The sequence below is a fragment of the Lolium perenne genome, chromosome 6 (genome assembly GCF_019359855.2).
Source record: "Lolium perenne isolate Kyuss_39 chromosome 6, Kyuss_2.0, whole genome shotgun sequence".
NCBI classification, from domain to species: Eukaryota; Viridiplantae; Streptophyta; class Magnoliopsida; order Poales; family Poaceae; genus Lolium; species Lolium perenne.
In genome coordinates, this window is record NC_067249.2 from 8038832 (window position 1) to 8110920 (window position 72089).

Consider the following 72089-nt stretch of genomic DNA (forward strand, 5'->3'; position numbering starts at 1 on the left):
GATTATTCATTTCTTACTTTACGTATTTGTATGTATGATGAACATAAAATCGTTTCACTAGCTGAATTTCATTTTCCAAGGAGAACAAGAAGGAAGCCGCAGCCTTGGATGCCACAGCGAAGAGTCACGTCAACACCTGTGATAAGGAACTCCCAAAATTTCTGCCGCGCCGGTTCTTTCTTCACCATCTTCTTTCCATATCACTGTGACATTTTCCCTGCCTTACATATGTTTATACATGATGACTGGTACATGACCATCCTAATTATCACTAATTATTTTGGTGGTCAAACCAATTGTGTGTAGCCATGTACTAAACTAGATATTTCCTCATATCAGTGTTTAAATAAGGGAATTTTAACATTCCCCAAAATTTGTTGCATGCCTTACTAAATCAGTATTTACTAGGCTATTGGATTTTATGTTATTTTATTTTTTTGCATTCACTACAATATTATTTTCCTGCATTTCGGCTTACTTGTGTTATAGGGATTAATTGGTTCCTATGTTTCTTGACATGTGCATGATGCATGTGTCTGCTGTCTTGAATATCCCTGAGAATTGTATGTCCGCAAGGTTTTCTTATTCGATAATTCCATCTGGTGTTTGATGTTCAGATGCAAAGCTCTGTTATGTTGCCTCCTCTTATATTTTTTCCTTCCTGTGTACTTGTCTGCTGGTCTCATTTTGGAATGGCTCACGTCCTTGTATTTGCTGCCCCTTCAGGTACCAATTTTATGCTCAGATTTTGTTACCTTTGGCTTTCATATTTTAGTTTTCTCTAATGGCTTGAACTCCTTGCCTTTGCATAGGTTGAGTTGTTTTTGTATCATGTACACTATACCAATTATGCATAGTTGTGCAAATTTATGATGCTACTTTTGGGAAGTAAAGTTAAAATATCCAAATGATATGATAGTGTTCGAAAAAATCTTTAGCTATCCCAGTCTGCCGGCATAAATTGTTTGTGCCATTTATAAATGTCTTAAAGTGATAGTGTCTGAAAAGAAGCATCTACCTCTTCCAGTTTGCTACTTCTCATATATGCCTCTCCAGTTTTGGTTTCTCTTGTAGTGCATAATCATGCTTTCATCATATGTTTGTATGGTTACCAACACACAATCTTCTGAGCAACTGGTGGTTCAGCTTCGTACTGTTTTTTTATGATGATGATCAAGATTTCTTGCTAATGTATTCAGGAAGAGTGCAACAAATGTATCCACAATAACGAAATGTTCTCATAATTGGAGAATTTTAGTTGCATATGGCTTGCCAATTAAAAGCGGTTTGTGTACTAATAAATTCTTTAAGCATGGCTTCGAGACCAGAGGGTACATTCCTACTATTGTTGTAAAAATTCCCATAAGAATTACCATAACCATTACTATTATGAGAAGGATATGGCCTATAGTTGTTACTAGAATTATTCCGATAAGCATTGTTGTTGAAATTATTATTTTTAATGAAGTTCACATCAACATGTTCTTCTTGGGCAACCAATGAAGCTAACGGAACATTATTAGGATCAACATTAGATCTACCATTCACAAGCATAGACATTATAGCATCAATATTATCACTCAAGGAAGAGGTTTCTTCAACAGAATTTACCTTCTTACCTTGTGGAGCTCTTTCCGTGTGCCATTCAGAGTAATTAATCATCATATCATCAAGAAGCTTTGTTGCGGCGCCTAGAGTGATGGACATAAAAGTACCTCTAGCAACTGAATCCAATAGGTTCCGCGAAGAAAAATTCAATCCTGCATAAAAGGTTTGGATGATCATCCAAGTAGTCAGTCCATGGGTAGGGCAACTTTTAACCAAAGATTTCATTCTTTCCCATGCTTGAGCAACATGCTCATTATCCAATTGCTTAAAATTCATTATGCTACTTCTCAAAGATATAATTTTAGCAGGAGGATAATATCTACCAATGAAAGCATCCTTATATTTAGTCCATGAATCAATACTATTCTTAGGCAAAGATAGCAACCAATCTTTAGCTCTTCCTCTTAAGGAGAAAGGAAACAATTTTAATTTTATAATGTCACCATCTACATCATTATACTTTTGCATCTCACAAAGTTCAACAAAATTATTAAGATGGGCAGCAGCATCATCAGAACTAACACCAGAAAATTGCTCTCTCATAACAAGATTCAGTAAAGCGGGTTTAATTTCAAAGAATTCTGTTGTAGTAGCAGGTGGATGATACGTCTCCGACGTATTGATAATTTCTTATGTTCCATGCCACATTATTGATGATTTCTACATGTTATATGCACACTTTATGTCATATTCGTGCATTTTCTGGAACTAACCTATTAACAAGATGCCGAAGTGCCAGTTCCTGTTTTCTGCTGTTTTTGGTTTCAGAAATCCTAGTAACGAAATATTCTCGGAATCGGACGAAATCAACGCCCAAGTTCCTATTTTCACCGGAAGCATCCAGAACACCCGGGAAGGACCAGAGGGGGGGCACTGGGCCCCCAGACCATAGGCCGGCGCGGCCCAGGCCCTGGCCGCGCCGCCCTATGGTGTCGTCGCCCCTTCGACCCTCCTGCGCCGCCTCTTCGCCTATTTAAAGCCCCTGGATCGAAAACCCTGAGGCGTTCGACGAAACCCACAGAAACCTTCCAGAGCCGCCGCCATCGCGAAGCCAAGATCTGGGGGACAGGAGTCTCTGTCCCGGCACGCCGCCGGGACGGGGAAGTGCCCCCGGAAGGCTTCTCCATCGACACCGCTGCCATCTTCACCGCCATCTTCATCACCGCTGCTGCTCCCATGAGGAGGGAGTAGTTCTCCATCGAGGCTCGGGGCTGTACCGGTAGCTATGTGGTTCATCTCTCTTCCATGTACCTCAATACAATAATCTCATGAGCTGCTTTACATGATTGAGATTCATATGAGTTTTGTATCACTACTATCTATGTGCTACTCTAGCAAAGTTATTAAAGTAGTCCTATTCCTCCTGCACGTGTGTAAAGGTGACAGTGTGTGCACCGTGTTAGTACTTGGTTTATGCTATGATCATGATCTCTTGTAGATTGCGAAGTTAACTATTGCTATGATAATATTGATGTGATCTATTCCTCCTACATATGCATGAAGGTGACAGTGTGCATGCTATGCTAGTACTTGGTTTAGTCTTTTGATATATCTTACACTAAAGGTTACTAAAATATGAGCATTATTGTGGAGCTTGTTAACTCCGGCATTGAGGGTTCGTGTAATCCTACGCAATGCGTTCATCATCCAACAAAAGTGTAGAGTATGCATTTATCTATTCTGTTATGTGATCAATGTTGAGAGTGTCCACTAGTGAAAGTCTAATCCCTAGGCCTTGTTCCTAAATACTGCTGCGTTACTATTGCTTGTTTACTGTTTTACTGTGTTACTACTGCTGCAATACTACCACCATCAACTACACGCCAGCAAGCTATTTTCTGGCACCGTTGCTACTGCTCATCTATATTCATACCACCTGTATTTCACTATCTCTTCGCCGAACTAGTGCACCTATTCGGTGTGTTGGGGACACAAGAGACTTCTTGCTTTGTGGTTGCAGGGTTGCATGAGAGGGATATCTTTGACCTCTTCCTCCCTGAGTTCGATAAACCTTGGGTGATCCACTTAAGGGAAAACTTGCTGCTGTTCTACAAACCTCTGCTCTTGGAGGCCCAACACTGTCTACAGGAAAGGAGGGGGAACGTAGACATCAGTGGAGCAATAGGTGTGCATAAGAAATCATTATTATTTGTGCTAGTGAAGTCACACAACTTAGTATTTTCAGGAGTACCCATTTTAGCAATAGTAAATAAAGTAAACTAGATAAAGTAAATACAAGTAACTAAATTTTTTTTTTGATATAGAGAACGCAAACAAGATAGTTAATAAAGTAAAGCAAATAACTAATTTTTTGTATTTTGATATAAGAAAGCAAACAAAGCAGTAAATAAAATAAAGTAAAGCAAGACAAAAATAAAGTAAAGAGATTGGAAGTGGAAGACTCCCCTTGCAGCGTGTCTTGATCTCCCCGGCAACGGCGCCAGAAAAAGAGCTTGATGACGCGTAAAGCACACGCCCGTTGGGAACCCCAAGAGGAAGGTGTGATGCGTACAGCAGCAAGTTTTCCCTCAGTAAGAAACCAAGGTTATTGAACCAGTAGGAGTCAAGAAGCACGTTGAAGGTTGTTGGTGGCGGAGTGTAGTGCGGCGCAACACCAGGGATTCCGGCGCCAACGTGGAACCTGCACAACACAATCCAAGTACTTTGCCCCAACTTAACAGTGAGGTTGTCAATCTCACCGGCTTGCTGTAACAAATGATTAGATGTATAGTGTGGAAGATGATGTTTGCAAAGAACAGTAAAAACAAGTATTGCAGTAGATTGTATTCGATGTAAAAGAATTGGACCGGGGTCCACAATTCACTAGTGGTGTCTCTCCAATAAGAAATAGCATGTTGGGTGAACAAATTACAGTTGGGCAATTGACAAATAGAGAGGGCATGACAATGCACATACATATCATGATGAGTAGTGTGAGATTCAATCGGGCATTACGAAGAAGTACATAGGCCGCTATCCAGCATGCATCTATGCCTAAAAAGTCCACCTTCAGGTTATCATCCGAACCCCTTCCAGTATTAAGTTGTAAACAACAAACAATTGCATTAAGTATGGTGCGTAATGTAATCAACACAAATATCCTTAGACAAAGCATTGATGTTTTATCCCTAGTGGCAACAGCACATCCACAACCTTAGAACTTTCTGTCACTGTCCCAGATTAAATGGAGGCATGAACCCACTATCGAGCATAAATACTCCCTCTTGGAGTTACAAGTATCAACTTGGACAGAGCCTCTACTAGCAACGGAGAGCATGCAAGATCATAAACAACACATAGATGATAGATTGATAATCAACATAACATAGTATTCAATATTCATCGGATCCCAACAAACGCAACATGTAGCATTACAAATAGATGATCTTGATCATGATAGGCAGCTCACAAGATCCAACAATGATAGCACAATGAGGAGAAGATAACCATCTAGCTACTGCTATGGATGTAGGATAACGTTGCATAGAAAACAAAAAAATTCCTACCGCGAACACGAAATCCAAGCCAAGATGCAATCTAGAAGACGGTAGCAACGAGGAGATTATCGAGTCTCACCCTTGAAGAGATTCCAAAGCCTACAAGATGAGGCTCTTGTTGCTGCGGTAGACGTTCACTTGCCGCTTGCAAAAGCGCGTAGAAGATCTTGATCACGATCGGTTCCGGCACCACGAACGGGCAGCACCTCCGTACTCGGTCACACGTTCGGTTGTTGATGAAGACGACGTCCACCTCCCCGTTCCAGCGGGCAGCGGAAGTAGTAGCTCCTCTTGAATCCGACAGCACGACGGCGTGGTGTTGGTGGTGGTGGAGAAATCCGGCGGAGCTTCGCTAAGCGTGCGGGAAGTGGAGGAGCGGGGCGGCTAGGGTTTGGGAGGGGTTGGCCGGCCACTCAAGGGGGGCGGCCAGGTTGTGGTCTTGGGGTGGCCGGCCCCCTCCCCTTGGCCCCTCATTATATAGGTGGAAGCCCCAAGAGTTGGTCTCCAAGTCTTCGAATAAGACCCGAACCAAAAACCTTCCATATGGTGGGGAAACCTAGCCAAGCTAGGACTCCCACTAGAGGTGGGAGTTCCACCTCCCATATGGGGGGCGGCCGGCCCCCGACCGCGGAGTCCACTTGGGACTCCTCCCCCACTAGGGTTGGCCGGCCATGGAGGTGGAGTCCCATGTGGACTCCACCTTCCTTGGTGGTTTCTTCCGGACTTTTCTAGAACCTTCTAGAACCTTCCATAGAACCTTCCGCGTCAATTTAATTCACATAAAATGACATCCTATATATGAATCTTATTCTCCGGACCATTCCGGAACTCCTCGTGATGTCCGGGATCTCATCCGGGACTCCGAACAAATATTCGAACTCCATTCCATATTCAAGTTCTACCATTTCAACATCCAACTTTAAGTGTGTCACCCTACGGTTCGCGAATTATGCGGACATGGTTGAGTACTCACTCCGACCAATAACCAATAGCGGGATCTGGAGATCCATAATGGTTCCCACATATTCAACGATGACTTTAGTGATCGAATGAACCATTCACATACGATACCAATTCCCTTTGTCACGCGATATTTTACTTGTCCGAGGTTTGATCTTCGGTATCACTCTATACCTTGTTCAACCTCGTCTCCTGACAAGTACTCTTTACTCGTACCGTGGTATGTGGTCTCTTATGAACTCATTCATATGCTTGCAAGACATTAGACGACATTCCACCGAGAGGGCCCAGAGTATATCTATCCGTCATCGGGATGGACAAATCCCACTGTTGATCCATATGCCTCAACTCATACTTTCCGGATACTTAATCCCACCTTTATAACCACCCATTTACGCAGTGGCGTTTGGTGTAATCAAAGTACCTTTCCGGTATAAGTGATTTACATGATCTCATGGTCATAAGGACTAGGTAACTATGTATCGAAAGCTTATAGCAAATAACTTAATGACGAGATCTTATGCTACGCTTAATTGGGTGTGTCCATTACATCATTCATACAATGATATAACCTTGTTATTAATAACATCCAATGTTTATGATTATGAAACTAATCATCCATTAATCAACAAGCTAGTTAAGAGGCATACTAGGGACTCTTTGTTGTTTACATATCACACATGTATCAATGTTTCAGTTAATACAATTATAGCATGATATATAAACATTTATCATAAACATAAAGATATATAATAACCACTTTTATTATTGCCTCTTGGGCATATCTCCAACAGTCTCCCACTTGCACTAGAGTCAATAATCTAGATTACATTGTAAGGTACCTAACACCCATGGCATTCTGGTGTTGGTCATGCTTTGCCCTAGGGAGAGCTTTAGTCAACGGATCTGCTACATTTAGATCAGTGTGTACTTTGCAAATCTTTACTTCTCCATCTTCGATGTACTCGCGAATCGAGTGGTAACGCAGCTTGATATGCTTCAGCCTCTTGTGTGACCTTGGCTCTTGTGCATTGGCGATGGCACCCATGTTATCACAGTAAATGATTAATGGGTCCAATGCACTAGGAACCACACCGAGCTCTACAATGAACCTCTTCATCCATACCGCTTCTGATGAAGCCTCTGAAGCCGCTATGTACTCTGATTCTGTTGAAGACTTCGCCACCGTGCACTGCTTCGAGCTTGCCCAGCTTACTGCAGCACCATTCAATATAAACACGTACCTGCATCGTGACTTAGAGTCATCAGGATCAGTGTTCCAACTTGCATCGGTGTAACTTGTTACAACGAGCTCTTGGTCACCTCCATAACAAAGAAACATATCCTTAGTTCTTTTCAAGTACTTTAGGATATTCTTGACCGCTGTCCAGTGTTCCATCCCTGGATCACTTTGATATCTGCTAGTCAAACTAACAGCATGTGCTATATCCGGTCTAGTACATAGCATGGCATACATGATAGAGCCTACTGCCGAGGCATAGGGGATCTGACTCATCCTTTCTCTTTCTTCTGTCGTAGCCGGACCTTGAGTCTTACTCAAGACCTTGCCTGGTAACATAGGTAAGAATCCTTTCTTACTTTCGTCCATTCTAAACTTCTTTAGAATCTTGTCCAGGTATGTACTCTGTGATAGCCCTATTAGGCGTCTTGATCTATCTCTATAAATCTTGATGCCTAATATGTATGATGCTTCACCAAGGTCTTTCATTGAAAAACTATTATTCAAATAACCTTTAACACTGCTTAATAGTTCTATATCATTCCCGATCAATAATATGTCATCTACATATAATATCAGGAATACTACAGAGCTCCCACTCACTTTCTTGTAAATACAGGCCTCTCCATGACACTGTATAAACCCGAAGTCTTTGATTACCTTATCAAAACGTCGGTTCCAACTTCTTGATGCTTGCTTCAGTCCATAGATTGAACGCTGAAGTTTGCATACTTTGTCAGCATTTTTAGGATCGACAAAACCTTTGGGTTGTACCATATACAACTCTTCCTCAATGTCTCCATTAAGGAACGCTGTTTTGACATCCATCTGCCAAATCTCATAATCGAAAAATGCAGCTATTGCTAACAAAATCCTCACAGATTTTAGCTTCGCTACAGGTGAGAAAGTCTCATCGTAGTCAACTCCTTGAATTTGTCGGAAACCCTTTGCGACAAGTCGAGCTTTATAGACAGTAATATTACCATCAGCATCTGTTTTTCTCTTGAAGATCCATTTATCCTCGACAGCCTTGCGGCTATCAGGTAAGTCTACCAAAGTCCATACTTTGTTATCATACATGGATCCCATTTCGGATTTCATGGCTTCTTGCCATTTGTTGGAATCTGGGCTCATCATCGCTTCTTCATACGTCGCAGGGTCCTCATCATTGTTATCTACAATCATGACATTTAGACAAGGATCATACCAATCAGGAGTGGCACGTTCCCTTGTCGATCTGCGAGGTTCAGTAGTTTCCTCGTTCGAAGTTTCATGATCATTATCATTAGCTTCCTCTATTGCCGGTGTAGGCGGTACAGGTACAACTTCCGGTACTGCGCTACTTTGATCAACGAGTATAGATTCATCAATCTCATCGAGTTCTACTTTTCTTCCAGTCACTTCTTTAGTGAGAAATTCTTTCTCAAGAAAGGTTCCGTTCTTAGCAACAAAGATTTTGCCTTCGGATCTGTGATAGAAGGTGTACCCTATAGTTTCCTTATGGTATCCTATGAAGATGCATTTCTCCGCTTTGGGTTCTAGCTTGTCCGGTTGTAACTTCTTTACATAGGCTTCGCAACCCCAAACTTTAAGGAACGACAGCTTAGGTTTCTTATTAAACCATAATTCATACGGTGTCGTTTCAACGGATTTTGATGGTGCTCTATTTAAAGTGAATGCGGCTGTCTCTAATGCATAACTCCAAAATGATAACGGCAAATCAGTAAGAGACATCATAGAAAGAACCATATCTAAGAGAGTTCGATTACGACGTTCGGACACACCGTTTCGTTGAGGTGTTCCCGGCGGAGTCAATTGTGAAAGTATTTCGCATTTCTTTAAATGCATGCCAAACTCATAACTCAGATATTCACCTCCGCGATCAGATCGTAGAAATTTGATCTTCTTGTTACGTTGATTTTCTACTTCACTTTGGAATTCCTTAAACTTCTCGAAAGTTTCGGATTTATGTTTCATGAAATAGATATACCCATATCTACTCAGATCATCTGTGAAGGTTAGAACATAACGATAACCACCGCGCGATCCTACGCTCATTGGTCCGCACACATCGGTATGTATGATTTCCAATAAGTCAGTAGCTCGCTCCATCATACCAGAAAATGGAGTCTTAGTCATTTTTCCCATTAGACATGCTTCGCATCTATCAAGTGACTCAAAGTCAAGTGATTCAAGTAATCCATCAGTATGGAGTTTCTTCATGCGTTTCACTCCAATATGACCAAGACGACAGTGCCACATATAAGTAGAATTATCATTCAATTTAATTCGCTTAGCATCAATGTTATGTATATGTGTATCACTACTATCAAGATCTAACAGAAATAAGCCATTCTTTTCAGGTGCTCGACCATAAAAGATATTATTCATAAAAATAGAACAACCATTATTCTCATACTTGAATGAATAACCGTCTTGCATTAAACAAGATCCAGATATAATGTTCATGCTCAACGCGGGTACAAAATAACAATTATTTAGGCTTAAAACTAATCCCGAAGGTAGATGTAGAGGAAGTGTGCCGACAGCGATCACATCGACTTTGGATCCATTTCCAACGCGCATCGTCACTTCATCTTTCAGTAGTCTTCGTTTATTCTTTAGTTCCTGTTTCGAGTTACAAATATGAGCAACCGAACCAGTATCAAATACCCAGGTACTAGTACGAGAACCAGTGAGATAAACATCTATAACATGTATATCAGATATACCTTCTTTCTTCTTCTTGACAAGGCCGCTCTTCAGATCCGCCAAATACTTGGAGCAATTACGCTTCCAGTGTCCCTTCTCCCTGCAGTAATAGCACTCAGCATCAGGCTTAGGGCCGTTCTTAGGTTTCATAGGAGGTGTGGCAACTTTCTTGCCACCCTTCTTGAATTTTCCCTTAGACTTGCCCTGTTTCTTGAAACTGGTGGTCTTGTTGACCATCAACACTTGGTGCTCTTTCTTGATCTCAATCTCAGCAGCTTTAAGCATGGCGAAGAGTTCAGGTAACTCTTTGTTCATGTTCTGCATATTGTAGTTCATCACAAAGTTCTTGTAACTAGGTGACAGTGATTGAAGGATACGATTAATCCCCAGTCTGTTAGGAATAACTATTTCCAAGTCACTGAGTTTCTTCGCATGCCCGGTCATGGCGAGCATGTGCTCACTAACGGAGCTACCTTCTTCCATCATGCAGCTGAAAAATTGTTTCGATGCTTCATAGCATTCCACGGCCGCATGAGTTTCAAAAATAGTCTTCAACTCTTTCATCAACTCATGAGGATCGTGGTGCTCAAAACGTTTTTGAAGATCGGATTCCAGACTGCATAGGATGGCACACTGAACCTGAGAGTACCGAGTTTTCCGAGTCGCATAAACAGCTTTTACTTCATCGGTTTCTGTTTCTGCAGGAGGGTCACCTAGCGGTGCATCAAGCACATATTGCAGATTTCCGCCAGAGAGGAAGATCCTCACATGACGGAACCAGTCGGTGAAGTTGCTACCGTTGCTCTTAAGCTTTTCTTTCTCTAGGAACTGGTTAAAATTGATTGGGGACGCCATATCTACAACATATATTTGCAATAGTTTAGACTAATGTTTATGACAAATTGAGTTCAAATTTTAATTCAACATAATTAAAAATCTAGGTGAACTCCCACTCAAAACAATATCCCTCGCATTGTCTTAGTGATCACACGAACCAAATCCACCGCACCTAAGTCCAATCATCACGAGACAAGGTGTGATTTCAATGGCGAACACTCAAAGTGTTCATCATATCAACCATATGATTCATGCTCTACCTTTCGGTATCACGTGTTCCGAGACCATGTCTGTACATGCTAGGCTCGTCAAGGCCACCTTAGTATCCGCATGTGCAAAACTGTCTTGCACCCGTTGTATGCACTTGTTGATTCTATCACACCCGATCATCACGAGATGCTTCGAAACGACAAGTCTTGGCAACGGTGCTACTAAGGATGAACACTTTATTATCTTGAGATTTTAGTGAGGGATCATCTTATAATGCTACCGTCGCGATCTAAGCAAAATAAGATGCATAAAAGGATTAACATCACATGCAGTTCATATGTGATATGATATGGCCCTTTTGTCTTTGCGCCTTTGATCTTCATCTCCAAAGCACGGACATGATCTCCATCATCCTCGGGCATGATCTCCATCATCGTCGGCGTAGCGTCAAGGTCAATGGTGCCGTCTTCATGATTGTCCTCCATGTAGCAACTATTACAACTACTTTGAAATACTACTCAACATGAAATTTAAAGACAACCATAAGGCTCCTGCCGGTTGCCACAATACAATAATGATCATCTCATACATATTCATCATCATATTATGGCCATATCACATCACCAAACCCTGCAAAAACAAGTTAGACGTCTCTAATTTGGTTTGCATATTTTACGTGGTTTAGGGTTTTTGAGAGAGATCTAATCTACCTACGAACATGAACCAGAACGTTGATACTAATGTTGTCAATAGAAGAGTAAATTGAATCTTCACTATAGTAGGAAAGACAGACACCCGCAAAGCCTCTTATGCAATACAAGTTGCATGTCGAACGAGGAACAAGTCTCATGAACGCGGTCATGTAAAGTTAGTCCGAGCCGCTTCATCCCACTATGCCACAAAGATGCAAAGTACTCAAACTAAAGATAACAAGAGCATCAACGCCCACAAACCATTGTGTTCTACTCGTGCAACCATCTATGCATAGACACGGCTCTGATACTACTGTAGGATAACGTTGCATAGAAAACAAAAAATTTCCTACCGCGAACACGAAATCCAAGCCAAGATGCAATCTAGAAGACGGTAGCAACGAGGAGATTATCGAGTCTCACCCTTGAAGAGATTCCAAAGCCTACAAGATGAGGCTCTTGTTGCTGCGGTAGACGTTCACTTGCCGCTTGCAAAAGCGCGTAGAAGATCTTGATCACGATCGGTTCCGGCGCCACGAACGGGCAGCACCTCCGTACTCGGTCACACGTTCGGTTGTTGATGAAGATGACGTCCACCTCCCCGTTCCAGCGGGCAGCGGAAGTAGTAGCTCCTCTTGAATCCGACAGCACGACGGCGTGGTGTTGGTGGTGGTGGAGAAATCCGGCGGAGCTTCGCTAAGCGTGCGGGAAGTGGAGGAGCGGGGCGGCTAGGGTTTGGGAGGGGTTGGCCGGCCACTCAAGGGGGGCGGCCAGGTTGTGGTCTTGGGGTGGCCGGCCCCCTCCCCTTGGCCCGTCATTATATAGGTGGAAGCCCCAAGAGTTGGTCTCCAAGTCTTCGAATAAGACCCGAACCAAAAACCTTCCATATGGTGGGGAAACCTAGCCAAGCTAGGACTCCCACTAGAGGTGGGAGTTCCACCTCCCATATGGGGGGGTGGCCGGCCCCCTAAGGGGGAGTCCACTTGGGACTCCTCCCCCACTAGGGTTGGCCGGCCATGGAGGTGGAGTCCCATGTGGACTCCACCTTCCTTGGTGGTTTCTTCCGGACTTTTCTAGAACCTTCTAGAACCTTCCATAGAACCTTCAGTCAATTTAATTCACATAAAATGACATCCTATATATGAATCTTATTCTCCGGACCATTCCGGAACTCCTCGTGATGTCCGGGATCTCATCCGGGACTCCGAACAAATATTCGAACTCCATTCCATATTCAAGTTCTACCATTTCAACATCCAACTTTAAGTGTGTCACCCTACGGTTCACGAATTATGCGGACATGGTTGAGTACTCACTCCGACCAATAACCAATAGCGGGATCTGGAGATCCATAATGGTTCCCACATATTCAACGATGACTTTAGTGATCGAATGAACCATTCACATACGATACCAATTCCCTTTGTCACGCGATATTTTACTTGTCCGAGGTTTGATCTTCGGTATCACTCTATACCTTGTTCAACCTCGTCTCCTGACAAGTACTCTTTACTCGTACCGTGGTATGTGGTCTCTTATGAACTCATTCATATGCTTGCAAGACATTAGACGACATTCCACCGAGAGGGCCCAGAGTATATCTATCCGTCATCGGGATGGACAAATCCCACTGTTGATCCATATGCCTCAACTCATACTTTCCGGATACTTAATCCCACCTTTATAACCACCCATTTACGCAGTGGCGTTTGGTGTAATCAAAGTACCTTTCCGGTATAAGTGATTTACATGATCTCATGGTCATAAGGACTAGGTAACTATGTATCGAAAGCTTATAGCAAATAACTTAATGACGAGATCTTATGCTACGCTTAATTGGGTGTGTCCATTACATCATTCATACAATGATATAACCTTGTTATTAATAACATCCAATGTTTATGATTATGAAACTAATCATCCATTAATCAACAAGCTAGTTAAGAGGCATACTAGGGACTCTTTGTTGTTTACATATCACACATGTATCAATGTTTCAGTTAATACAATTATAGCATGATATATAAACATTTATCATAAACATAAAGATATATAATAACCACTTTTATTATTGCCTCTTGGGCATATCTCCAACAATGGACCCATAGTCCAGGGGTGAACTACTCACACATCAATCCGGAGGCGATCATGGCGATGAAGAGTCCTCCGGGAGATGATTCCCCTCTTCGGCAGGTTGCGTGAGGCGATCTCCTGAATCCCCCGAGATGGGATTGGCGGCGGCGGCGTCTCTGGAAGGTTTTCCGTATCGTGGCTCTCGGTACTGGGGTTTTTCTCGACGAAGGCTTTAAGTAGGCGGAAGGGTAGGTCAGGGGGCTTCACGAGGGGCCCACACACCAGGGCGGCACGGGCCCCCCCCCTTGGCCGCGCCGCCTTAGTGTGTCGCCACCTCGTGGCCCCACTTCGTATCTCCTTCGGTCTTCTGTAAGCTTCGTGGAAAAATAAGACCCTGGGCGTTGATTTCGTCCAATTCCGAGAATATTTCCTTACTAGGATTTCTGAAACCAAAAACAGCAGAAAACATCAACTGGCTCTTCAGCATCTTGTCAATAGGTTAGTGCCGGAAAATGCATAATAATGACATAAAGTGTGTATAAAACATGTGAGTATCATCAATAAAGTAGCATGGAACATAAGAAATTATAGATACGTTTGAGACGTATCAGTGCACACTCTTGGGATGCTAACAACTCCGCTGGCTTATGAACGATTTGCGGTATAAAAATCCCAATTTCAGCTATTGAGTTGCAGGCACGAGTAGCTAGCTACTCGTGTGCACTATTAGTTCCCTTGAGTGTTGAAAAAAATATTAGTAAAGGTCATTCATGACTTTTGATTGGAAACTATCATGAAATCCAAATGTATCACTTTCTAAGTTTTGGCATGGACTCGTTACTATTAGATGAATTTTCTTGAAAGGCAAGAATAGATAGTAAGTGTTTTGATAGTCTTGATTTATTCATATGGGCGTCAATAAGATACTTTGCTTATACCTCTTTTGACATGAATGATCGTACTTAACTTTGATGATAATAAACTTCCTAGTATGCATACTGAGAGTTAACTACTTAAACTAGAGTGGCTGTTTACACGACTAGTTATTCATGCTCATAAATTTTTATTATGATTGTCTCAAGTTACCGATGCTTGTATTATATTCTTGGCATTTCTGTAACTATGCTAAGCTTTCGAATGGAAGAAGTGTTCGACTCATAAGACTACCAAATGTAAGTGAATTTAATTTCTCCTTATTTTGGTTTAAACGCCAAGTTGCTTATGGTTCTTTGTTTCTTGTTCGAGGACAATCAAGGCTAAGCTTGGGGAAGTTAACGGCTATGAAATACGTCACTTTTTCTCATGTTTAAACCTTAGCGGTGTCAAGAAATTGACTAAGTTTCTGTCTCAATGTGCTACTAATGACTAATTACTGCAAAGATGTGCAATCTTTTCTATCTTTGAATGGTGTGCATGAAATCAAGTCATAATGGCAAATGAGCCAGCAATAACTGAAGAAACTCGTCACAAGTACAGCAAAGTTGACCATAAGTTGAAAGGCGGTTCCAGGGAGTTAGCGGACATTGGTACGGGCAAGCCCCTCCTGTAGCGTCCGCCCGTACGGGGTGCCACAACCTTCCCGGGGTCAAACCATATAAGTTCTACGAAGGGACCGACGCCAAAAAGAAAGCTATTCATCGTCAAACAGAGCCGTCATCCATCAGATCCATCTACACCACACCGAAGGAGATCCACCACCATAGTTCTTCCATTTCATCTCCCACCTCATCCATGGCTCCATAGCCATAGCCATCACAATTGTAATAGAAATCTCTTTGAGAATTGGCGACTATATGTAAGAATATTGTGATTTCAATTCAAGTATTTACAACAATGATTCCTATCTTTGATCTTGATATTATGTGTGAGTAGTCCTCATGGGCTCCGGATTGGGGTGAATCCTCACAGCGTTTATATGCATCTAATCTCATGAATATGTGTAAGAATCGAATAGGAGCTTTGCAATCTTGTATCATTGTCTCTTTGCCTTGATTTGAAGATCAGCAGATACCCATGTCTATTTCGATCAAGGGAATAGGTGGGATGACGGGAGATCGGTGTGCTACCGCGAAACCTCAGTGACAAAAGGAAAAAGTAACGGTACATGTTTAGTGATTCACTCAGGATCAGCTGTACAATCATCTAGCTCAATGATTTGGTCCATATTCATTTACTTAATATTTGTTGTTACTCGCGGCTGTGAAAATAATGGTTGGACCAAGAGACTCTTGTCACCTCTGGCTTTAGGGACAAGAGTATTTTACGGATGTGTTGCTCACAAATCTCTTGTCACTATTTGATTTACTACACAATTGTATTTCATTTCTGTATGACCCTCGCATATTTCGATCTATTGAACGCAACCCAATCAAAGTAACTAGATAGATCCGGTAAACATAAAATTAAATCAACTAGCAAAATCTTGTACTAGATGTTTCGTTTACACCATTTTAGCGGTGCCTCCAAAGGTTCGATTAAAGCTAGATCTACAATCCATAATCCGGATCGAAGGAATCAACCTTTATCTCGGCACTCGCCGCCGCTATGGTTTTTCTGGCTGGTCTCTCTCGATTTGGGACCGAAAAGAAAATGACCCCCAGAGTTTCGTGATTTCTACCGATTAAAATGGGCCGAAATCAAGTCGGAGGGGAGGAATAAAACAACCAACCAAGTGCCGAAACTGTGCTTGGTCCGTAAATTTCTTGGCTCTGAGAAAAAACCCAGGTTTCGGTCTAATATACGGTGAAATAAGCGGGACCGCAACTTTATCTAGATATATGTATCGTATCTGGATAAATTATAAAGTTAAGTTAATTAATTTAGATCAAAAATAGTAAAAAAAATCTTATACTAAAAACGAAATGTTGATGGGGACCAAAAAAAAAAGAGTTACATGGCTCGTCGCGATCATCACAGATTCACAGTCCATGCCGACGTGAAATGCAGCCAAACTAAACAAAAAGGAAGTTCAAGTCAAAAAAAAAAAAAAAAAAGGAAGTTAACGGAAGGCGTAGCCAATATATACGTGTTCATTCACTGAACGCGTAGTCATAGAAATACGCGAAACTATTTTTTCTCTCATTTCCGCAAAATAGGTCTGGATCCGTCCGACTCCGACGCACAACCCCACCGAGCGCCACCGCCATGACCGACGCGACCCCCGCTCCCGCCGGCGGCTCGCCGCCGCCACCGCAGCCAGAGAACAGCGGCTCCATCTCCTCCATGGTGGCCTCATCCGCCTCCTCGGCGGCGGCCGCGGCCGCGGACTTCACGCGCCGGGGCGAGGCCTTCGGCGCCGACATGGCCGCCGCCGCAAGGAACGCCTTCGACACCGGCACCGCCCACGCCCACTCCTCCGCCATCGCCGCGTCCGATGCCGCCAACGCGGCCATGGCCGAGGCGCTCGCCGCCTTCCCCACCCTCACCCACGCCGCAAAGGTGCCTCCTTGGAACCATTCCCCTCCCCGATCCCCCCAAATTTTGCTCAACCCCGAACCAATCTCGTCCTCTGATCTTTTGATGTAGCAAGAGTTTCAATGGGTGAAGAACGAGTACTTGGCTCGTGAGCAGATGGCGTTGGGCAAGATCAAAGGTGCTGAATTGTTGCTGAATTCGGATGGTTCAATGCTGCATTTCCGGCTGTATTTTTTCTGAAATCAAATATTGAAATCTCGATCTATTGGTGTGTTTGCAGAGGGTGTCATCATGGCGATCGAGCATCCAGGCATCGCTGCAGGCTCCACCGCGGTTGCAGGAATCGTGCTGCTCAAAAGTAATAATCTCACTTCCTTGGAACTTTGGTATTGTGCGTGATAAATTTAAGCTGTTTGCATTAGAATTTATTTGCTTCTTGTTATCTTGTTTGTTATTCACAAAGAAATATGCTACTTCCGTGTGGAAGGCTTTATGCATAAACACCTGTAGAGGATAATCTTGTTTCCTGGGAAATCATTGGCTTTATGGTATCATGTTGGATGAGGCTAAGCTGTTTGTATCAGAACAAATTTGCAATCATGTAGATATAGCTTCTAGATTTTCATGGTATATGTTAAATCTCCCTGAAATTCAATTCAAATTAGCCAACCTATAATATGTAGATATAGCTTCTAGCATTTCAAGGTGCTGAACTACAAGGTTGTTGATTCAGTGGAAGTCTGCTCCACGATATTCCATGAAGGTTGAAAATTTGGGTGTTTTTTATATACTGCTAAATGCTAGTATGACTGAAACTAAGTCGCTACTCATTGCAGGGCCAAGGAGCTACCTGATCCAACGTGTACGGCGTATATTTGTCAGCAAGGAGGCAAGCACTATATGTCAGTCTAGTTAGCTCGTACATTACCTTATTGTGACTGGAAGATGTTATTTGCTAGCTTCATGTTCTTTAACCTACATGTATCATCTTGTAACTTTTAATCTTGTACTACATGGTGACTAGCTATGAACCTATTGAACAACATTTTTTTTCCATAAGCATGTTCTGATACAATTCCTTCTGCTAGAACAAAAATGAACACAGTTTTATGTTCTGTTTTGGTTCCTACATTCTTCGAGAGCAGGTTGCTTTTCTTTAGAAATGACTAGAAACTAGGTGGATTGTCTAACGCAAATTTCCATATTGTAGACTCTACTTTCCGGCATCCAGGCTGAAGTGAATCACATGCGGCAAACTGTCAATCTTGTGTCAAATGAAAGTCAAAAACTGATGGTAAAATTACTTTTTTGATAAAACCGAGATGTTTTCTGTCAAACTTTGAGAATTATGTTCTATATGTTACTCATGGTTAAAATTATCCCGTATATAATCCAGGATAGAGCAGCAACAGCAGAAAAAAGATTCCAGAAAGGATGGAATACACTCAGGCATGTTTTTCATTGTTTCACCCTGCTATCATTTCTTTCCTTTACTTTCTTTTGCTTAATATAATACGGAAATGAATCTGCCTTCTCAGGGAAGAAGGGCGTGCCATTCAGAGTGAGCTGAAGCAAATTAGTGACATTGAAAACCAAGCAGTAGGTGCGTAGCAATTCCCTGAGATATCTCTGCTTTGTGTCATGATGCCCTTTGATCTTTAGTGTGAAAATTTCTCCTCTTGAATCTTACACATGATAAATTGCTCCTTTGCAGGTCTCAAGGGAGTTCTTGATCAACTTCCGAGGGCACACGCATCTGAATTTCGATCAGAGGTCAGTACATGTAAAGTAGTTTGCATTCCGTTACACTACCGTTCTCCTATTCAGCTAGGTACAGCTCATGTGCTGACGAATCTTAGTACCATAGTAAGCATGAACTTTGCAAACCATGTGCAAGAATCTGGCCACGATATATTTGGCCCATCTCCCTTACATACCTGTGGTCATTTTGTTGATGAAGCTGTATGATTCCATAATATAAACTTGTCAAGTTGTTTTCTCTTCTCGCAGATATCTGGCCTAGCCTCCCAGGTCAAGAAGGACAAGCGGGTGCTCAACTCTGCCCTCACGAAGATTGTGAATTACGGCGTCCCTATCTAACCGCATCAATGGGCACACCTTTTTTAATCCTGAGGAAGATGAAGTGCATGCCGCTTGTTTATCTTAACCAGAGGGAAAAAATCGCTGAAGGAATGGAAAAAACAATAAGTTTTGTTGCTCTTGCAGACCTGTAAATGTGCTTCTGCTGCACAGATTTGTCACTAGCACCAGATGATTTTTTGCGGTGTGTTTGCTGATGGAAATGGGCTGATGTATTTTTATTTGTTGGCATGTATGGTTGGCAGCTCTCGTTATAGTATCTGTTTGCTCGCATGATGCTGCCACTATACATGCTACAATTAGAGGTAACATCAGTTTTGTTAAGGTACGAAATTTCTAAGTTCTACCCACATACGTGATTCAAGATGGTGTACACATGAGATGGCATGAATTAGCCAATGTTTAACTCTTTCCAACAATTATTTTGACTATACGTGCGGCAATAGATTCAAATCCGAAGTCATTTCTAAATACAAATCCAATGACTTCAGTTTTGAACCACGTAATTCATGACACTGTTACTCCTTGGTTAAATATAAATCTTGGCGTCTTCATGTGTGGACGGATTGCTAAAATATGTTGTTGTCTTCTCCAATCCAACTTGATTGATCCTGCGATGTGGGTGTCTCTCCAGTCATACTCATGCTGTAACCTTATCTAACATGTAAAAAATTGTTTCACTTAATTATAGGCGGCAGAGAAGACATTAGTTCATTGTTATGCTCGTCGGTTTGTACGGTCACACTTGACAAGATCGAGATGTGAATGAACAAACTTATTATGACCTCAACTGGACAATGTTTAGGGACAATCTCAACAAAATCTGTAGCAGCTGGAAGCAAATCATCAAACGCTGACATAGCAGCTCCAGCAGAGAAACCTACATTCATCATAATATCAATGACCACCATGCCATCACATTTACCGACTACTGCCCGGTTGCATCTGGCCGAAGCAGCTAGAGCAAGAAGAGCCCTGGCGGAGCGCCATGGCTTCTACAGAAAAATCATTCGAGGCATGTGCCGCTGCTGCCGATCCTGCTGGAGATTGTACCGGCTTGTCATCTGCTACTTGGTGGTGCCCCTATCCATGAATGTGCCTACATATAATCACAGGACCAAATTTTGTTGGAACTAACACTTCGGACATCGAGGCCATAAGAACAGCTAGTCTACATTACATAACAGAAAAGCAAGATAAGGACAAATGAATTAAGGAATGGTGGCATATAACTTCATTTATGATATTTGCGCGTTTCATGTTCTACAACATGATTCAGCATACTTGGCTAGCAGTATATATCAGTTTGCTTACCAAACTGAAGCCATATAAGTGCGATGAACCATCACCCTAGCAAAGCTAGTAGCGAATCATAGGCTTTGAGCTTCAGAAATCATATAAAAGCGAGATCAGGCAGCAATGCATGGACAGATAGATATGACACTGCATGCTTCGCCATCCACCTGCTTAGCAGCATCCTGAAGCCTCCTCAGGTTGGCACAACTTCTCGCGGTATGATGCAATGTATCCTTTCTCATCCTCACAGTACCTGCAAAGGAAACAATTCGATTTATTCAGAAAAAAAAGGTGGAACTAAATGGTTTTGAATGCACTATACAAACAAATCACATAACAAAGGACAATACTCAAGTAATAATATAATAATATCCCATCGTTTACTGTTGTACCTACAAACCGATTATGTATTACACATCTGATGTGGGCATCACTTGTATACACATTCCATATACTATAATTTATGCTGAGTACTATAGTTCAAATTGACACAAGAATTCAAATGAAGCCAGCGGTCGACAGCCACTGGGAGCAACATATGGAGTGTGAGAAGTTGTACCAATCAGCATGTTTTTTGCTGATCCATGCCAGCTACTAAAAATGGGTATTTGAAATCAGAATGATCCGAAATGTCAGCTACTATATTGTTAAGAACACAAACTGTAGCTAGCAACTGAAGTGATGGTTATTCACGCGCAAATAGTCCAGGGCATCAGCACGGAAACGTACAAATAAAATTAAGTATCTGGTCAGAGAGAATGGTACACGGTGTGAAGATATAGTGGGGATTAAAGAGATGGTGCAGAATTTCTATGGCGATTTATTCACTTCAGAACTTTCACCCTCCATTGATGTTGTCCTGAATGCTATACCTCGCAAGGTGACCGATGAGATGAATGTTGATCTGACTCGCGAGTATACCAATGAAGAGATCAGGACAGCTCTTTTTCAGATGGGTCCCACTAAGGCGCCGGGGCCCGATGGTTTTCCGGCCTTATTCTATCAGACACATTGGGATTTTTTTGGCAATGAAATTTGTCAAGCCGTGAGGAGTTTTTTGGAAGGGGGAGTTATTCCAGAGGGTTTATGTGATTCCATTATTGTCTTAATACCGAAGGTGACTAACCCTGTCCTCTTGAAGAATTTCAGACCTATTAGCTTATGCAACGTTTTGTACAAGATTGCTTCCAAGGTGCTGGCTAACCGGCTGAAAATTATCTTGCCCTCGATTGTTTCTGAGCATCAAAGTGCATTTGTTCCTGGCAGACTTATCACAGATAATGCACTGATTGCATACGAGTGTTTACATACCATTAAACAGCAACAATCGAAGAGGCCTTTTTTTGCGATGAAGGTGGATATGATGAAAGCCTATGATCGCGTCGAGTGGAACTATCTGGAAGGGTGTCTTTTGAAGCTCGGCTTTTTGCCTTCCTGGACTCGCACGGTGATGCGCTGTGTTACTTCGGTTAGGTATGCGGTCCGGGTAAATGGCGAGCTGACCCAACCTGTGATTCCAACTAGGGGTATATGGCAAGGGGACCCTATAAGCCCCTATCTTTTTCTTCTCTGCACCGAAGGATTGTCTTGTCTTCTGCAACAAAAGGAGCGCCAAGGTGAACTACAAGGTATTAAAAATGGTCGACTGGGACCTCCTATCTCACACCTACTGTTTGCGGACGACAGTATATTCTTTGCCCGCAGTGATAGAAGAAGTGTTGATGCATTATACAGTACCCTACAAACTTTCTGTGAGGGGTCGGGTCAGAAGATTAACAGAGACAAGTCTTCGATTTTCTTTGGTGCCCACTGCCCAAATGCTGTCAAAAATGCAGTCATGCAAAAACTAGAAATACAAACCGAGGCCTTCAATTATACCTACTTGGGTATGCCCATGGATGTGGGAAGATCACCGGTGAGTGTTTTCCGCTTCTTGTATGATCGCATGTGGAAGAGGATTAATGGCTGCTCGGATAGACCAATGTCCAGGGCTGGGAAAGAGGTCTTCCTCAAGTCCGTCATCCAAGCTATTCCATCATATGTTATGAGTTGCTTCCAGATTCCAGTGTCGATTTGCGAGGATATGAGAAAGGCTATTGCAAATTCTTGGTGGGGAATAGAAGAAGGAAAGAAAAAGATGCATTGGAGATCTTGGCAATGGCTCACTACGCCGAAAGCACTTGGAGGGATGGGTTTTCGTGATATGGAACTCTTCAACCAAGCGATGCTAGCTCGTCAGGGGTGGCGTCTGCTCATTGACCCATCTTCTCTATGTGCTCGTGTTTTAAAGGGGCGATACTACCCGAACTGTGACTTTTGGGACGCGCCATCGCCACGCTCGGCATCTTACACCTGGCGCAGCATCCTACATGGTCGTGAATTATTGAAAACGGGTGTCCGCTGGGGTATCGGAGATGGCAACTCAACGAGGATACTGGGTGACAATTGGATCCCTGGTGTTTCCCCTATACTGTTGAAGCCAAATGTTCCTTTGCTGGATTACCAATTGGTGAGCTCTCTGATTCTGGAAGATACTCGGTCTTGGGATGTTGAGTTGGTCAAGACCATCTTCTCTGAGGATGTAGCAGCGCAGGTCCTTCAGGTCCCCATCAGCCGGCATGGAGGTGCGGATTTCCTATCATGGCCACACACACGTTTCGGCTGCTATACTGTGCGTTCTGGTTACAACTTGGCTCGTGCGTGTATGTTCAATGAACAAAGATCTTCCGTTGGTTGTGGCATGACGTCAGGAACTGATGGTGACTCCAAACTTTGGAAAACGCTATGGTCAGTGAAGGCACCTGGGAAGATGATAATTACACTGTGGCGTTTTTCCCATGACTGTCTTCCATCTGGACATCAACTTCAGAAAAGGCACATCCCTGCTTGCACTGATTGCATATTTTGTGGGCGTCATGAGTCCATAGAGCATGCACTATTATTCTGCCAATTTGCTCGTGAAGTCTGGGAAGCTGTCCGAACTGTTCATCCAATTAATCTTCAGCGCAAGTATTTTACTTCTACTCGGGTCTGGACGCTGGATTTTTTGGACCGGTGTTCTGACTTGGAGGCGACTGCTATGGTCGTTTCAATGTGGCATATTTGGGATGCAAGAAATAGGTTCCGGGAAGGTGAACCGATGATGCACCCCAGGTCAGTTGCTGAGAAAGCGCTAGCTTATATTCAGATGATCGTTACACATCTTTACAAACCACCAACAAGTCATAGGCGTGAGATCAGTTCATCAATGCTAAAATGGTCTCCGCCACCGACTGGCATGGTTTTGGTTAATGTGGATGCGGCGATTTTTTCTGTTTCTCGTCGGATGGGGGTCGGTGTCGTGATCAGAGACCACAATGGCGTGTGCTTGACTGCTTGCAGCGAGTACCAGGAAGAGGTCACGTCGCCGGAGATTGCTGAAGCACTGGCCTTGAGGCGTGCAATCACCCTTGCTAAGGACGAAGGTTTCACCAAGATCATTATCAATTCTGATTGCTTATCTGTGGTGAATCGAGTGAATGCAGTGGAGGATGATCGATCCCTTTGTAGCCCTGTTATTCATGATGTTAGGAAGCTGATGGCCTCCTTTACTTCATGCTCCATCAATCATGTTGTCCGTGGTTTGAACGTTGCTGCTCATACTATAGCAAAGTTGAGTGTTTCTTTAGGCTATGTGGTGTGGCGGGGTGTTTCTCCGGATTGTATCCGTGAGATCCTTTGTAATGACATTATGTTTATGTGATCAATAAAGTTTAATGTTCTCTCAAAAAAAAAAAAATAGTCTACTCTATCCATATGCGTACTGACATATAGGAATTGGCTAGAATCTGGGCGGAGTTTCAGCTGCACAAATAAGACTAGTAAAATTGAGAGCTGAGTCAAACAAAATGCAGTAGGCTTACCTCCTACAATCTCACATCTAGTATATTTAGATTAGTACTTGGTGAAGATGCAACAATAGCTACTTCATAATCTACTATCATGTCGTTCGTCAGTCTCAAATGGAAGACATGTGATTTTCCTGTGTACAAAACCCAAGGCATTCATACAAGTGATGAACATGAAAGAAAGGAAATAACCTTTCATGCCCTAGTAGCTCTACACCATTAGCATCATTTTTAAAAAAGAATGGCATTTTCCTTACAGAAAAAAATTCAGCTTCTCAACAGAGAATGGTGATTTATTAAGGCAATAGTGTATTCAAGTGACGCAAAGTTGGTTCCAATCTAACATTGAACCTAAGGTGATACAATAGCAATACAATGAAAGACAGCCAGCTCAAATTATGTTCCATTTATCTATTCAGTTTATTTCCAACATCTAAAATATGAGAATGCTTAGCTGCTGCTACAGTTGAGAACAAAATATTTGCAGAACATTGTCTCTTGGAAAAAGGAATAGGAAAGCATCAGCAGTTTAACAATGAGTCATACTCTGTCCTATAATTGCACATATCTTTCACAACATGGGAGGGGACTTGAGATTTAATTTTGCTGGCGGAATGCACCTACTAGTTTGAGCCCTTATAGATCTCCTGGAACATTGGCAGCCCACCAGGTTCTTTCCTTAAAGTATCATGTCGATCGCTTTCCTTTCAGTATAACCACGTCCTACAAAAAGTTTATGCAGGTGCACCTACTAGTTTTTTTTTTCTCTAGCATGCCAATATATTTTTTGGCCTGAAATGGGGCCATGGCATGAATCACATATATAGTTCATGCAATTTAACAGGGAATAACTTGGACTCATCAATCTCAAAAGGACGTACCCAGTGCTGAGAGCTCCCGCACTGTGCGGGGTCTGGGGAAGGTGTTAGTGGCAAGCCTTACCCTCACAAAGTGCAATGTGAGGAGACCGCGACTCGAACCTGGGACCTCTTGGTCACAGGCGGTGAGGCTCTACCGCTGACTCATCAATCTCAAAAGCACGATATAAATAATAGCACGAAACCTACCCCTCTTGCATCATTCGAAACAATCACAACACATAATTGCATCACTAAACAAAACAACTTGCCACTTATGCTAGGATGTGCTGAAATGTTTGGCACATTTGCTGTGGCCCATATAAGATTTAAGAATTTGACTAAATAAATCTCAAAGCCCAAAAATGTGCGACAGCCCAAATGTGTTTCAGCTCATGTTGGCGGCTGCACATGAGTGGCAAGGGGTGGGTGCTAAGTTTAGTCCCACATGGAAAGTTGGTGTCATATGTAGTTCTCTGAACAGATACAGTTTCACATCTGCAAGAAGTGAATGGTAGGAAGATATGATATGATTAATTCACGCCATATCCATTGGTTTCTGATGATTAACGACATATGTAAATGAAAAGACTAGTTCATCTTTGATAATGTTTTAGTCCCATATAGATATAGGTTACATTTCGAAATTTAATAAGTTTCCCAGCAAAAGTACGGTCAGCTACAGGATTTAGGAACAAAGATAATCTTAGAAGAACATGTGAAAGGAAATCAAAGCATGAAAAAATACATATGACCAAGAGGAATAAACTTTGAAGCATGATTCAATTATTAAACTGTGAACTGCAATTTTACTACTAACTGAAATAGGATAGAAAAAAAGAAGATAGAACATGCTAGATAAAATTCAGCATGACAGTAAATCACACTAATATTTTATGGAGAAGTCATGGTTATAACAGAGAATTGGTCCATTCGTACATCAGATTTCCATGATCTTAAGAGGAAGTCTGAAACCCCAAATACACTTTCTTCTCTACCGTACCGAATGAGACATCAATGTTAGGCAAAGAACACCCAAACAGGAATTACCAGCTTACTACTCAGAGAGGAAACTTTGTTGTGCCATTCACCACTACCAACTTTGATAGCCCGTTCTGGGTTCATGTAAATCTGAAGTTAGTCGGCCCTTCTCCTCTGCAAGCGGCCACATAGTCTTCAGCGAGGTGTGGGGCAGCATCCTTGTGACGGTAAATGAATTTCTCCACAAATACCTTCTCGCTCGCCGCAAATGTATTGAAGTAATCCCGCTCGCGATCTAGCAATCCATTATCCTTGAGGAACTTTACAGTGTAGTACCGGGGCCTGAGCCGGCCCTTGAGGCTAAGACCGAGCATTGCCGGCCGACGAGCAATGTAGCCCGGTTCCAACCCCACCTCAGAGATAAGGAACTCCGATTTGCTCTGCATCGTGTCCTTGGACATTGTGAGCAGCATTGGCAACTTGCAAACAGCGGTGCCTACCTCAGCATCGGACCACCTGAACGCGTTCTTCAGTTGCTCCACTTTGACAGCGATCGTCTCGTCGCTGCGGAACGCGACAGCCTGCAGCGCAAGCCTGAACATCCCAGAGCCGCGGGGCACGCCTACAGCTTCAGCGCGCACGGCCATGGCCCGGACTTGCTCTGGTTTGGTGCCAAGTAGCCATGGCTCGGCGAGGCACAGCGAGGCGATGCCAGTAGCATCTATCCCGCACTCGTGTAGGAACGCGACATTGGGCTTGACCACCTTGTCGAGGCTTCTTGTGAGGAGGTAGTTGCTGAACTTCAACGCTCGGGTGAGGTTCTCGTAGGAGCCGAAAAGGCGCACGCAGTAGGGTAGGTTGGAGCCGATGGATCTGCTGCGGAAGCTGAAGGGGGCGAGCGAGACGAGGCGCGCGATCTCGGTATGTGAGAGGCCGGTTCCGGTGAGGTCGGTAACGGTGGAGGCCAGCGTTCTGTCTACGCTGGCGCAGAGGAACTTGGGGTCCTTGGCGACCACGGCGGCAATGTCGGCTCTGGAGAGGCCGAGGCCGCCGAGGAAGGCGAGGACTGCATCGGGATTGGTGGGGGACTTGAGGTGGGAGAGCTTGGCGGAGGCCTTGAGCGCCTGGGCTCGGGTGAGGCCGCAGGTGCCGACGAGGTAGTCCTCCACGGCGAAGCTAGGGTTTGGGGAGGCGGCGGAGAGGAGGCGGTGGAGAGATGCTATGGGCGAGGTGGTGGGAGAAGATAGGAGGCGGGTGAGGATGGTGCGTCGTCGGAGCATGGCGGCGCCGCCGGCTCGGAGGGAATGGGGAACGATGGCCAGTAAGCGAGACTTGATTCGGGAAGATGATTTGCATTACTGGTCAACCTTGTGGGACGACCAAGTGGGCCCCACACGTCAGTCAGTCTAACGTTTCCTGCCATATCTCTATCTCTACTACTTAAAAAGACTAAAATGGTTCCTTATTCTGCCATCCTCGATACGTTTCGTCGTTCCACCTCTCGCTACCTTTGTCGTCGCACTCTTCGTCGCGCATCCATCACGCCCAAATGGGCCAGGCCCAACAAGTACATTTCCTTGGCTCTCTCACGAATCAGCGCTGCCGCTTCCTAGGGTTTGGCTCCGCCGCTGCTGGTTGCTGCCTTCCAAGCCGCCTCCGGACAGTACGCCAAAGCACCACGGCGGACCGGAGTGACCACGTCGGGGCTCTAGGATGCAGACGGAGAAGGGAGAAGAGCCCCGATGGACGCCAGGCTCCGCCTCGCCGCGACCACTGCCGAGCTTGGAGCTCACAATACTACCCTCTTCACCTCCTCTAGCCCACCCGCTCGGTCCTGTCGACATCAGGGACTAAGCGGCTACGCTCGACTCCGTTCTCCAATATGCGAGGCCGAGCTGCCGGGGAGCGAGATGAGGATTGGGATAGAGGCGATTAAAATTCGCATCGATGGGGGCTTCTTTCCAGTAGACGGCTGGTCGGCCTGCAGGTGGTGTACCAGAAGCCCTCCCTTTCCCGGCAGGCCAGCACACATCTCTGTCCTTGCACTCCTTTTTCATCCCCGTTCTCGGTGTTCCCCTTCTTCGAATCTCAATCCCTACATACGGTACGCACTGCCGACGCTGCCACGACCAATCGAGCAGGCAAGTTCAACACTCAGCGGGCCAGGGTAGAGAGGAGGAGGAACTAGCTACAAGGTCGGTACTCTATTCTTAATTTTTCTATCTCTATTGATATGTTCCCAAACTGATTCCGCTGCGTGTTTAAGTGTGACAATGTGTTATTCAGATGTGCAACAACGACGATGATGCTACTATGTAGTGCCTCAGCGCCTGATTCTAATTCTGTACTCATAGTTTATGGATTGGTTTCTCTGTCTTGGTGCTTGGTGAAACACTGAAATTGCTATAATGCAGTTATTAGAAATTGTAATTTTTTCTGTTAGTGTATTATTTGCAATGCCTAGAACTGATGCAAATGAGACTATGTCGTGTAGAGCCTGCTTGGCTAGCTGCTGTGTTGCGGCACTGCCTGAGTGCTGCCTGATGTATGACCGGCTGGGCACCATGGGCTAGCGGACCGCCCGTTGTGTCCCATATAGGGTGTACCACACATCTTGTTCTAATTGTTGTTTGAAGCAGTGCATTTGCCTATAGTATAGTGTCATTAAATTGAATTATTGGTTAGTGTGGTGTGTATAATTTGAAATGATATTTATGTAGTTACCTGCTATAAATTTGAGCAATCTACAACAATAATATTTTAGTCAAAAGTTTATCTTTTTTCATAGAAAAAGATTGATCTTGAATCACGACAATGATCTTTTTTCAGCTTGTTCTAATTTTAGCTCGCTGCACGCAGCCAAGCAGGCACCAGTGTGGTCTCGGATCACGACGCCAATACCCATCCGACGAGAAGGAATGAACAGAGCAACATCAACATTTATAAGAACCGTACCTTCAGGCGGCGGAGACCATCGAGATGAAGTAGGAATGGTTTCACGCCTAATAGAAGGAGACGGAGAGAAACGGTGTTGCTTTATCATATCAACATAAGCCTTGGATTGTTCCGCAATACAGTGAGGATATTTCAACAGTTCACCATTACGCACCCCATTGCGAGCAGTCCAAATATGCCAGAAAACCACGGCCAGAACCATGCATTCTTTTTCCGATGATCTTGCAAGAAACTCGTGGAGCCAGGTCTTGGTGCTAGTGAAGAAGCTCCTATGAAGATGAATATTGTATGCAGACTTGATCTCACTCCAGACCTCATTTGCGTGACCACACAAAAGAAAGGCATGAGCTGCGGTTTCCTCCCGGTTACAGTAAATGCAGCCACTATTAGCCGGAATATGACGCCGGCAAAGCTGAGCACCCGTGGGAATGCAATCATGCGCAAAGCGCCAAAGATTTATCTTCATTTTCCCCGGTGCCCTAATTGCCCAAAGCTTCTTCCATAATCGGGCATCATTCTCTGTAATGGAGGGACTAAAGTTTAGCTCGGCACTCGGTCTAGGTTGGCATTAGAGAGCATCGTCTCGACGCCATTGAATTAAGGCATTGGAAAGCGATTTATTCCGAGATGGCTCCTGCGTCCCGCGACCTCAACGCCGACATCGACGCTGCCGCCGTCACCCTCGAAGGCGCTATCCCTCCCTCCGGCGCGCCTCCCCATGACTTGCGCTCACCCCCCGCAAACCCTCTGTCTTGGTATGCTTCGTTCACCATGCTCACGCAGGATGGATTCTTGTTTCATCGGAGAGGCTACATTAGCGCAGATCTGGATAGAATTCTGTTAAAAAGCAGCTTGGGAGAGACGGTTAGATCGTGGAATTTGGATCTGATCGATCAAATCAAGTTTGGCGCGAGTTTTCGATTCGAGGATCTCAAAATCTGGATTGGGCCGCAGCAAGGTTTGATTCGTGGTCGAGATCTTCAGCCCGCGCCGCCCTCTGTGCGTGCGTGTTCTGTGGTCTGCGTCGGATCACAGGCCAACTCTGTTTCCTCGCTTCGATCCGTGGTGGTTTTGGGCAATGGGCCGCAGCCCAGTACTGTTCATCGGCCGAGAGATTTATCGGGGTGTCGTGGAAAAACTCCGCAGTTCGATCCGTCTCCGATCCGCCTCAACCCTAGATCGGCAGACAGAGCGAGAGTGGTCTTCGTCCTAAACCCTAACCCCCAAATCGGCAACCGTCGTTCTCCTCCACCAAATCCTCCAACAGTTTGGCAAGGTGTCAGATCCGGTGACCGCAGATCCTACGCCACTGTTGTAGCTTCTCCTCCTGCCATGGATCGTAGGTACGGAGGTCCTCGGAGATCGCTGATACGTCTCCGACGTATCGATAATTTCTTGTGTTCCATGCCACATTATTGATGATATCTACATGTTTTATGCACACTTTATGTCATATTCGTGCATTTTCTGGAACTAACCTATTAACAAGATGCCGAAGAACCAGTTGCTGTTTTCTGCTGTTTTTGGTTTCAGAAATCCTAGTAACGAAATATTCTCGGAATTGGACGAAATCAACGCCCAGGGTCCTATTTTGCCACGAAGCTTCCAGAAGACCGAAGAGGAGACGAAGTGGGGCCACGAGGTGGCCACACCCTAGGGCGGCGCGGCCCAGGCCCTGGCCGCGCCGACCTATGGTGTGGGCCCCTCGTGCTGCCTCCTGACCTGCCCTTCCGCCTACTTAAAGCCTCCGTCGCGAAACCCCCAGTACCGAGAGCCACGATACGGAAAACCTTCCAGAGACGCCGCCGCCGCCAATCCCATCTCGGGGGATTCAGGAGATCGCCTCCGGCACCCTGCCGGAGAGGGGATTCATCTCCCGGAGGACTCTACGCCGCCATGGTCGCCTCCGGAGTGATGAGTGAGTAGTCTACCCCTGGACTATGGGTCCATAGCAGTAGCTAGATGGTTGTCTTCTCCCCATTGTGCTTAATTGTCGGGTCTTGTGAGCTGCCTAACATGATCAAGATCATCTATCTGTAATTTTATATGTTGCGTTTGTTGGGATCCGATGAATAGAGAATACTATGTTATGTTGATTATCAATTCATGTCTATGTGTTGTTTATGATTTTGCATGCTCTTCGTTATTAGTAGATGCTCTGGCCAAGTTGATGCTAGTAACTCCAAGAGGGAGTATTTATGCTCGATAGTGGGTTCATGTCTCCGTGAATCTGGAGGAGTGACAAGAACCTCTAAGGTTATGGATGTGCTGTTGCCACTAGGGATAAAACAATGGTGCTATGTTCGAGGATGTAGTCACTGATTACATTACGCGCAATACTTAATGCAATTATCTGTTGTTAGTAACTTAATACTGGAGGGGGTTCGGATGATAACCTGAAGGTGGACTTTTTAGGCATAGATGCATGCTGGATAGCGGTCTATGTACTTTGTCGTAATGCCCAATTAAATCTCACAATACTCATCATAATATGTATGTGCATGGTCATGCCCTCTTTATTTGTAAATTGCCCAACTGTAATTTGTTCACCCAACATGCTGTTTATCTTATGGGAGAGACACCTCTAGTGAACTGTGGACCCCGGTCCAATTCTCTATACTGAAATACAATCTACTGCAATACTTGTTTTACTGTTTTCTGCAAACAATCATCTTCCACACAATACGTTTAATCCTTTGTTACAGCAAGCCGGTGAGATTGACAACCTCACTGTTTCGTTGGGGCAAAGTACTTTGGTTGTGTTGTGCAGGTTCCACGTTGGCGCCGGAATCTCTGGTGTTGCACCGCACTACATCCCGCCGCCATCAACCTTCAACGTGCTTCTTGACTCCTACTGGTTCGATTAAACCTTGGTTTCTTACTGAGGGAAACTTGCCGCTGTGCGCATCACACCTTCCTCTTGGGGTTCCCAACGGACGTGTCAACTGCACGCATCAAGCAAATTTCTGGCGCCGTTGCCGGGGAGATCAAGACACGCTGCAAGGGGAGTCTCCACATCCCAATCTCTTTACTTTGTTTTGTCTTGCTTAGTTTTATTTACTACTTTGTTTGCTGCATTATATCAAAACACAAAAAAAATTAGTTGCTAGCTTTACTTTATTTACTGTCCTGCACTCTATATCAAAAACACAAAAAAAAATTAGTTACTTGCATTTACTTTATCTAGTTTGCTTTATTTACTACTGCTAAAATGAGTAATCCTGAAGTTGAAGTTCGTACGTTTAAGCAACGAGGGGGAGAATGTTTAAGAGATGCTTGGTATAGAATTAGTGATGCCCATAGTAGGTGCACTAACAAACACTCCACCACTATCTTACTCAGGAATTTTTATGTTGGTATCTCTAGCTGGAACGGGTATGTTCTTGATAGTCTCGCGAAAGGTAACTTCCTAAGTACTCCTGCATTAGAAGCTAGCTGCATTATTGAGAGTCTATTTGGAATACCTCCTGTCGATGAAGTTAAAACTGAAATCTCTCTTGAAGATGTTATGAAAAAATTGGAAACCATAGAGAAAAATTTTCCAAGTATTGAAGCTAAATTGGAGATGTTACTTGATAAAACTGATGAACTTGATAAATCCTTAGGAGAAATTGATGAAAGAATTAGTGTCCTAGGAACTTGTGCTGTCCATGATGATCAAATCAATAGGATTGACGAACTTGAAAAAGCTATGGGAACCTTGGGTTCAACATTTTCTTCTCTTAAATATAAGGAGAAAGCTTATGTGGGTAAGGAGCAAAAGTTTATGTATGTCTCTAAAGTGCCTAAACCAAAGAAATATTATTATAGGCCTAAAATTGACAAATCCCTTAGTACCACTACGGATAGGGGAGCTTGTGATAACAACACTTTGTCTCTTGATAATACTTGATACACACTTTCTGCGCCTAGCTGAAAGGCGTTAAAGAAAAGCGCTTATGGGAGACAACCCATGGTTTTTACTACAGTACTTTGTTTTTATTTTGTGTCTTGGAAGTTGTTTACTGCTGTAGCAACCTCTCCTTATCTTAGTTTAGTGTTTTGTTGTGCCAAGTAAAGTCGTTGATAGTAAAGTTCATACTAGATTTGGATTACTGCGCAGAAACAGATTTCTTTGCTGTCACGAATCTGGGCTGTTTTCTCTGTAGGTAACTCAGAAAATTATGCCAATTTACGTGAGTGATCCTCCGATATGTACGCAACTTTCATTCAATTTGAGCATTTTCATTTGAGCAAGTCTGGTGCCTCGATAAAATTCGTCAATACAAACTGTTCTGTTTTGACAGATTCTGCCTTTTATTTTGCATTGCCTCTTTTGCTATGTTGGATGAATTTCTTTGATCCATTAATGTCCAGTAGCTTTATGCAATGTCCAGAAGTATTAAGAATGATTATGTCACCTCTGAACATGTATATTTTGATTGTGCACTAACCCTCTAATGAGTTGTTCTAAGTTTGGTGTGGAGGAAGTTTTCAAGGATCAAGAGAGGAGTATGATGCAACATGATCAAGGAGAGTGAAAGCTCTAAGCTTGAGGATGCCCCGGTGGTTCACCCCTGCATATTCTAAGAAGACTCAAGCGTCTAAGCTTGGGGATGCCCAAGGCATCCCCTTCTTCATCGACAACATTATCAGGTTCCTCCCCTGAAACTATATTTTTATTCCATCACATCTTATGTGCTTTGCTTGGAGCGTCGGTTTGTTTTTGTTTTTGTTTTGTTTGAATAAAATGGATCCTAGCATTCACTTTGTGGGAGAGAGACACGCTCCGCTGTAGCATATGGACAAGTATGTCCTTAGGCTCTACTCATAGTATTCATGGCGAAGTTTCTTCTTCGTTAAATTGTTATATGGTTGGAATTGGAAAATGATACATGTAGTAATTTGCTATAATATCTTGGATAATGTGATACTTGGAAATTATTGTGCTCATGTTTAAGCTCTTGCATCATATACTTTGCACCCATTAATGAAGAAATACATAGAGCATGCTAAAATTTGGTTTGCATATTTGGTCTCTCTAAAGTCTAGATAATTTCTAGTATTGAGTTTGAACAACAAGGAAGACGGTGTAGATTCTTATAATGTTTACAATATGTCTTTTATGTGAGTTTTGCTGCACCGATTCATCCTTGTGTTTGTTTCAAATAAGCCTTGCTAGCCTAAGCCTTGTATCGAGAGGGAATACCTCTCATGCATCCAAAATACTTGAGCCAACCACTATGCCATTTGTGTCCACCATACCTACCTACTACATGGTATTTCTCCGCCATTCCGAAGTAAATTGCTTGAGTGCTACCTTTAAAATTCCATCATTCGCCTTTGCAATATATAGCTCATGGGACAAATAGCTTAAAAACTATTGTGGTATTGAATATGTACTTATGCACTTTATCTCTTATTAAGTTGCTTGTTGTGCGATAACCATGTTTCTGGGGACGCCATCAACTATTCTTTGTTGAATATCATGTGAGTTGCTGTGCATGTCCGTCTTGTCTGAAGTAAGAGAGATCTACCACCTTATGGTTAAGCATGCATATTGTTAGAGAAGAACATTGGGCCGCTAACTAAAGCCATGATTCATGGTGGAAGTTTCAGTTTTGGACATATATCCTCAATCTCATATGAGAATAATAATTGTTGTTACATGCTTATGCATAAAAGAGGAGTCCATTATCTGTTGTCTATGTTGTCCCGGTATGGATGTCTAAGTTGAGAATAATCAATAGCGAGAAATCCGATGCGAGCTTTCTCCTTAGACCTTTGTACAAAGTGCATAGAGGTACCCCATTGTGACACTTGGTTAAAACATGTGTATTGCGATGATCCGGTAGTCCAAGCTAATTAGGACAAGGTGCGGGCACTATTAGTATACTATACATGAGGCTTGCAACTTGTAAGATATAATTTACATGATACATATGCTTTATTACTACCGTTGACAAAATTGTTTCATGTTTTCAAAATAAAAGCTCTAGCACAAATATAGCAATCGATGCTTTTTCTCTATGGAGGACCATTCTTTTACTTTTATGTTGAGTCAGTTCACCTATTTCTCTCCACCTCAAGAAGCAAACACTTGTGTGAACTGTGCATTGATTCCTACATACTTGCATATTGCACTTGTTATATTACTCTATGTTGACGATTATCCATGAGATATACATGTTATAAGTTGAAAGCAACCGCTGAAACTTAATCTTCCTTTGTGTTGCTTCAATACCTTTACTTTGATTTATTGCTTTATGAGTTAACTCTTATGCAAGACTTATTGATGCTTGTCTTGAAGTGCTATTCATGAAAAGTCTTTGCTATATGATTCACTTGTTTACTCGTGTCATTTACATTGTTTTGATCGCTGCATTCACTACATATGCTTTACAAATAGTATGATCAAGGTTATGATGGCATGTCACTCCAGAAATTATCTTTGTTATCGTTTTACCTGCTCGGGACGAGCAGAACTAAGCTTGGGGATGCTGATACGTCTCCGACGTATCGATAATTTCTTGTGTTCCATGCCACATTATTGATGATATCTACATGTTTTATGCACACTTTATGTCATATTCGTGCATTTTCTGGAACTAACCTATTAACAAGGTGCCGAAGAGCCAGTTGCTGTTTTCTGCTGTTTTTGGTTTCAGAAATCCTAGTAACGAAATATTCTCGGAATTGGACGAAATCAACGCCCAGGGTCCTATTTTGCCACGAAGCTTCCAGAAGACCGAAGAGGAGACGAAGTGGGGCCACGAGGTGGCCACACCCTAGGGCGGCGCGGCCCAGGCCCTGGCCGCGCCGACCTATGGTGTGGGCCCCTCGTGCCGCCTCCTGACCTGCCCTTCCGCCTACTTAAAGCCTCCGTCGCGAAACCCCCAGTACCGAGAGCCACGATACGGAAAACCTTCCAGAGACGCCGCCGCCGCCAATCCCATCTCGGGGATTCAAGAGATCGCCTCCGGCACCCTGCCGGAGAGGGGATTCATCTCCCGGAGGACTCTACGCCGCCATGGTCGCCTCCGGAGTGATGAGTGAGTAGTCTACCCCTGGACTATGGGTCCATAGCAGTAGCTAGATGGTTGTCTTCTCCCCATTGTGCTTAATTGTCGGGTCTTGTGAGCTGCCTAACATGATCAAGATCATCTATCTGTAATTCTATATGTTGCGTTTGTTGGGATCCGATGAATAGAGAATACTATGTTATGTTGATTATCAATTCATGTCTATGTGTTGTTTATGATCTTGCATGCTCTCCGTTATTAGTAGATGCTCTGGCCAAGTTGATTCTAGTAACTCCAAGAGGGAGTATTTATGCTCGATAGTGGGTTCATGTCTCCGTGAATCTGGAGGAGTGACAAGAACCTCTAAGGTTATGGATGTGCTGTTGCCACTAGGGATAAAACATTGGTGCTATGTTCGAGGATGTAGTCACTGATTACATTACGCGCAATACTTAATGCAATTGTCTGTTGTTAGCAACTTAATACTGGAGGGGGTTCGGATGATAACCTGAAGGTGGACTTTTTAGGCATAGATGCATGCTGGATAGCGGTCTATGTACTTTGTCGTAATGCCCAATTAAATCTCACAATACTCATCATAATATGTATGTGCATGGTCATGCCCTCTTTATTTGTAAATTGCCCAACTGTAATTTGTTCACCCAACATGCTGTTTATATTATGGGAGAGACACCTCTAGTGAATTCTGGACCCCGGTCCAATTCTCTATACTGAAATACAATCTACTGCAATACTTGTTTTACTGTTTTCTGCAAACAATCATCTTCCACACAATACGTTTAATCCTTTGTTACAGCAAGCCGGTGAGATTGACAACCTCACTGTTTCGTTGGGGCAAAGTACTTTGGTTGTGTTGTGCAGGTTCCACGTTGGCGCCGGAATCTCTGGTGTTGCGCCGCACTACATCCCGCCGCCATCAACCTTCAACGTGCTTCTTGACTCCTACTGGTTCGATTAAACCTTGGTTCCTTACTGAGGGAAACTTGCCGCTGTGCGCATCACACCTTCCTCTTGGGGTTCCCAACGGACGTGTCAACTGCACGCATCAATCGCCGCCTCGCAGATCTCCACCTCGCGGCCGTTCTCCTCCATGCGGGTACTTCGGCTATCGACCCCGTGTTTGATCTGAAGCGGATCGTCGTGATGAACAGCGGCGATGGGAAGAAGAAAGGCGCCGCGAAGACAACTGGCGCCGTGAAGATGATCGACGCAGAGAGGAAGATCGACGCCATGCAGATCAAGAGAGGCTTCGTGAAGAAGAGCGTCGGCGTGTTGAGATTCGCCGTCGTCTGGCGGAAGATCGTCTTCGCGAAGCGACTCGCAACACCGAGCGTCTTGCTCGTGAGTGAGCCCTCGCTGAGAAACAACGTCTTGAAGATGAAGCTCGTTCCAGAGATAGATGGGCTCACAGATCAGAGATGCAGCTTGGCGTTTCCATCAATCCCTCTTCCCGCAGCAGATCCCCCGATGTAAGTCGCAATACTTCTAACATTCCTCAGATCGATGCTGTAGTTTCTGCAAATACGTCGCAAATGCCACCTGCTCAAGAGGATCAACAGTTGCAGCGTGTTACTGCTAGATCTATATCTTTGTCCTCTGCTCCTGATCCAGCGGGGTCCTCTGTACCTCCTCTGGTGACGGCTACAAATACAACTCTTGCAAGACAACAGCGATCTGCTTCCCTCCCCATTGCTTGTACTAGGTGTGGTTTGAATCATTTGTTAGAGGTTTGCCAGGAACGAGAGCCTTGGGAATATGTGGCTACATACTATGGTAGTGAAGAGTTTGGATCTGGTTTCTATTCCATCCCTGCTGCAGAACTGGAATCCACTCCTCTTGATCAGGTGAACTATGCACATATTACTGTAGAAAAAGGAGAGGTGTCTTGTAGAGATATTGAACATGAGTTTGATGTCTGGGCTGCCTCCATGAAGATTAACTGGAGGTTCTTTGCAAAGGTGGTGTCTCCCACTGAATTCAGAACAAGATTTCCTTCTGCAAAAGCTATTGAAGAGCTGTCTCACTTTGGGAAGCTGTTCATGAGAACTGTACCTGAAGCAATCATCAATATTGAGAAATGGTCTGGGGACATTGAACCAATAAGTGTGATGCAGGAAGCTTGGTTCAGAATTAAAGGGATTCCAATGAGATTCAGAAGCAAATCAACTGCCTATTATGTTGCAAGCTTAGTAGGGAAACCTTTGGGGCTGGACAAGAATTGTCTAAGGAATTTTTCATATGTGAGGGTAAAGATTGGTTGTCAGGACCTCTTCTTAGTACCCAGTTCCAGGATTGGTGAGATAAAAAAAGATTTCTATGAATTCCAATATACTAGAGAACTTTTTGAACCAACTCCTCCTTCTGGCAACAGAGCTGGTGTCAATGAGACAAATGCAAATGAAGGTGGCAACCAAGGGACTCCAAAAAGACAGAGAACTACTGCTAATGATTCTGAGACAGGATCCCAATCAGCTCCTCCGGTTGTTGGCACATGCCCTCCCGCTGGCTCTCAGAGACAGGCTCATATTGCTCCTCAGGGTAGACAATTCTCTGAAGCAGAAAAGGGAAAGAGAAAAGTTAGAGATGATTGTTCTTCTGAAGAAAGATGTGGTGATCAGAGCAACACTCAGACAGTTCTGACTGAACTGCAAAATGAAGTGGTGACTGCTCTTGCCAATGAACAACCTCTCACTGATGATTTTTTCCTTGCTCAACAGAAGGACCCTTCTTTCAGAAAGTTTGTTGGTGAACTTGCCTCCTCTAACAGTGATAAATCTTTTCATCTAAGGAAACAGTTTGGTCACTTCTTACCTCCCATAGTGGAAAATGTTGCAGAGAATGAACCTCTTGATGATGAACAGGTGGATTATGGAGATGATACTGAAAGTGATGAATCTAATCAAGCAACTGATATGCCTCTCATTGAACCAGGTAGTGGTATTCTTGCTCTAGCTGCCCCATCTCCCAGGCATGAGCGCCATGCTGTGGTCATTCATGTTGATGGTTCTCAACCTGAAGTGGAATGCACTCAAGAAGATCCAGCCTCCCAGGTGGAAAACCCCACAGAAGATGAAGATGAACATCAGGATATGTGCCTTGAGGCACCTACTAGGAGGAGTTCCAGAATGAGCAATCAAGGAGGCACATCTACCAAAGTTGCTGACAAAGCTGCAGCTGCTGCTAAGAAGAAAGATTTATCAAGTACTTCTTTAAACACTTCCAATTCCTTTGCTGTCTTAGATGATGATGATATTATTGCTAGAGCCCTTGAAATGGGTGTGAGTCATTCTTCTTTACCTCTTGAAAAAGTGCATTATCTCAAAGATTTAGAGATTGCCAGACATTCCATCAAAGAAATGCAGGAAAAAGAGACAACAGTAGACAATGAGTCAGATACAATTTTGCTGTTGGGTTTCAGTAAAGATATGGAGGATGATATAGATGACTTCACTCCTGTGGTGTCCAGAAGAACAAAAAAGCAAAGAAAATCAGCAGAAAAGAAAAAAGTAGAGGGGCACCAGCAAAATCAGGTGTTGCCTTGAGAGGAGCACTAGCAAAATCCAGTGCTGCCTCGGTGAAAGTTCACAATGACCACCCTTTGTGTGGCATTGTGACTGGAACCAGGAATAGAAGAAAAAATTCCAAGTATCTATGATAGGGGCTACTTTAAACTGCAGGGGAGTTGGCAAGAAGGGTATGAGTGTGTTTCTGGCAGATTTTCTCAGAAACCAAGGGATTGACTTCATTGGTCTACAAGAAACAATAAAGACAGATTATTCTCCTGCTTTCTTCAGGAGGTTTGACCAGTTGAATGAATTTGAATGGAGATGGATTCCTTCTAGTGGCAGAAGTGGTGGGATTCTGGGTGGCTTTAGGTCATCTAGGTTTGATATATGTAAGACTGAGGTTGGCAGATTTTATATCAAAGTTACTCTCCTAGATAAAAAAGTACATATGAAGTGGAATTTGATTATTGTGTATGGAGCTGCTCAACTACATGACAAGGAAGATTTTCTGATTGAACTGGGGAGTGCCTGCAATGATCAAGAGTTACCTCTGCTCATTGGGGGAGATTTTAACATCATTAGATTCCCTTCAGAAAAGAATAAAATCATGAGGAGAAACAGATGGACTGATATGTTTAATGCCATTATTAATTGTCATGGGTTGAGAGAGCTTTATTTGTCAGGAGGTCAATATACTTGGTCTAACAATCAACAAGACCCCACTCTGGAAAAGCTTGACAGGTTTTTGATGAATGATGCCTGGGAAACTTTGTTTCCACTCACCACAGTTCATAAGCTTGTCAGAGAGATGTCAGATCACAATCCCTTGATCCTTGATACTATGGAACAGAAAGATAAAATTGTCAGAGATTTCAAATTTGAAAAAGCCTGGCTGCAAGAAGAAGATTTCAAGAGCAGAGTTTCCAGGGCTTGGCAGATTCCTGTCAAAGCTCTTGACAGTATGGGAAAAATACAGCAGAAATTGAAGAATGTCAAGAAAGAGCTGAAAGGTTGGGGAGCAAATCTGAAGGGAAGAGACATCAAAAGAAAAAAAGAGATTAACAGTGAGCTAGAAGAAATTGAAAAATTGGAAGAAGAACAAGCTTTGTCTGCAACACAGATTAGAAGAAGAACCCAGTTGCAACATGAGTTACTGAACATTCTAGACAAAGAGGAGAAATATTGGCAGCAGAGATCCAGGGAAAAATGGCTCCTTCAGGGTGACTGCTGATACGTCTCCGACGTATCGATAATTTCTTATGTTCCATGCCACATTATTGATGTTATCTACATGTTTTATGCACACTTTATGTCATATTCGTGCATTTTCTGGAACTAACCTATTAACAAGATGCCGAAGTGCCAGTTGCTGTTTTCTGCTGTTTTTGGTTTCAGAAATCCTAGTAAGGAAATATTCTCGGAATTGGACGAAATCAAAGCCCAGGGGCCTATTTTCTCACGAAGCTTCCAGAAGTCCGAAGGAGAGACGAAGAGGGGCCACGGAGGGGCCACACCCTAGGGCGGCGCGGCCCCCCCCCTTGGCCGCGCGGCCCTGTGGTGTGGGGCCCCCGTGCTGCCTCTTGACCTGCCCTTTCGCCTATAAAAAGTCTCCGTGACGAAACCCCCAGTACCGAGAACCACGATACGGAAAACCTTCCAGAGACGCCGCCGCCGCCGATCCCATCTCGGGGGATCCAGGAGATCGCCTCCGGCACCCTGCCGGAGAGGGGAATCATCTCCCGGAGGACTCTACGCTGCCATGGTCGCCTCCGGTGTGATGTGTGAGTAGTCTACCCCTGGACTATGGGTCCATAGCAGTAGCTAGATGGTTGTCTTCTCCCCATTGTGCTATCATTGTCGGATCTTGTGAGCTGCCTAACATGATCAAGATCATCTATCTGTAATTCTATATGTTGCGTTTGTTGGGATCCGATGAATAGAGAATACTTGTTATGTTGATTATCAAAGTTATGCTATGTGTTGTTTATGATCTTGCATGCTCTCCGTTACTAGTAGATGCTCTGGCCAAGTAGATGCTTGTAACTCCAAGAGGGAGTACTTATGCTCGATAGTGGGTTCATGCCTGCATTAACACCTGGGACAGTGACAGAAAGTTCTAAGGTTGTGTTGTGCTGTTGCCACTAGGGATAAAACATTAGTGCTATGTTCAAGGATGTAGTCACTAGTTACATTACGCACCATACTTAATGCAATTGTCTGTTGTTAGCAACTTAATACTGGAAGGGGTTCGGATGATAACCTGAAGGTGGGCTTTTTAGGCATAGATGCAGTTGGATGGCGGTCTATGTACTTTGTCGTAATGCCCAATTAAATCTCACTATACTCATCATGATATGTATGTGCATGGTCATGCTCTCTTTATTTGTCAATTGCCCAACTGTAATTTGTTCACCCAACATGCTGTTCGTCTTATGGGAGAGACACCTCTAGTGAACTGTGGACCCCGGTCCAATTCTCTATACTGAAATACAATCTACTGCAATACTTGTTTTACTGTTTTCTGCAAACAATCATCTTCCACACAATACGGTTAATCCTTTGTTACAGCAAGCCGGTGAGATTGACAACCTCACTGTTTCGTTGGGGCAAAGTACTTTGGTTGTGTTGTGCAGGTTCCACGTTGGCGCCGGAATCCCTGGTGTTGCGCCGCACTACATCCCGCCGCCATCAACCTTCAACGTGCTTCTTGGCTCCTCCTGGTTCGATAAACCTTGGTTTCTTTCTGAGGGAAAACTTGCTGCTGTGCGCATCATACCTTCCTCTTGGGGTTCCCAACGAACGTGTGAGTTACACGCCATCAAGCTCTTTTTCTGGCGCCGTTGCCGGGGAGATCAAGACACGCTGCAAGGGGAGTCTCCACTTCTCAATCTCTTTACTTTGTTTTTGTCTTGCTTAGTTTTATTTACTACTTTGTTTGCTGCACTAAATCAAAAACACAAAAAATTAGTTACTTGTTTTACTTTACTTAATATCATGCATGTTTTTATTTCACTAGTTTGGCATAATGGACAAGAATGATCTTCTTATTCTATTTCCTGATTTAAAACATGGATTGTTTGATGCAAAAATTAAAAAACCTATGGAATCTTATTTGCATGCTGGTAGTAATATTAGTATGAACGCTTTGAACACCATTGTTGATAATAATATAGAAAGTTCTAAGCTTGGGGAAGCTGGTTTTCATGATCTTTTTAGTCCCCCAAGCATTGAGGAGAAAATTTTGTTTGATGATACTTTGCCTCCTATTTATGATAATGATATTGGTCTTTTAGTACCACCTGTTATGGAGGATAAATTTGATTATGATTACAATATGCCTCCTATATTTGATGATGAGAATAATAATGATAGCTACTTTGTTGAATTTGCTCCCACTACAACTAATAAAATTGATTATGCTTATGTGGAGAGTAATGATACTTTTATGCATGAGAATAAGAATGCTTTATGTGATACTTATATTGTTGAGTTTGTTCATGATGCCTCTGAAAATTATTATGAGAGAGGAAAATATGGTTGCAAAAATTTTCATGTTACTAAAACACCTCTCTATGTGCTGAAATTTTTGAAGCTACACTTGTTTTATCTTCCTATGCTTGTTACTTTGCTCTTCATGAATTTATTTGTGTACAAGATTCCTTTTTATAGGAAGCATGTTAGGCTTAAATTTGTTTTGAATTTGCCTCTTGATGCTCTCTTTTGCTTCAAATACTATTTCTTGCGAGTGCATCATTAAAACTGCTGAGCCCATCTTAATGGCTATAAAGAAAGAACTTCTTGGGAGATAACCCATGTGTTATTTTTACTACAGTACTTTGTTTTTATTTTGTGTCTTGGAAGTTGTTTACTACTGTAGCAACCTCTCCTTATCTTAGTTTTGTGTTTTATTGTGCCAAGTTAAGCCGTTGATAGAAAAGTAAGTACTAGATTTGGATTACTGCGCAGTTCCAGATTTCTTTGCTGTCACGAATCTGGGTCTACCTCCCTGTAGGTAGCTCAGAAAATTAAGCCAATTTACGTGCATGATCCTCAGATATGTACGCAACTTTCATTCAATTTGAGCATTTTCATTTGAGCAAGTCTGGTGCCATTTTAAAATTCGTCAATACGAACTGTTCTGTTTTGACAGATTCTGCCTTTTATTTCGCATTGCCTCTTTCGCTATGTTGGATGAATTTCTTTGATCCACTAATGTCCAGTAGCATTATGCAATGTCCAGAAGTGTTAAGAATGATTGTGTCACCTCTGAATATGTCAATTTATAATGTGCACTAACCCTCTAATGAGTTGTTTCGAGTTTGGTGTGGAGGAAGTTTTCAAGGATCAAGAGAGGAGTATGATGCAACATGATCAAGGAGAGTGAAAGCTCTAAGCTTGGGGATGCACCCGGTGGTTCACCCCTGCATATATTAAGAAGACTCAAGCGTCTAAGCTTGGGGATGCCCAAGGCATCCCCTTCTTCATCGACAACATTATCAGGTTCCTCCCCTGAAACTATATTTTTATTCCATCACATCTTATGTGCTTTTTCTTGGAGCGTCGGTTTGTTTTTGTTTTTGTTTTGTTTGAATAAAATGGATCCTAGCATTCACTTTATGGGAGAGAGACACGCTCCGCTGTAGCATATGGACAAGTATGTCCTTGGTTTCTACTCATAGTATTCATGGCGAAGTTTCTCCTTCGTTAAATTGTTATATGGTTGGAATTGGAAAATGATACATGTAGTAATTGCTATAAATGTCTTGGGTAATGTGATACTTGGCAATTGTTGTGCTCATGTTTAAGCTCTTGCATCATATGCTTTGCACCCATTAATGAAGAAATACATAGAGCATGCTAAAATTTGGTTTGCATATTTGGTTTCTCTAAGGTCTAGATAATTTCTAGTATTGAGTTTGAACAACAAGGAAGACGGTGTAGAGTCTTATAATGTTTTCAATATGTCTTTTATGTGAGTTTTGCTGCACCGGTTCATCCTTGTGTTTGTTTCAAATAAGCCTTGCTAGCCTAAACCTTGTATCGAGAGGGAATACTTCTCATGCATCCAAAATACTTGAGCCAACCACTATGCCATTTGTGTCCACCATACCTACCTACTACATGGTATTTTCCGCCATTCCAAAGTAAATTGCTTGAGTGCTACCTTTAAAATTCCATCATTCACCTATGCAATATATAGCTCATGGGACAAATAGCTTAAAAACTATTGTGGTATTGAATATGTAATTATGCACTTTATCTCTTATTAAGTTGCTTGTTGTGCGATAACCATGTTTACTGGGGACGCCATCAACTATTCATTGGTTGAATTTCATGTGAGTTGCTATGCATGTCTGCCTTGTCTGAAGTAAGGGCGATCTACACTGAGTTGAATGGTTTGAGCATGCATATTGTGAGAGAAGAACATTGGGCCGTTAACTAAAGCCATGATCCATGGTGGAAGTTTCAGTTTTGGACAAACATCCTCAAATCTCTAATGAGAAAAGAATTAATTGTTGTTGAATGCTTAAAGCATTAAAAGAGGAGTCCATTATCTGTTGTCTATGTTGTCCCGGTATGGATGTCTAAGTTGAGAATAATCAAAAGCGAGAAATCCAAATGCGAGCTTTCTCCTTAGACCTTTGTACAAAGCATAGAGGTGCCCCTTTGTGATACTTGGTTAAAGCATATGTATTGCGGTGATAATCCAGGTAGTCCAAGCTAATTAGGACAAGGTGCGGGCACTATTGGTACACTATGCATGAGGCTTGCAACTTATAAGATATAATTTACATGATGCATATGCTTTATTACTACCGTTGACAAAATTGTTTCATGTTTTCAAAATCAAAGCTCTAGCACAAATATAGCAATCGATGTTTTTCCTCTATGGAGGACCATTCTTTTACTTTCAATGTTGAGTCAGTTCACCTATTTCTCTCCACCTCAAGAAGCAAACACTTGTGTGAACTGTGCATTGATTCCTACATACTTGCTTATTGCACTTATTATATTACTCTATGTTGACAATATCCATGAGATATACATGTTACAAGTTGAAAGCAACCGCTGAAACTTAATCTTCTTTTGTGTTGCTTCAATATCTCTACTTTGAATTATTGCTTTATGAGTTAACTCTTATGCAAGACTTATTGATGCTTGTCTTGAAGTGCTATTCATGAAAAGTCTTTGCTTTATGATTCACTTGTTTACTCATGTCATATACATTGTTTTGATCGCTGCATTCACTACATATGCTTTACAAATAGTATGATCAAGATTATGATGGCATGTCACTCCGTAAATTATCCGTGTTATCGCTTTACCTGCTCGGGACGAGCAGAACTAAGCTTGGGGATGCTGATACGTCTCCGACGTATCGATAATTTCTTATGTTCCATGCCACATTATTGATGTTATCTACATGTTTTATGCACACTTTATGTCATATTCGTGCATTTTCTGGAACTAACCTATTAACAAGATGCCGAAGTGCCAGTTGCTGTTTTTGGTTTCAGAAATCCTAGTAAGGAAATATTCTCGGAATTGGACGAAATCAAAGCCCAGGGGCCTATTTTCTCACGAAGCTTCCAGAAGTCCGAAGGAGAGACGAAGAGGGGCCACGGAGGGGCCACACCCTAGGGCGGCGCGCCCCCCCCCCTTGGCCGCGCGGCCCTGTGGTGTGGGGCCCCCGTGCCGCCTCTTGACCTGCCCTTTCGCCGATAAAAAGTCTCCGTGACGAAAACCCCAGTACCGAGAACCACGATACGGAAAACCTTCCAGAGACGCCGCCGCCGCCGATCCCATCTCGGGGGATCCAGGAGATCGCCTCCGGCACCCTGCCGGAGAGGGGAATCATCTCCCGGAGGACTCTACGCTGCCATGGTCGCCTCCGGTGTGATGTGTGAGTAGTCTACCCCTGGACTATGGGTCCATAGCAGTAGCTAGATGGTTGTCTTCTCCCCATTGTGCTATCATTGTCGGATCTTGTGAGCTGCCTAACATGATCAAGATCATCTATCTGTAATTCTATATGTTGCGTTTGTTGGGATCCGATGAATAGAGAATACTTGTTATGTTGATTATCAAAGTTATGCTATGTGTTGTTTATGATCTTGCATGCTCTCCGTTACTAGTAGATGCTCTGGCCAAGTAGATGCTTGTAACTCCAAGAGGGAGTACTTATGCTCGATAGTGGGTTCATGCTTGCATTAACACCTGGGACAGTGACAGAAAGTTCTAAGGTTGTGTTGTGATGTTGCCACTAGGGATAAAACATTAGTGCTATGTTCAAGGATGTAGTCACTAGTTACATTACGCACCATACTTAATGCAATTGTCTGTTGTTAGCAACTTAATACTGGAAGGGGTTCGGATGATAACCTGAAGGTGGACTTTTTAGGCATAGATGCAGTTGGATGGCGGTCTATGTACTTTGTCGTAATGCCCAATTAAATCTCACTATACTCATCATGATATGTATGTGCATGGTCATTCTCTCTTTATTTGTCAATTGCCCAACTGTAATTTGTTCACCCAACATGCTGTTCGTCTTATGGGAGAGACACCTCTAGTGAACTGTGGACCCCGGTCCAATTCTCTATACTGAAATACAATCTACTGCAATACTTGTTTTACTGTTTTCTGCAAACAATCATCTTCCACACAATACGGTTAATCCTTTGTTACAGCAAGCCGGTGAGATTGACAACCTCACTGTTTCGTTGGGGCAAAGTACTTTGGTTGTGTTGTGCAGGTTCCACGTTGGCGCCGGAATCCCTGGTGTTGCGCCGCACTACATCCCGCCGCCATCAACCTTCAACGTGCTTCTTGGCTCCTCCTGGTTCGATAAACCTTGGTTTCTTTCTGAGGGAAAACTTGCTGCTGTGCGCATCATACCTTCCTCTTGGGGTTCCCAACGAACGTGTGAGTTACACGCCATCAACTGCAACACCTCCTTCTTTCATAGAATTTCTAATGGTTGCAAGAGAAAAAGAACAATTTTCTCCATGACTGATGGTGATAATGTTATTCATGGAACAACTGATTTGCTTAAACATGCAACAACTTTCTATAAAAACCTTTTTGGCTCAGTTACTGATTCTGGTATCAGATTGGATGATCACATTTGGTCTGCTGAGGATACTATCAGTGATGAGGAGAGAGAGACAATGGATAAAAAATTCAGTGAGGAAGAAATAAAGAGTGCTATTGACCAGATGGAAAATAATAAGGCAGCTGGACCTGATGGCATCCCTGCTGAGTTCTACAAAGAGTGTTGGGATATCATTAAGGTGGATCTGATGGCCGTTTTCAATGATTTCCACAGACATGTTGTTGATCTGAGGAAAATTAACTATGGTATTATAACTCTTGTACCAAAAGGACCTGATGCAGACAAGATTCAAAAATACAGACCAATTTGCTTATTGCAAGTCCTTTTTAAGATCTTCACAAAGGTTTTGACTATTAGAGCAATTCCAATCATGAACAAGGTGATTCATCCTTGCCAGACAGCTTTTATAAAAGGAAGATTTATTACTGATGGGGTGGCTCTGTTGCAAGAAGTATTGAGAGAGGCAAAATTCAGGAAGCAACAGGGGGTTGTGTTGAAAATTGACTTTGAAAAAGCATATGACAAAGTCAACTGGGATTTCTTGTTTGATTGCTATAGACAGAAGGGATTTAGTGAAAATTGGTTGCTCTGGATAAAAAAAAAGCAGTAGCAGAAGGAACTCTCAGTGTGAAAGTTAATGATAAAGTTGGTCCATATTTTGGTAGTCATAAAGGAGTCAGACAAGGAGACCCATTTGCTCCATTCCTGTTCAACATGGCAGCTAATAGTCTTGCTAAGATGATCTCTGTGGCACAGCAGAATGGGCTTTTGGCTGGTTTGGCTGATAATATTGTCACTAGAGGAGTTGCTATGCTTCAGTATGCTGATGATACCATTTTCTTGATTCAAGATGACTTGGAACAAGCTAGAAACCTCAAGTTGTTGCTCTACATCTTTGAAGCAATGTCTGGGTTAAAAATAAATTTTGAAAAAAGTGAGGTTATGATGATTCTTCATGATGATAGCAAGATTCAAATTTACTCAGAGCTGTTCAACTGTCAAAGTGGTACTTGGCCAATAAAATACCTGGGCACTCCCATTTGTGCTAGAAGGCCTACTGTTGCTGAAATGGGTTTCCTTGGAGATAAGACAAGGAAAAAAATGAGTGCCTGGGTAGGTAATAACATGTCCATTGGTGGAAGAGTGATAAAAATTGTTGCATGTCTGTCCAGTACAGGTGTTTATCAAATGTCCATGAGATTGTCATATAAGACAACTATTGAAGAAATGGATAAGCCCATTAGATCCTTTTTCTGGGCTGGGAGTGCAGACAAAAGGAAGTATCATTTTGTCAAGTGGAGATGGATTTGTAAGCCAAAGAAAAAAGGGGGCCTGGGTCTGAAAGATCTCACAAAATTCAACATCAGTCTCATGTGCAAGTGGTGGTGGAAAATTGAATCATCCAACAGTCCCTGGAATGATTTTATGTGTAAAAAAAATATCTCAGAGGATCTGGGATCTTCTATTCAAGAAGCAGACTAGGTGACTCAGCCTTGTGGACTGATATGCAAAAAATAAAAAGCCTGTATTTATCTGGTAGAAGAATGAAAGTTGGGGATGGGAGACCGACTAGTTTCTGGCATGATACTTGGTGTGACAAAGTCCCTCTGAAAGATTCCTTCCCTGAGATCTTTCATATCTGTAATGAGCAAGATATCACAGTTGCTGCTGCAACAAACCTTGGGTGGAATTTTTCCTTCAGAAGATATCTGTCTCCCAATCTTGCTGTTCAAGTCCATGGTTTGTTGGGGATTGTGAGACAGATTTCACTATCTCAAACAAAAGATAAACCTGTTTGGAAATGGACTAAAGATGGAGTTTTCTCTGTGAAATCCATGTATAATCATCTCTGTGGGAGTGGGATAGACAGATCTTTCAAACACCTGTGGAAGAGCAAGATTCCTCTGAAAATAAAAATCTGGTTGTGGTTAATCTGGCACAATGCAATTGCCTCAAAGGACAATCTGCTGAGAAGAAACTGGAATGGGGATGCTTCATGTCAGTTTTGTAACCAGAATGAAAGCATATCTCACCTGTTCTTTAACTGTGTTGCAGCAAAGTATGTTTGGAGTACTGTGGCAAAAGCTGTGGGAGCAACTGCCAGACCTGGCAGTTTCACTCAATTTTTTTGGTGGTTTCCCAACTTGGTCCCTGCTAGTAGAAATGTTCAGATAGCTGGCCTGGCTGCTATATGTTGGTCAATTTGGAAATTACGAAATCGAGCTTGTTTTGATAAGAAGCTAATCAAATCTCCCAGTGAACTAATTAGCTTGTCTGTTGTGTTTATGAAACACTGGGCAGGTCTCCACAATGTTGCTGATGAAATGAACATCAAAACTGGAGCTGACAACCTTCTCCGGCTAGCTACTGCTGCTACTACTGCGTCCTCGTCTACTGGAGGAAGGACTGGTCGAGGAACTCTGACGATCATGGATGCCGTTCCAGATGAACGAGGAGGAGACGACATGGAGACCGATGATGCTGCTGGAAATTGAAAAAACCCCTTGATGCTTGGAAAAACCGTGATGCTTTTGCTGTTGCTGGGCTCAAAATCTTGCCCCCTTTTGCTGCTGCTGTGTTGGTCTAGATAGCAGCTGTTGCTATAGTTTCCTTTTTGTCGATATTTTCGGCTGGTCCTGTAATAACTTCTTAAACACTAGCATTAGGCGGTGCTCCCTTTCTTTTTCTTTCCTTGTATGTGAACTACTGCTGTTTTTCGTTATCTCCTGATAATGAAAATCGATCCCCTGTGGGCGGGTCGCTTGAAAAAAATTCTCTGTAATGGAGCTTGCACCTCCTCCCTGCATACTGCGATCCAAAAATAATTTTTCTGATCTTGCCAAGTTGTAAGCAGAACGGACTGTGTAATCTCCAAACTTAGTGTGGGGCCATGACATAAAATCCTCCCCAACACGACGGTTGATTGGAATCTGCAACACCTGGTTAGCCACATCCTCTTCAAAAACAGCACGTACCACATCTACGTCCCATGCACCGTGATCATCTTGGAGGAGAAAATCCACGGTCGCGCCTTCAGGAATTGGCGCCAAAAGAGTGAAAGAACCTGGTGCAAAGTTTGGAATCCAATAATCAGTCATCAGCTTGATTCTAGAACCATCACCAACATTCCATCTAACACCTTTCAAAACCAGCTTCATGCCAAAGCAAATACTGCGCCAAACACCAAAGTTTCAATGGTTCTTTCCTTAGAAGTCTTAACTCCGAAATAACACCTTTCATCCATAGGAGTTCACTCACGCAAACATTGCTCGATATTCTGTTTATGGTAGATCGAGAGAGTACCGACTCCTTTCGTCCATAGGAGCTCACTCACGCAAACAGACATTGCTCGATATTCTGTTTATGGTAGATCGAGAGAGTACCGACTCTTTTTTCCTCTTGAAAGAAGTCCACAAACCCTCCCCTAAGTTTCAGGTTCAGGGCGCTAACCCCCTAACTTTAATCTGGGCAGTAATCTCATAATCTTTGTGCATGCATACCTAGTGGGACCAGTATCGGTGTCAGGTTTTTCACAGTGTGGTGCTATTTTCTTTGCGCTGCCACCACGCGGTACGCCTTGTCGCTCCTCCGCAAGTGCGTCCTCAGGGACTTGATCTTCCTCATCTCCGGCACCGGGGTGGCCGCGCTGGATGAGATCTCGTGTGGGCGCCGGTCCTCTTGGCGGCTGCGAACCATGATCCAGAGCCCCATCGGCCGTTGAGGTTGAAGAGGGAGCGGATCCTTCTGATGCTATGGGCTGTTAGGAAGAATATCTCGGTAGCGCTGAGCTCAACAACGCCCAGTGGCGATGAGCTCACTATATAGCTCATGTGTCCATCGAAGAAGCGGCTCGGGCGTCGGGTCTTGACGGTCATCGTAGTGCCTCCACGAACGGCTCCCAAGTTGTCTGTTCTATTTGGTCCAAATAAAGTTGTGAGACCAAAAGTATATTACATCGGGCGTTTGCGTTGCCCCCTTGGAGATGCCCTTGCCGTCCTGCCCTCGTCGGACGGACGGACGGACGAGGCTTGTTGTCGTTGATGGCAAAGTAGGAGGGCAGATTAATTGAGTAGTTTTTGCAAGGGAAAAAGATAGATAGAAGATCAAAGTCAAGATATACACAGACACGTACGTACGTATTGAGTTGGTGAATTGGGTTGGTGGTTGTGTACGTAGTGTGTGTAAGTCTCAGTCGATTGAGACTTAACTTATGTGACAGTTGAAATACATCAGTGTGTTTTGATATGGGTCTAGACAAAGTATAAACGGCAGCAAACACGAATCTTCAATCAGAAATGAAATCCAACGATGAAGTAAGACATAAGCTACGTGTGAGATAGCTGAAACTTAGCAATTCCGGCCGATCGAGTTGGAAGTCGACTTCACCCCAGTCGAAGACCCCACCGTGGTATGCGCCAATAAGATCACCAAAGGCCTTTGTGGCACTAGTGGTACACAAAGCCAAGTTGACGGTGGTAAAATGTTGCCAAATTGATTGTAGTAGTAGTAGTAGGAGCAGTGCATTTGCGCTGCTAATTTGCTTTTTCTCATGGATCGATCGGCACATGCACTAGACAGAAGAGAAACTAATTAATCAATGAGCGTTGCGTTGGAAAATATAACGAAAACCAGGCTGGCAGTGACGTCAGAAGTTCCTGCACCAAACGAAAACCAAAAGCAAGCGTCGCCGTGAGAGTTGAGTTTCGGTGGATCGCGGATGAGCCTGGCCTGGAGGTGCACCCCTCGCGCGCACGTACATCTCTTTGTGGTTGGAGCTGATCGAGCTGGCGCCGAGCGACCATGCCGCCCGCGCGACCGACCGACCGACAAGCACTATATGTCAGTCTAATCAATACGCGCGTGGGTAAAACGGCGCGGCGCGAGACCCGCGCGCGTGCGTGAGGATGCATGTCAGTCAGGTACGCAGGATCCGACCACCTGAACGCGTTCTTCAGTTGCTCCACTTTGACAGCGATCGTCTCCGAGACAGCCTGCAGCGCAAGCCTGAACATCCCAAGAGCCGCATCGGGGGCACGCCTACAGCTTCAGCACGCGCGCACCGCCATCGCCCGGACTTGCTCTGGCCGGTTTGGTGCCAAGTAGCCATGGCACGGCGAGGCACAGCGAGGCGATGCCACTAGCATCTATCCCGCACTCTCGTAGGAGCCATCTCGGTGTGCGAGAGGCCGGTTCCGGTGAGGTCGGTAACGGTGGAGGCCAGCGTTCTCTCTACGCTGGTGCACAGGAACTTGGGGTCCTTGGCGACCACGGCGGCGATGTCCGCTCTGGAGAGGCCGAGGCCGGCGAGGAAGGCGAGGACTGCGTCGGGCTTGGTGGGGGACTTGAGGTGGGAGAGCTTGGTGGAAGCCTTGAGGATGCATCATCAGCTCAACTAGCAATGAAATGTTCTGCTAGTTCATTCGATCTGTATTTTGTTCAGGCTGCCTCAGCTTGTTACCATAGGATGCATCATCAGCTCAACTAGCAATGAAATGTTCTGAAAATTACACTAATCTCATGTTGACAACTCAATAAAAAATCATATGCATGGATCAAGAGTCACTCTAGAATGTATTTAGCACACTCAGTGGGAAATGGAAAAATAACAGTGGGAAAACACAAACTGACATAGTATTGCTTCTAGCGTTTCAAATTTGATAACTTTCAGAGATGAGACATCTATTTAGTATAATTCTTTAGAATGACAGCTCTAGTTGATACAACCAGACAAATGCCAAGCTACTTAGTCAATAAGTTCTCTTTGTACAGATAACATTTTGGGCGGGATCGAGTTCCAGTACCTTATGGTTTGACAGAACGCATGCTGCTTATTTCCCGAGTCAATAGCACCAACCTATTCCCTCAAAAAACAAAAACATCACCAACCTATCCAGTGATGGCATCAGTGATAAAAGAAGGGAAACTTATTATACCCTATAATGGCATCAGTGATATCAACAATCGATGTGGGTTGAGAATCAATTAAATGCCTCCACTAACATGAGCTCACCCGAATTTAATTCTCAAAGATGTATTTAGCAGTCAATGGGAAATGGTAAATAACGGTGCAAAAACACAACCTGACATAAGATCGTAACAGTCATATCTTCCAAAAGAAGGGTCATAACAGGCAGCCACACTCTTCAACTAAATAGTGGCAAAATCAACAAAGCCAGAAGAACAATCCAGTATGTATGTATATGAATCACATATAGATGAAAAATCTGCTGAGACATGGTAAGGGCTAGGCCGAATTCTGTAAAAGGTTAAACTCACCCCTTGCTTCTAGTGTTCAAATTTGATGATCTTTCAGAGCCCTGTTTAGTATAATTCAACAATGACAGCTTACTTGAGCTATCATTTGATACGACCAGACGAGTTCCAAATGATTTACTTAGTCCCTGTTCAATCAATAAGTTTTATGTACATATAACATTTTAGGTTGGAGCGAGTTCCTGTACCTTACCATGATCATCGGTCAAACAAACTGTACATTCAAAATACATAGAATCAAAGTAGTATACAGTTCAAAATCTTGAAATGGCCTCTAAAGATGAAACTTGTGTTATTCTTGGTTTCCGCTACCATCACAATCCTACCTAACATATAGTAGACGCCACACTACAAATCAAAAAGCACATCAACAAAACCCAATAAGGTAAACAAACAGAAATGGAAGTAAGGTTGCGTGGCATAGATTAAGAAAAGAATATTCTAACATCATTTTTACCAGGCAAAGTTTTTGTTGATTTTTTTTTTGTGTGTGGTAACTGTTTGGGCCATCACCAAACAAAACAACCTCTGCCACTCATAATGTCGCATATCCAATAGGGCGGCCAGTTATTCTCACAACTACAGTCTGATCCTTCATGTCAACCTATTAAGAACACAAGTACACGCTATGCACAGTATATTCACTTGTTTAATTAAGTTTTGTCAGGGCAACAGATGAATACCTTAGGGTCCCTCATTTAGCTTCTATTTGAGCTACAAGACACAGAGGCAAGGCAGGGAAATCTATAGAAGTAATATTCAGGAGATCAACATCCTTCGAATTCTAAATATATTAGTAATACCCAGGTTCAGTTAAATATTGTAACAGTATGTCACCATGTTAAGAAATCAAATTTTCAGTAAGCGGAGAAGGAGCTCACTGTCTACTTGCCCTGCAGAAAATTTATATAGGAAAGCCTCGCAGGTAACCACCTTGCAGTTTCTTTTGAATTTTAATTGTTTGAAGAAAGAGTCAATACGGAGTATATAGGAAACAGTATAAAGAAAAACAAATCATTGATAGGAACAGCAGATGCAACAAGGAGATTTTCAAGATAAAATAATTTACAGAGATCTAATATCAACTACATTCAATTGGACGGCCTCCATGTGTTATTATTTTGGTGCACATTTAAAGTATGAGGTATAAATGAAACATACATCATGGATTTTCTGTAGTTGGGTGTTTCCAGGCTCAGGTTGCAGTATCAACTTAACATATTTATCCACTTATTACTTAAAAGGAGAAGAAGAAAAATCCATGTCAACTCAAGAAATGAAAACGTGTGTTGAATTGCCCTCTACTTTTGAGCAATGTAGATTGTCTCTCCCAGTACAGATATGAACAGCCAGATGTTCCCACATCACTGAACATGCATCAATGTTGCTCAGTGAAGAATCAATACTACAATTAGGCATGTGGAGGTTGCAGTTGTACATGCACAGAGCTCTCCAAGGTTTATCTCAATTATCATATAAAAACATGAGCCAGAAATGGATATGATGAAGAACCTATAATTAAAAAATATAGCTTAGAAGACCCGCTGTTAAAACATCTAGAAGATTTGCTTCAAATATAGTTGTGATTGGACACTTTAATAGGTGAACAGGGTGGAAATTTTGCACACTGCAAATTTGGATTACTAGTAGATGACTAATATGACATTTCATCAAAAAAACACTATAAGGTATCATTTACAGGTGTGCTTCCCCAATGGTCAATACATAACTATGCCAAACACAGGCAATCTGGCCCGAAATGTTGCTAGTTGGCAGCTTGTGAAATAGAACTATGAAACTTCACATAGATGAGTGTATCTCTAGGTTATAGGCCATGTTTCTCAATTGATTTCTTAATATTGATGGGGAGAGCTACGCCACTTTTATCAATTGCAGGGACAGTTGAGAAATAATAATTTGTGATGTGCTAGCGCAAACACAAAAATCTTGCAACAAACAACAATCTAAACTGAAAAAGGATTTTCAATGCAGCGAGGAATTGCCTGACCCCCACACATTTTCCCTTCCAACATGTACTTAACACGAGGATGAACAAGCTCATAGCCATGCCATGCTTTCTTCTATACAACAAGATGATGTGGACATACCAGGATCAAGGAATGAAATTATCACTACCATAATTCGTCAGCAGTTAGCAACGATGAAATAAGTATGTAAGAAAGATACAATAGTAGAAAGCAGACACATTGTCGCAAAGAACAATGAGACATGAATTACAGCTTACAGCGCAGAGCAAAATCTTTGCTGTGCCATTCTCTGTTACCAGCTTCCATAGGTCATTCTTGGTTCATGTAAATCTGAATCTGGTCGGCATTTTCCCAATACAAGCCGCTGCATAGTCTTGAGCGAGTTTCGGTGCAGCTTCCTTGTGAGGGCATATGAACTTCTCCATGAATACCTTCTCACTGATCATGAGAACACTATAGTAGTCTCGGTCTTGAGGTAGCAATCCATTTTCCTTAAGAAACTTAAGGACATAGTACCGGGGTCTGATCCGTCCCTCCAGGCTGTAATTGAGCATTACAGAGCGCTGAGCAATGTATGCCGGTGCCAACCCCGCATCAGAGATGAGGAACTTTGACCTGCTCTGCAGAGACTCCTTAGATCTCAAGAGCACCGCTGGGGCCTTACAAACAGCAATGCGCACTTGAGCATCCGACCACCTGAACGTGTTCTTCAGGTACTCCAGTTTGGCGGCAATCTTCTCCTCGCTGAGAAATGCGACAGCATGCAGCATGTGCCTGAACATCGGAGAGCCAGGGGGTACACCAAGACCTTGGGCAGACGCCACCATCGCCTGGACGTACTCCGGGTTGGCGCAGAACAACCGCGGCGTAGAGAGGAACAGCTTGGAAATATCGCAATCACCGAGCCCGCATTTCCGCAGGAACACGACATTAGGCTTGACCACCTTCTCGAGGCTGCATCCCAGGAGACCGGAGCTCTTCTTGAGAAACCTGAAGAGGTTCTCGACGGAGCCGACGAGCGACACGTAGTAGGGTAGATTGGAGACCACGGACCTGCAGCGGGAGATGGAGCGGCCGAGCGAGAAGAAGCGCGCGATCTCAGCCTGTGCGAGGCCGTGGCCGGCGAGCCCGGCGACGACGGGGGCCAGGGTTTTCTCCACGTTCGTGCAGAGTAACTTGGGGTCCTTGGCGACAGCGGAGGCCACGTCGGCGCTCGAGAGGCTGAGGCCGGCGAGGAAGGCGAGGACGGCGTCGGGATTGGTGGGGGACTTGAGGTGGGAGAGCTTGGCGGAGGCCTTGAGCGCCTGGGCTCGGGTGAGACCGCAGGTGCCGACGAGGTAGTCCTCCACGGCGAAGCTAGGGTTTGGGGAAGCGGCGGGCGCCGCGGCGGAGAGGAGGCGGTGGAGAGATGCTATGGGCGAGGTGGAGGGAGAAGAGAGGAGGCGGGTGAGGATGGTGCGTCGTCGGAGCATGGCGGCGCCGCCGGCTGGGAGGGAATGGGGAACAATGGCCGGCTGGGGGGGACAACGACAGTACGCGAGACTTGTGATTCGGGAAGATGATCTGCATCAGTGGCAGTGGCGGAGGACGAACTAAATTTTTGGTATGGCGGAAACGACAAAGCAGAAGCAATATATATATGACTAAAAATAGAAGTGTTGAATATATCCCTAGAATTTGTAACAGAAAATATAATCAACACCTACAATCAGCTCGTACAAGAAATAACACAAACTTATGTATGCAAAAAGTACCTCACGAAATAAATCTTGCACACCAACTCACCACTGAATTATTAAAGACCGAAGACTCGTACCTTTTATTTTACACATGCTGCTAACCTTGATAATCTTCTTCTGAGGCGCCATGTTAATCACAGTACCTTGCGATAATCTTTGTTTTCTGCTCAATCGTCCTCTCGTCGAGCCACCAGCGGCCACCGCATCGCCGCCCGCTAGCAGAAACTCGTCGCCTTATTTTCTAACTGTTTTCATCTGACGATGCCTTGCGATCGATCGATCCGATCGATCAGGAATAACCTCTGTATTGAGGCTAACTGGCTAACATGTTAAGTTTTTTTTTTGAGACTGGCTAACATGTTAAGTGGCCTCTCCACCTAATAAATTTTAAAGCCCACCAAGGCCCCATACCTGTTCGGTGGACTAGTTTGTTCTGTTATTCACATGCGAGAGATTAGCCCAAATACATGCACATCGCGCTGGTCCTGGTAGAGAAATAACAGGTGGTACATGTACTCGCCACAGATTTTAGCTCTGGCAGATGCCAGACCTCGCCAGAATGGGCGCTCCGCCCCTGATCAGTGGGCCTCATGCGTCAGTCTAATGTTGCCTGCTCTATGACTAGCCCCACCGACCAAGAGGCGGAGCACCGACAACGGCGACAAGAAGGTCTCGGCCGGAGGCCCGCGAGGGGGTCGGTCCCGCTAGCTCGAGCGCCGCCGTGAGGACGAGGAGGTGAACGAACTCCTCCTCCGCACGAGCCTCATCACCGGCGCGCAACACAGTGCGAAGGAGTGGTGACGGAGGCGAAGCTGCAAGCGGCAATGTTTGTTGACCTTAGCTCCGACAACAACGAGTGACCCTGCCGAGATTCATGGTTATATTGTGACATATGTTACATGTTGAACTGGATTGTGCTCGAATTGATCGACGTGATGGCTATGTGGAGAACCTGTCATTTCACTTATTGAACTAGATTATTTGCAAGATATTTGTAATGTTGATTGCTGACTTGTTATCACACCAAAGTTTCAATGGTTTTTTCCTTAGAAGTCTTAACTCCAAAATAACACCTTTCATCCATAGGAGCTCACTCACGCAAACAGACATTGCTCGATATTCTGTTTATGGTAGATTGAGAGAGTACCGACTCTTTTTTCCTCCTGAAAGAAGTCCACAAACCCCCCTAAGTTTCAGGTTCAGGGCGCTAACCCCCCTAACTTTAATCTGGGTCACTTAACCCCTCTAACTTTGCAAAACCGGGCAAATTACCCCTAATGCAAATTGGCTGTTTTGGACACTGGTTTGGCCACGTCAGACTCTGGTTTTGGACGGTTGGTCGAGCCGCACCTGGGCCGCACCAAGCCACTACTTCTCCTGGCCGGTAGTTGACTTCCCCGTCCTCCACTTCTTCCCCGTCGTCCTTCCCCTCCTCCGTCCGAACAAAATCCGGCCACCTCCTCCTCCGTCCAAAGCAGTCTAGGAGCTCCCCTCGCCGCCGTCCAGGAGGTGTAGGCGCCCCAGCTGCAGGGGGAAGCAGATGGGTGAGGCCAGGTGTGGTGGAGAGCGGAGCGGGCGAAGGGACTCGCGGCCGATCATCACTTACCTCGCAGCCGTCGTCGGGAGAGGAGATGGGAGCGCCGTTGGCGTGCAGGTGCGGCGCGGCGCATGGATTTAACCACCAGGTGGGTGTAGGTGCAGCTCGATCATGTGGGCACCACCGGCTCGACGACCAGTTGCCGACATGTGCAAAACCTCTGTCCAGCGTGGCCAAACCACTTAGGAAAACATCCAATAAGCGTCTTGGGGGTAATTAGCCCTGTTTTGGGTAGTTAGGGGGTGATTTGACCTAGTTTAAAGTTAAGGGGGTTAGTGATCCAAACCTCATACTTAAGGGGGTTATTTAGACTTCATTCTTTCCTCCTCCGTGATACTAACTAGGTTTCCTCCAACAAAAACACAAAAAACAGATGTTAACCTTCTATCATCAAGCCAACTAGCTCAATCGGTATCATAATACCCTTCAACATTTAAGTCTCCATTAGCCTTGAACCATAAACATTTTCTAAAACTTTCTTTTATATAGCGCAAAATTCGGTTTACTGCCTCTAAATACCCACTTTATGGACCATGCATGTAGCGATTGACCACACTCATAGCATAGGATATATCTAGTCTCGTGTGACACAAATAAATGAGCCAAGTCATTGGTAGCTCTCTCTCTATCAACTGGATTTTCTTATTGTGCACACACCTGACGAAGCTGAGCGGTGGAAGGAGGGAGACGAAGCTTCACCCTTGCATGCGTCTTACTTGGGGAAGAGAGCAGGGGAGGGGAAAGCAGACCTGAGTGCTCATGCCTAAAAAAAGTTAACACGCTCCTTGCACAAGGTCCGGCTGCACCCAGCGTGATTCGCTATGGAGGCAATCCACACCGGCGCCGCTCCCAGCTCCGATCGCTGCGTGACTGCCCAATACGCATCGGCGGTCGCCCGGCGAGATGCCGCGCGACCGCGATGAGCCGGCGGCCGTGCGCGTCTACACGGTCTGCGACGAGTCCAAGCAAGCACCATCCCCAGAAAACCCTGGCCCAGCCTCTCCTCCTTCCTGCTAGTGTCTTGTGCTCACCATCTTCGTTTTGGGCAGGTGCACGCCCATTGATGCCGAGGACTGCGGGGAGTACGCCGACGTCTTCTTCATCAAGTTCTCGCAGGTCAGCAACGCGAGGTGACTAATGCTTGTCACGCATATCTATCTCATTCATTCGGGTGTAGGATTTTTGCTCCTATGTACTGATCAATTCGTGGTGATGGTTTGCCGTGGCAGCCTTGCGTCTGTCATACATGGTTTAGATGATTAGTGTGGTATTGGCTCTATCATGTTGCAGGTTTGCAAAGAGAAAGTTGGATGAGTCTGTATTTCTTGGCAACCGGCTGCAGGTGTCATATGTTAGGTATAAAAAATGCATGAGTAGCACAAGATCGCAAAAGCAGACACTAGAACACCTAATGATCATAAACAGAGAGAGTAGATGTGTTGCATTACTGGGCACTGATGATCCCATCGACGCCTGCGTGAGGCAGGCTTGGTGTGGCGGTGTTGATGACGAACTTGTGGTCGATGACGATCTGGAGATCCTCCTGATCCCCTCCGGGCGCCACCTGCACTGCCCTGGCACAGCACGGCGAGGTTCCAGTCTTCCCGTTGCTTCTGGCCACTCTAGATCGGTAGAGTTTTGGGATGTGGGGGAAGCAGATGTTTAGATCGTTAACTGGGTATCGATCTCTGCCAGACTCCCCCCCTTTATATGGCACAGCGCAACAGGGGACCAAAACCATCGAGTTGGTTTTGGCACCCCCGATCAGGGTGCGTTTGTTACATACGAGAACAAGTCACGTACAGATCAAGCCCTGGACGTTGGTCCAGTGGGCCCATCCCTTTAACGTTAAGTTTTGACTTTTCTCTGTTAACTGAAAATGACTGTTGAACCTGACAGATCAACCAACATTCTCCCCCTTGATCGTTAGGTTTAACATCATTTGCCCATTCTCCATAGGAATAATAAACCAAAGTGAGGTGTTACAACAACCAATGAAATGCTATTGAACCTCAACACTTATGGCATACCAGCCTATCTTGAAATGGATAACATAATACTTATTGGGAGTGGTTCTTATTATGGTCCCTTTATTCCAGAATCATAAGGCTTCCAGTAATCCCATGCCGGCAACATGCTCACGAAAAATTCTGGGTGGTAAGCCTTTCGTTAGCGGATCCGCAAGCATACGAGTCGTACTTATATGCTTAACATTAGTTGTTTGATCCTGGATCCTATGCATCACAACATGATACTTAATGTCAATGTGTTTGGCAACATCACTTGACTTGTTGTTATTCGCATAGAAAACTACGGGTTCATTATCGCAGTACAATAGAAGTGGTTTTGAAATGCTGTCGACAACTTTAAGTCCGGGAATGAAATTCTTTAGCCATACAGCCTGCCCAGTGGCCTCATAACATGCTATAAACTCTGCTTGCATCGTAGATGAAGCAACTATAGTTTGTTTGGAGCTTTTCCACGATATAGCTCCTCCGGCAAGTGTGAATACATAACCTGACGTGGATTTCTTACTATCCACACAACCGGCATGATCAGAATCTGAATAACCAACAACTTGTAGGTTATCAGACCTTCTGTACGTAAGCATGTACCCTTTTGTCTCTTGCATATAACGCAAGACTTTCTTTGCGGCCTTCCAGTGGTCTAGTCCTAGATTTGATTGGAATCTGCCAAGCATCCCGGTTATAAAAGCCAAGTCAGGGTGTGTACAAACTTGTGCATACATGATGCTTCCGACAACTGAAGCATAAGGAACCGACTTCATCTGATCAGTTTCAATTTGGTTCCTCGGACATTGAAATGTCCCAAACTTATCGCCCTTGACTACTGGGGCAGGTGAGCCAGAGCACTTATGCATATTGAATTTCTTTAGTACTCGCTCAAAGTATGCCTTTTGTGATAGTCCCAACACACCTTTAGACCTATCTCGATGAATCTCAATGCCGAGGACATATGAAGCTTCACCGAGATCTTTCATATCAAAATTGGAAGACAGAAAATTCTTGGTCTCGTGCAGCATATCCTTATCACTGCAGGCCAATAATATGTCATCCACATACAGGACTAATATTGTGAACCTACTGCCCTTAAACTTAACATAAATGCAGTTGTCCTTAACATTTTCAGTAAAACCAAAAGTTCTAATAATCTTATCGAACTTGAGGTACCACTGTCTTGAAGCTTGCTTCAAGCCATAGATGAATTTCTTCAGACGACATGCTAAATGTTCCTTTCCTTCCACAACAAAACCTTCCGGCTGAGTCATGTATACGTCTTCATCAAGGTCACCATTTAGAAATGCCGTCTTAACGTCCATTTGATGCAATTCTAGGTCGAAATGAGCTACCAGAGCCATGACGATCCTAAAAGAATCTTTAGATGACACAGGAGAGAAAGTCTCATTATAATCGATTCCTTCTCTCTGTGTGAAACCTTTTGCCACAAGTCTAGCTTTGAACCTTTCGATGTTCCCTTTGGGGTCGTACTTAGTTTTGTAGATCCATTTGGAGCCTACTCTTTTGGCGTCATTAGGAACTTCTACTAGGTCCCAAACATCATTTGAGCTCATAGATTTCAACTCGTCTTCCATGGCGATTTGCCACTTAGACGAATTCAAACTCTTAATGGCCTCCTTGTATGAGGTTGGATCCTCCACCTTTCCTATATCGTCTACATCCTCACTCATGTAGGTGATATAATCATCTGAGATGGCTTTTCTTCTTTCTCGATGTGATCTTCTCACAGGCGATGGTGGTGGAGGGGCATTATTATTATGAGGATCTTCTTCATTATCCGACTGGTGATTTTCTTCACCTTCTGGATTTGCGTTATCATTAGTTTCAGGATCACCATCAGGTTGAGGACCAGAACTGTGAGGTTCAGTCTCAACATTAGAAGTGATTCTCCTCTGCATTGGTAGAACGACCTTTTGGATAATCGGGGATGGAGCACACACCCGCTTTTCCTCAATATCGATCTTCCTTATTTCATTAACTTCATTATCCTCAAAAAATACCGCTTGCCGGGTCTCCACGTACTTAGTGGTATGACCTGGGCAATAGAAACGACCTGTGCGGGTATCCGACGAAGAAACAACTAACCGTTTTTGGGTCTAACTTCTTAAGTTGTGGATTGAAAATTCTAGCTTCAGCAGGACAGCCCCACACACGTAAATAGTTCAAGCTCGGTTTCTTTCCCGTCCACATCTCGTGAGGTGTGTTCGGTGCTGACTTAGTGGGAGCAAGATTTAAAATATGTGCAGCCGTCTTCAATGCCTCCATCCATAGGCTTACCGGCAAACTTGCATGACTGAGCATGCTACGCACCATATCCAAAAGCGTACGATTGCGGCGCTCAGCCACACCATTTTGTTGAGGTTCACCAGGCATTGAATAATGGGCAACAATTCCATTCTCAGCTAGGAACTTAGCAAAAGGTCCTGGAATTTGCCCATAAGGAGCGTGCCTACCGTAATACTCTCCCCCGCGATCAGATCGTACAACTTTAATTTTTGCATTCAGTTGGTTCTCAACTTCGGCTTTGAACACTTTAAATTTGTCCAAAGCTTCCGATCGATCACGTATAGGGTAAATGTACCCATAACGGGAAAAGTCGTCTGTGAAGTTGATGAACGAATCAAAACCATCTATAGACTTAACATTAAGAGGTCCGCATATGTCAGTATGTATGAGTTCGAGGACACTCGTGGCTCTTACCGCTCCTTTCTTAATTGTTTTTGCATATTTACCTTTGATGCAATCAACACATTTGTCCGCATCGGAGAAGTCTAATGGGAGGAGTACATCATTTTTAATAAGTCTTTCCATTCTCCCCCTCGAAATGTGGCCCAAACGACAGTGCCACAATTTCGAAGAAGTACTAGTACCCTTCCATTTCTTCTCAACATTCGAAACATTACTCACATGCAAAACATAATCATTCATAGATAACATATATAGTTTGCCTCGTCTGACACTGATACGTCCAAAACGTATCTACTTTCCCGAACACTTTTGCTATTGTTTTGCCTCTAATTTGTGTATTTTGGATGCAACTAACACGGACTAACGCTGTTTTCAGCAGAACTGTTCTGGTGTCTCGTTTTTGTGCAGAAATCCAATTTTCAGGAAAAACCTCAGGATTTTGACAGAAGGCCCTATTTTCCCAGAATACTGACGGAGCCAGAAGGACAAATCAAGTGGAGGCCCGAGGGCCCCACACCATAAGGCGGCGCGGCCTAGGGGGGTCCCGCGCGGCCCTATGGTGTGGCCCCCTCGGCCGGCCTCCGACGCCCTCCTTCGGACTACTTATTGGCCTCGACCTAAAAACGCACGGGGAGAAGTCGAAGTCGCCAGAAACCCTCCAGAACGCCGCCACATTGCGAAACTCCGTCTCGGGAGCCAGAAGTCTCCGTTCTGGCACTCCGCCGGGACGGGGAATTGGAGGAGATCATCGCCATCATCACCGCCAACGCCTCTACATCAACCAGCCATGTTTCCCCCATCCATGTGTGAGTAATTCCCCCGCTGTAGGCCGAAGGGGATGGTAGGGGTTGGATGAGATTGGTCATGTAATAGCATAAGATTGTTAGGGCATAGTGCCTAGTGTCCGTAATTGGTACTTTGATGATATTGTTGCAACTTGTTATGCTTAATGCTTGTCACTAGGGCCCGAGTGCCATGATCTCATATCTGAACATGTTATTATTTCATTATGATATTCATTGTTTATGGTCTTACCTGCAAGTTGTATACACATGTCGCTGTCCGGAACCAATGGCCCCGAAGTGACAGAAATCGGGACAACCGGAGGGGATGGTAGTGATGTGAGGATCACATGTGTTCACGGAGTGTTAATGCTTTGCTCCGGTACTCTATTAAAAGGAGTACCTTAATATCCAGTAGTTTCCCTAGAGGCCCGGCTGCCACCGGCTGGTAGGACAAAAGATGTTGTGCAAGTTTCTCATTGCGAGCACGTACGACTATAATTGGAACACATGCCTATTGATTGCTTTGTACTTGGACACCGTTTTATTATTATCTGCAAATGCCCTGCTATGATTGTTACATGAGTTTCTCTCATCCATGCAACGCCCGACATTCGTCCCCGTGCCTACAGTATTTTAATCCTGCTGTTTACTAAAATCACTACTGCTGTCTTTGTTACTCTGCTGCTGTTATTTTACTACTGCTACTGCTATAAAACTGTTACTACTGATAAACTATTGCGAGCAAGTCTGTTTCTAGGTGCAGCTGAATTGACAACTCCGCTGTTAAGGCTTTCAAGTATTCTTTGTCTCCCCTTGTGTCGAATCAATAAATTGGGTTTTACTTCCCTCGAAGACTGTTGCGATCCCCTATACTTGTGGGTCATCAAGACTATTTTCTGGCGCCGTTGCCGGGGAGCATAGCTTTATTTGGAAGTTCACTTGGATTGATATTGTTCGCTGCAAATTCTCCATCATGGGTAAACCTCGCGATACTAAGGTCGCCATATTACCATCCACTACAAGAAAATGTACAACTCTGAGTACCTCTGCTGCTCTTGATTCACCATCTGTGATAAGTAAACTTGTTTCACCACCACAAGCTTCAAATGCTGGTACTTCTGCTGAATCTGAAAACTCTTATAATATTGATGATGCTTCTGCTGTACTTGATGATAGTGGTTCATTGGGAACTTTTCTAGATGCTACAATTGCTAGGTCTAGACAAATTGAAAATACTGAAACTCCTGATGTTACTACACCTATTAATTCACCTGAACTTGAATACTCTAGTGATGATCTTGATGAAGATTATGTGGAACTTGATGATGATTTTATTGAAAAATGCAATGCTACTACTGATGCAAGAAAAATTAAAAAGTTGCTTGCAGAACATGCTGTTAGATATAAACTGTCTCCTGATCCTAAATTTGCCACATCTCCTATAAACATTAAGGATAAAGATTATGATTTTTCTCTTGATCTATCTCATATAGCTATTGTTGAGAAAACACCCTTTTGTGGTACTGAAAAAGAAAGTGTTGTTGAACACATGATTGAGTTATCTACTCTGAGTAGCTTATTTTCTGATGATGTTAAGAAGCGTACTTACTTTGTTGCTAAAATCTTTCCATTCTCATTAAGGGATGACGCTAAAACTTGGTATAATAGTTTGCCGCCTAATTCTATTAAAAGTCCAAAAGAATTGCTTGATGTTTTCTTCCGTAAATACTTTCCTGCTAGTGCTCAACATATTGCTTTGCAGAGAATCTATAATTTTGATCAGGGAGATGGAGAGAAATTGCCTGAGGCTTGGGCGAGATTTTGCTCTCTTATTAGAGCTCGGCCTGACCATGATTTGGAAAAGCATGATTTACTTGATATATTTTATAGTGGACTAACCATTGAGTCTAGGGCATACCTGGATAGTTGTGCTGGTTGTGTTTTCAGGAAAAGAACTCCAGACGAAGCTGAAGAATTATTGGCTAAAATAGGCCGGAATCATGATGATTGGACTGCGCCTGAACCAACTCCAACGCCAATATTGAAGAAGAGGGGTTTAATTAAATTGAATGATGAAGATATGAGGGAAGCCAAGAAGTCTCTCAAGGAGAAAGGTATTAAATCTGAAGATGTGAAGAATCTTCCTCCCATAGAAGATATATGTGAGATAATTCCCCCTTCATCCATGATTGAGGTAAATTCCCTTCAGCGCTTTACTAGGGAAGATATTCCGTATTCAAAACCTCCTGCGCAATGCTTAGATGAGTTTGATAATTATATTGTTAAGCAAGAGAATTTTAATATGAGAGTAGAGAATCATCTAATGGAAAATTCTCAAGCTATTAGTGAATTGCATGATATTGTGGAGAGAACCTCCAATGATGTTAAGATGCTTGTTAAACATTTTCATATGGTTCGAACTCAAATTGATCAACTCACTAAAGTGCAAAATGACTTGTTAGGAAATAATTCTAAAGAAAAACATGCTTATGAAGTAACAACTAGAGGTGGTGTTTCTACTCAGGATCCTCTATATCCTGAAGGACATCCCAAAAGAATTGAACAAGATTCTCAACGCATTGAACCTAGAGCTCCTTCTAAGAAAAAGAAGAAGAAACATAAAAATGTTGTAGAATCCTCTGAACCTGTTAATGATCCTAATAGTATTTCTATTTCCGATGCTGAAACTGAAAGTGGTAATGAACATGATAAAGATAATGATAAGAATGATACTCCTGATAAAGAAGAGGTTGAAGAAGAACCTGAAAAGCATGCTAAAAATAAAAAGTATACTAAAGAAGATTTTATTGCTGAGAAACATGGTAATGAAAGAGAACCTTGGGTGCAAAAGCAAATGCCTTTTCCTGCTAAGAAACTAAAATCAAAGGAAGAAGAACACTATAATAAATTTTGTGATTGGATGAAATCTTTATTCTTGCAAATCCCTTTGACTGATGCTATTACATTGCCTCCTTATTCAAAGTATATGAAAGATATTGTTACTAACAAAAGGAAAATCCCCAATGAGGAAATTTTCACTATGCTTGCTAATTACTCTTTCAATGGCAAAGTTCCAAAGAAGTTGGGCACCTGTATACCTACTATTCCTTGTTCTATTAAGAATAATTATGTTAAAACTGCTCTATGTGACTTGGGCGCCGGTGTTAGTGTTATGCCTTTTTCTCTTTATAAGAGACTTTACTTAGATAAGTTGATACCTACTGATATATCTTTGCAAATGGCTGATAAATCTACTGCTATTCCTGTTGGTATATGTGAGGATGTTCCTGTTCAAGTTACTAATAATTGCTTGATATTAACTGATTTTGTTGTGTTGGAAATGCCTGAAGATGATAATATGTCTATTATTCTTGGGAGACCTTTTCTTAAACCGCAGGGGCTGTTATTGATTGCAATAAAGGAAAGGTTACTTTCAATGTTGATGATAAGAAACACACCGTCTATTTCCCCAAGAGGATTGAGAAAGCGTGTGAAGTTAATACTATTTCTAATGTAAGAACTATCAAAGTGGGAACTATTGATTGTCCTATATATGAGCCTAAAGAAGAATATCAAACTCTTATGATTGGATCCATATCAATACAATTCAAGGTAACATGATTGATTTGAGGTTTATTTCTTCATATGCTATGTAAAATTTATTTGGTGGCAAGACTTGATCAACCTTGTTAACAAATACTTTTTATATGCATAGAGGAGGTAAACAACATCTCTTTCTTCCTCCACTTGCTCTAGTTGCTGTAGCACCTTTATTTTTCAAAGTTTCTTAGTTAATTGGAAATTTCAAAAAAAAATCCTGGCCAGTAATAATAAACTTAATACCCAGAAATGTGCATTTTTCAAAGTTTTCAAAAATTCGCAAAAATTGCACCGTTGGTCCTATTTTTCGACGAGGCACCTGGGAGTACCAGAGGATGACCTGTGGGGCACCACAGGGTGCCACACCACCAGCCGGCGCGGCCAAGGAGGTGGGCGCGCCACCCTGTGGTGTGGGCCCCTCCTTGCCCCACTATTTCATCTCTTTCTCCCAGCATCTTCTCTCTCCCAAAAAAACTCGAACCAACTTTCTCTCACTCGCGTTTTTGCTCAAGAGCTCAGGATTTTTCGATCTCTTTGCTCAGCCCAGATTTCTGTCTGAAATTTGGCACATTTGCTCTCCGGTATGTGACTCCTTCGATTATCCAAGTAGAATTTTGTTTGGTTGAGTATATCTTGAATATTTTGCTGCTGTAGGTAACATGTTTAGTGAGCTTGCATGCTTGTTCTAAGTGGTAGAAACTAGTTCTGATGCATGATTAGTACTCTAGCAAGTTCCTATGGTAGTTTCCCTCAATTATATGTCACCAAATCAAGTTTTATATTGTTTGTTGAAAAATTTCAGAAAATGGAAGGGAGTAGGCACTAACTTAACCAACAAGAATTAGAGGTGCAACAGGTCATGAGAGTTCACCGAGAAGAAGGAGTATATCCCACTTACTATCCGTGCGTGGATTTCATGAGAAGTGCAGGGATCTTGCAGGACGTTCAAAGTTTAATCTCTCGTGCAGGGTTGGATGATTTTGTTGATGGGGAACCATGCCAATATGTAAAACTGACTATGTCAGTAGTGCAGGATTTTAAATTCAATTGGTCACGATCTAATCCCATGGTTCAGTACAAAATTTATAATAAAACTGTCAACTTGCCATTCAATGATTTTTGTGCAGCAATCAGAGTGCCGCAGTGGGGATCATGCGAGAAGATAAAGGGATCGCCGCAAGAGTTCTTGGACCTCTTCAAGATGATTTGTCATGGAAGAAGCTTCTCAGAGGATGGTGGTAAAATCAGTAGCATTCATTTCCCAGCTATTCGTTACTTTGCTTATTTCATTACCAAGTGCGTTCTAGCAAGAAAGAATGGAAGTAAAGTAACTATCCAGGATCTAGCCTTTCTAGCTGCTGCATTACAAGGTAATAGGACTTATAACTTGGGAGCTTTGATAGCCAACAGACTTGCTACTAACCGTGAGAGGGGAGGAATTTGTGGAGGTCTCATCGCCTCTCGCTTATTAGCTATGCATAATGTAGGACCTCACCGTCTTGATATTCAGCTCCCCATAGAGAAACTTGACATAGCCTCCATGATTAAGCATGAATTTGTTTCTGATTCGTCTAATTTGAGAAACCTGTCTTACAGAATAACATTTTACAAGAAATCTTGGACAATGACTAAGAAAGTTGAAAAATTAGTAGGATTGCCTGCACCTTCTCTGTTTAACCTTGATTCCAGGGAGGATTGGTCAGTCACGGAAAGTGCAGTTAATGCATACATAGAGGGAGGAAGCCATCGTGCACGAGATAACACGGATGAGGTCGAGGAACACCTCGACTCGTCGTCAGATGCAGCAAGCTCTTCGCATCAACACATTGGGCATGAGGAGCCTCCACGCTTTTCTTCTGCATCGGTACCTTATTATGACTACTCCATGTATGATCCACCGGCGTGGAACCCAGACCCTCGATGGGATTGAACTCCACTTAGGCCAAAAGCCTAAGCTTGGGGGGAGATATACCGGCATCACTCATTCTTTGCATATCATGATTGCTGGATACTTGTATATACTTGTTTAGTTTGTTTGAGTGGTTTTCTAATGAGAGGAAGATGATATTTGGGGAAGTGCTGCCTGAAAACAGATTCTGGACTGTTACCGTAAAAATTCTCAAAAATAGCCAGAACAGTATTTTGCGAAGCCAATTTTTGTGCATGTTCCCCAGGTTGTTATCTAACTTTCATTAGTTGAACACTTTTCGAGCTGAGCAACGTAAGATTTTTGTAAAAATCGATTTCTGTACTGCTGTCAGGTTTTGGCAGATTTCTGCCATCTCGCTTTTCTGTGTTTCTTTTAGTTTGCTATTTCTTGCTTTCACTTTGTTTCTTTCCTAAAACACAAAAAGACCAAAAATATTTCTGTTGTTTCTCTTCACCATTTGTTTATCTTGGTTTCTTGCATTTGTTTCGCTTTATTTGCTATTGCTAGTTTGCTATAAGAAAACCCAAAAAGATTTTGCTTTGTTTGCTTGTTTCCTTTTGTTCTTGTTCTCAAATTCGAAAACACCAAAAAAATTTGCTGTTCTTCTTTGGTTTTGTAAAGTTCTTTATGAGTTCAATGGTCTTCGGTGGCTGGAGCGTGGTTTTCATTTCATATTATCCAAGCTACACAAGTGAAAGGCAATGATGACGGCATTCGACAATCTGATTGTGGTGAGAGGCTGGTATGAACTCTATTTGTTTTCATTTTTGTACATATACTCATCCATGTGAGCATGCTTAGTTGGTTCATGTGAGGTATATGTCATTTAAGAAAGTTTAGTAGTTCATGATCTCTCATGTTTAGCTCCAATTTATTAATATGAGTAGCATGTAATGGATGTTTGCTTGCATTGTTTTATTCATAGATAGGTATGATATTGTGGTATCCTCCTCTGAATAATTCATTTATATCGATTTGGCACATGCTCACGCATGCATATGACTGAACAAGAGTCAATTAAGCCTCCATGATTTACATTGCTTCAGAGTTCTTGTATCACTTTTATGCCTCAGTTAATTTATTTTGCCGCAAGCATGATTATGACAGTTATTGCTCTCTTGATTTGTCGCTCCCTAGTCTTTTGCTAGCCTTCACTTGTACTGAGCGGGAACGCTACTCGTGCCTCCCAACACATGAAAACCAAGTTATTCCAAAGTGTCCACCATAAATACCTATGCATGGCATTTTAAACCATTCCAAGTAAATTCTCATGCGCTACCTTTAAAACCTTCAAAATGCTTCTCAATTTGTGTTAATGTTTCATAGCTCATGAGGAAGTATGTGGTGTTTAGCTTTCAACCTTGTCATTTACTTTTGACGGACTCTCATATGGACTAGTGGCACATCCGCTTATCCAATAATTTTGCAAAAAGAGCTGGCAATGGGATTCCCAGTCCCGAATTAATTAACTTAAATAGACACTCCTC

General features: G+C 43.3%; 3 protein-coding genes and 1 pseudogene across 3 annotated transcripts; 2 read left to right on the top strand and 2 right to left on the bottom strand.

Moving 5' to 3' along the window:
- Positions 1-16937: 16937 nt before the first annotated feature.
- Positions 16938-19720, top strand: LOC127308994 (RGS1-HXK1-interacting protein 1). Its single transcript, XM_051339964.2, has 9 exons — positions 16938-17267; positions 17355-17421; positions 17524-17601; positions 18080-18132; positions 18454-18537; positions 18640-18692; positions 18782-18846; positions 18958-19016; positions 19254-19720. The coding sequence occupies exons 1-9, from the start codon at positions 16974-16976 to the stop codon at positions 19341-19343; spliced, it is 843 nt and encodes a 280-aa protein (XP_051195924.1). The 5' UTR covers positions 16938-16973; the 3' UTR covers positions 19344-19720.
- A 6518-nt stretch (positions 19721-26238) lies between these two features.
- On the bottom strand, positions 26239-27688 carry LOC127308993 (transcription termination factor MTEF18, mitochondrial-like). The gene has a single exon (XM_051339963.2). It carries the CDS (start codon positions 27642-27644, stop codon positions 26505-26507), a length of 1140 nt encoding a protein of 379 aa, XP_051195923.1. The 5' UTR covers positions 27645-27688; the 3' UTR covers positions 26239-26504.
- A 28599-nt stretch (positions 27689-56287) lies between these two features.
- On the bottom strand, positions 56288-57772 carry LOC127308992 (transcription termination factor MTEF18, mitochondrial-like). The gene has a single exon (XM_051339962.2). The coding sequence runs from the start codon at positions 57694-57696 to the stop codon at positions 56545-56547; it is 1152 nt and encodes a 383-aa protein (XP_051195922.1). The 5' UTR covers positions 57697-57772; the 3' UTR covers positions 56288-56544.
- A 2691-nt stretch (positions 57773-60463) lies between these two features.
- LOC127308991 (uncharacterized) overlaps positions 60464-72089 on the top strand; it is a 19716-nt pseudogene continuing 8090 nt past the window's right edge.

Bases quoted from the DNA above. Each gene is read 5' to 3' on its own strand.
- LOC127308993 (XM_051339963.2), bottom strand. From the start codon at position 27,644: ATGCTCCGACGACGCACCATCCTCACCCGCCTCCTATCTTCTCCCACC.
- LOC127308992 (XM_051339962.2), bottom strand. From the start codon at position 57,696: ATGCTCCGACGACGCACCATCCTCACCCGCCTCCTCTCTTCTCCCTCC.
- LOC127308994 (XM_051339964.2), top strand. From the start codon at position 16,974: ATGACCGACGCGACCCCCGCTCCCGCCGGCGGCTCGCCGCCGCCACCG. The intron at 18,538-18,639 runs GTAAAATTACTT...TATATAATCCAG, and splicing joins ATGAAAGTCAAAAACTGATG to GATAGAGCAGCAACAGCAGA. The intron at 19,017-19,253 runs GTCAGTACATGT...CTCTTCTCGCAG, and splicing joins CATCTGAATTTCGATCAGAG to ATATCTGGCCTAGCCTCCCA.